This window comes from Asterias amurensis, chromosome 6, assembly GCF_032118995.1.
Source record: "Asterias amurensis chromosome 6, ASM3211899v1".
Taxonomy (NCBI): Eukaryota; Metazoa; Echinodermata; class Asteroidea; order Forcipulatida; family Asteriidae; genus Asterias; species Asterias amurensis.
The window spans coordinates 18,779,354-18,851,442 of record NC_092653.1 but is presented as its reverse complement, the minus strand read 5'-3'; the positions used below and the strand labels follow the sequence as shown (position 1 = coordinate 18,851,442).

The 72,089-nt window shown below is 38.8% G+C and overlaps 4 protein-coding genes, 2 long non-coding RNA genes and 1 pseudogene across 8 annotated transcripts; 2 read left to right on the top strand and 5 right to left on the bottom strand.

Moving 5' to 3' along the window:
- Window positions 1–15,391: 15,391 nt before the first annotated feature.
- Window positions 15,392–17,620, bottom strand: LOC139938814 (alpha-N-acetylgalactosamine-specific lectin-like; annotated as a pseudogene).
- Window positions 17,621–18,685: 1,065 nt separating this feature from the next.
- Window positions 18,686–20,309, bottom strand: LOC139938760 (alpha-N-acetylgalactosamine-specific lectin-like). Its single transcript, XM_071934379.1, has one exon. The coding sequence runs from the start codon at window positions 20,119–20,121 to the stop codon at window positions 19,624–19,626; it is 498 nt and encodes a 165-aa protein (XP_071790480.1). The 5' UTR covers window positions 20,122–20,309; the 3' UTR covers window positions 18,686–19,623.
- A 7,810-nt stretch (window positions 20,310–28,119) lies between these two features.
- Window positions 28,120–29,144, bottom strand: LOC139938564 (alpha-N-acetylgalactosamine-specific lectin-like). Its single transcript, XM_071934137.1, has one exon. It carries the CDS (start codon window positions 29,065–29,067, stop codon window positions 28,549–28,551), a length of 519 nt encoding a protein of 172 aa, XP_071790238.1. The 5' UTR covers window positions 29,068–29,144; the 3' UTR covers window positions 28,120–28,548.
- Window positions 29,145–29,896: 752 nt separating this feature from the next.
- On the top strand, window positions 29,897–44,055 carry LOC139938701 (CST complex subunit STN1-like). The gene is made up of 11 exons (XM_071934318.1): window positions 29,897–30,203; window positions 30,605–30,652; window positions 30,814–30,906; window positions 31,403–31,497; window positions 33,825–33,890; window positions 34,531–34,689; window positions 35,112–35,167; window positions 35,857–36,003; window positions 37,222–37,341; window positions 41,064–41,142; window positions 42,850–44,055. The coding sequence occupies exons 1-11, from the start codon at window positions 30,052–30,054 to the stop codon at window positions 43,008–43,010; spliced, it is 1,176 nt and encodes a 391-aa protein (XP_071790419.1). The 5' UTR covers window positions 29,897–30,051; the 3' UTR covers window positions 43,011–44,055.
- Window positions 44,056–44,191: 136 nt separating this feature from the next.
- LOC139938380 (uncharacterized) lies at window positions 44,192–69,112 on the bottom strand. 3 transcript variants are annotated; one of them, XM_071933851.1, is made up of 11 exons: window positions 69,003–69,112; window positions 68,060–68,189; window positions 67,079–67,220; window positions 65,740–65,817; window positions 64,637–64,792; window positions 58,715–58,756; window positions 57,901–57,994; window positions 57,504–57,670; window positions 56,361–56,642; window positions 54,418–54,538; window positions 53,703–53,830 (listed from the first exon to the last, which is right to left on the bottom strand). In XM_071933851.1, the coding sequence occupies exons 3-10, from the start codon at window positions 67,124–67,126 to the stop codon at window positions 54,419–54,421; spliced, it is 987 nt and encodes a 328-aa protein (XP_071789952.1). In that variant the 5' UTR covers window positions 67,127–67,220; window positions 68,060–68,189; window positions 69,003–69,112; the 3' UTR covers window positions 53,703–53,830; window position 54,418. The 3 variants fall into 3 exon arrangements, with proteins under 3 accessions (XP_071789951.1, XP_071789952.1, XP_071789953.1); XM_071933852.1 differs by having other exon boundaries at window positions 56,361–56,633; XM_071933850.1 differs by lacking the exons at window positions 57,504–57,670; window positions 57,901–57,994; window positions 58,715–58,756; ... (3 more) ...; window positions 68,060–68,189; window positions 69,003–69,112 and adding exons at window positions 44,192–49,690; window positions 50,815–50,896 and having other exon boundaries at window positions 52,527–53,830; window positions 56,361–56,493.
- On the top strand, window positions 59,108–61,813 carry LOC139939064 (uncharacterized). Its single transcript, XR_011786259.1, has 2 exons — window positions 59,108–59,638; window positions 60,344–61,813. It is a non-coding gene; the product is annotated as an uncharacterized lncRNA (long non-coding RNA).
- LOC139939063 (uncharacterized) lies at window positions 60,943–63,880 on the bottom strand. Its single transcript, XR_011786258.1, has 3 exons — window positions 63,644–63,880; window positions 62,932–63,091; window positions 60,943–62,367 (listed from the first exon to the last, which is right to left on the bottom strand). It is a non-coding gene; the product is annotated as an uncharacterized lncRNA (long non-coding RNA).
- Window positions 69,113–72,089: the final 2,977 nt, after the last annotated feature.

Genomic DNA, 72,089 nt, shown 5'->3' with positions numbered 1-72,089 from the left:
ATCTGTTTGAAGCTATATTTAATTCAGAACCTTCTTTGTTTTAATTTTTCTTTGGATGTGTTATTCAGGTTGGCTGTTGATGACTGAGCGGGACGTTGACTGAACCATCTAACCGAGTTGCTGGAATCGAACTGTCGCTGTTTTTGTACGCCTCACTTACTACTTCCAAAGGTAGATATTTATTTATATTTAGATAATGAAGTTTTTAACAATTCCAACCTGTATAAAGCTCCTTTTAATTCAGAAACTTCTTTTTTATAGATTTCTTTTGATGTGCTACTCAGGATGGCTGCTTGATGTCTGACCGGGACAGTGACTGAAACATCTAACGGAGTTGCTTGAACCGACCTGTTGCTGTATCTGGACACCTCACTTACTACTTCAAAAGGTAGAAATTTTTTCTTTAGAAAAAGAAGTTTTTAACAAATCCAATCTTTATAAAGCTCTTTGTAATTCAGAACCTTCTTTGGTTTAATTTTTCTTTTGATATGTTATTCAGGCTGGCTGTTTGATGACTGACCGGGCCAGGACGTTGACTGAACCATCTAATGGAGTTGCTGGAATCGACGTGTTGCTTTAGCTGGACGCCTCACCTTCTAAAGTGGATATTTTTTTCTTACGATAAAGAAGTTTTTAACAAATCCAATCTGTTTAAAGCTCTATTTAATTCAGAACTTTTTCCTTATAGTTTTCTTTTCATGTGTTATTCAGGTTGGCTGCTTGATGACTGACCGGGACGTGGACTGAACCGTCCTACTAAGTTACTGGAATCGACCTTTTGCTGTAGCTGGACGCCTCGCCTTCAAAATGTGGATATTTTTTCTTACGATAAAGAAGTTTTTAACAAATCTAATCTGTTTAAACTCTATTTAATTCAGAACTTTTTTCAAATAGTTTTGATTGAGGTGTTGTTCAGGTTGGCTGTTGATGACTGAGCGGGAAGTTGACTGAACCATCTAACCGAGTTGCTGGAAACGAATTGTCGCTGTATTTGTATGCCTCACTTACTACTTCAAAAGGTAGATATTTTTTTCTTTAGATGAAGAAGTTTTAAACAAATCCAATCTGTTTAAAGCTCTATTTTATTCACAACCTTTTCCTTGTAGTTTTCTTTTCATGTGTTATTCAGGTTGACTGTTGATGACTGAGCGGGACGTTGACTGAACCATCCAACCAAGTTGCTGGAATCGACCTGTCGCTGTATTTGGGCGTCTCACTCTCTACTTCATAAGGTAGATATTTTTTCTTTAGATAAAGAAGTTTTGGACAATATCGATCTGTTTAAAGCTCTAATAATTCAGCATTTTCTTGTTTTAGTTGTATTTGATGTGTTATTCAGGTTAGCTGTTTAATGACCGACTGGGACGTTGACTGAACCATCTAACGGAGTTGCTGGAATCGACCTGTCGCTGTATTTGGACGCCTCACTTACTACTTCCAAAGGTAGATATTTTTTTCTTTAGATGAAGAAGTTTTCAACAAATCCAATCTGTTTAAAGCTCTATTTAATTCAGAACCTTTTCCTTATAGTTTTCTTTTCATGTGTTATTCAGGTTGACTGTTGATGACTGAGCGGGACGTTGACTGAACCATCCAACCAAGTTGCTGGAATCGACCTGTCGCTGTATTTGGGCGTCTCACTCTCTACTTCATAAGGTAGATATTTTTTCTTTAGATAAAGAAGTTTTTGACAATATCGATCTGTTTAAAGCTCTAATAATTCAGCATTTTCTTGTTTTAGTTGTATTTGATGTGTTATTCAGGTTAGCTGTTTAATGACTGACTGGGACGTTGACTGAACCATCTAACGGAGTTGCTGGAATCGACCTGTCGCTGTATTTGGACGCCTCACTTACTACTTCCAAAGGTAGATATTTTTTTCTTTAGATAAAGAAGTTTTTAATGTATCCAATCTGTTTAAAGCTCTATTTAATTCAGAACCTTTTCCTTATAGTTTTCTTTTCATGTGTTATTCAGGTTGACTGTTGATGACTGACCGGGACGTTGACTGAACCGTCTAACTAAGTTGCTGGAATCGACCTGTTGCTGTATTTGTACGCCTCACTTACTACTTCAAAAGGTAGATATTTTTTTCTTTAGATAAAGAAGTTTTTAACAATTCCAATCTGTTTAAAGCTCTATTTAATTCAGAACTTTTTTTTAAATAGTTTTCTTTGGAGGTGTTATTCAGGTTGGCTGTTGATGACTGAGCGGGACTTTGACTGAACCATCTAACCAAGTTGCTGGAATCGACCTGTCGCTGTATTTGTACGCCTCACTTACTACTTCAAAAGGTAGATATTTTTTTCTTTAGATAAAGAAGTTTTTAACAATTCCAATCTGTGTAAAGCTCCTTTTAATTCAGAAACTTCTTTTTTAAAGATTTCTTTTGATGTGCTATTCAGGTTGGCTGCTTGATGTCTGACCGGGGCCTTGACTGAACCATCTAACGGAGTTATGGAATCGACCTGTTGCTGTATCTGGACGCCTCACTCTCTACTTCATAAGGTAGATATTTTTTCTTTAGATAAAGAAGTTTTGGACAATATCAATCTGTTAAGAGCTCTATTTAATTCAGCATTTTCCTGTTTTAGTTGTATTTGATGTGTTATTCAGGTTTGCTATTTAATGACTGGTTGGGACGTTGTCTGAACCGCCTAATGGGGTTACAGGGATCCACCTGATGCTGTATCTGGCTGCTTCATTCTTTACTTTAACAAGTAGATTTGTTTTCTGTTTTTTTTACATTAAATAAAAACGTCACTAGTATTTTGACACAATCTCTAAAGGTATGTCATTTTATTCATCACCCTACTAACCAAACTTGCACCTCCATCCGTCATGGTTCACAGGGTCATATGTAACAACCACCCACACCATCTATTGCACCGAATATAATCCCAAATTAATAAGTAGAAACCTGGTTTCTAAATTTTTTTTTGATTGTATGTGTTTGTTTTTTATTTCATGCAATGATGAAATGTGACTGAACCATCTCCCGGAGTTGCTGCAGTTTACCTGTCGCTGTATCTAGATGTCTCACTCTCTACTTCAAAAGGTGGATATTTTTTCTTAAGACAAAGAAGTTTTTAACAAATCCAATCTGTTTAAAGCTCTATTTAATTCTGAACCTTCTTTGTTTTCTTTTTTCTTTTTGTATATCATTCAGGTTTGCTGTAGATGACTGACCGGGACGTTGACTGAACCATCTAACGGAGTTGCTGGAATCGACTTGTTGCTGTATCTGGACGCCTCACTCGGTACTTCATAAGGTAGATATTTTTTTCTTTAGACAAAGAAGTTTTTAACAATTCCAATCTGTATAAAGCTCCTTTTAATTCAGAAACCTCTTGTTTATAGATTTCTTTTGATGTGCTATTCAGGATGGCTGCTTGATGTCTGACTGGGACGTTGACTGAACCATCTAATGGAGTTGCTGGAATCAACCTGTTGCTGTAGCTGGACGCCTCACCTTCTAAAGTGGATATTTTTTCTTACGATAAAGTAGTTTTTAACAAATCCAATCTGTTTAAAGCTCTATTTAATTCAGAACCTTTTCCTTATAGTTTTCTTTTCATGTGTTATTCAGGTTGGCTGCTTGATGACTGACCGGGACGTTGACTGAACCGTCTAACTAAGTTGCTGGAAGCAACCTGTTGCTGTAGCTGGACGCCTCACCTTTAAAAGGTAGATATTTTTTCTTTAGACAAAGAAGTTTTTAACAAATCCAATCTGTTTAAACTCTATTTAATTCAGAACTTTTGTTTTAATAGTTTTCTTTTGAGGTGTTATTCAGGTTGGCTGTTGATGACTGAGTGGGACGTTGACTGAACCATCTAACCGAGTTGCTGGAATCGACCTGTCGCTGTTTTTGTACGCCTCACTTACTACTTCCAAAGGTAGATGATTATTTATATTTAGATAATGAAGTTTTTAACAATTCCAATCTGTATAAAGCTCCTTTTAATTCAGAAACTTCTTTTTTAAAGATTTCTTTTGATGTGCTATTCAGGTTGGCTGCTTGATGTCTGACCGGGGCCTTGACTGAACCATCTAACGGAGTTGCTTGAATCGACCTGTTGCTGTATCTGGACGCCTCACTCTCTACTTCAAAAGGAGTACATTTTTTTCTGTAGACAAACAAGACTATGTTCGTATCTGGAAAAAGTTCTTCTTAATTCAGCATCGTCCTGTTTTGTTATCAGGGCCAAATTTCATCTGGCTGTTTAAGCAGAAAATATTGCTTAACAGTTTTCTGCTAACCAAAACAAAAGCAGGATACTAGTCATAAATTGTACATGTGACACGGTATTTTGGCATAATTATTTTGTGCTCCTGATGTGAGTACATTGTTATTTTCTTTCAGATGATTGTGACGACTGCTTTTCTGCCCTCCGTCAATATGGACCATGAAGATGTGACGACACAGTACAAAGAGAGATACATCATGGCTCGAAGAGATGGACATCAAAGTATTTCTCAGCTACATACCAGGGTCCCAAGTGGAATTTGAAGGTAGGCAGAAAATATACATTTCTTACGTCTCATAATTAAAACATAGTCCCAAGTTACCTTGCACGAATACTGTATGTTAAACTGCCAGGAGCGTCATCACTGAGTAAAAAGCCATTTTTGTGGTTATAAATTACACACTCATCTTTGACCTTTAAATTAAAACCTTAGTTAAATCTTAGTTTTTATACTAAGATTTGAGTTTAAAGGTCAAAGATGAGTGTATAATAGTGACCACAAAAAAACAGTTAAAACTGTTTTCTCTTTATGTTTGATCATATTATTACAGGATTAACGTGAAGATGCTGAGCCACCTTACACAGTATCATAAAACTCTTTCTTCACCACCTCATCTAAGGCGTCATGTCAACAGATGGACACATTGTATAACAGAATGAACCCCAAGAACACGAAGAGGCAGATCAAGTTGGCCTTGGATGGACGGCACAACAGAATGTGGAAGCTTCACGTGGAAGCTTCACATGGAAGCGACAAGCACAAGAAAGATCAAGGTGGAATGGTGACGAAGAGCCTTCCTTCTACAGTATGGAGCGACATAGGCTAGATAGATTGATATTTTCCCATTTAAAATAACACAAAATCTTTTTTTTTTTGGTAAATTTCACTATTCGTTGGCCTGTTTTATTCATTCTTGGAAGTTGACATGAAACAGTTTTTGTCCTCATTGCTAAAATACTTAACTCTGGATGAAGTTTATTTCATTCCTATTGTAATTTTTATTATTCTTATTGTTTACATGGTATCTGTTCTGTGGAACCCTTACATGGTGGCCACCATGTTTTTATTATTATTATCTACTGTATGAGGACATGTAAAATATTGTGACACACATAGGGTTAATTAAAGTTTGTAATGTCAAAGTTCATGACCTTGTCTTTGTTTGAGTACTCATTAACAAGGTTTTATAATTACAAAGGTCTTGACATTGTCCATGGTATTCATTAAGGTCATTTGAGTTCTCATTAACTAGAGGTTTTATAATTACATAGATCGTGACAGAGCCATGGTATTAAGGGTAATTGAGTTCTCATTAACTTAATTACAAGGTCATGACATTGTCTTTAGTGTTTTTTTATAGTGTGTTGAGTACCCATTAACGATGTATAAAGATCCCCTTTAACTGATTGTGGGGTGGGAGATGACAACCTTCACGTGGTCCACCCTGTTGTTAACTAATTGTCATCAAACAATAGAGCTATATAATACTTGTTTGTATAGCTCTTTGCACCAAACCAATGTTTTAATTATATTGGTCATGACATTGTCTTTAGTGTTTATTTAATGTGTGTTTAGTACCTACAAGGATCTATTAAGATTCCTTTAACTGTTATTTGTGGGGTGGGAGATGACAACCTTCACGTGGTCCACCCTGTTGTTAACTAATTGTCATCCATCAATAGAGCTATATATACTTGTTTGTATAGCTCTATGCACAAAACCAATGTTTTTAATACCAGATCGTGACATTGTCTTTAGTGTTTATTTATAGGGTGTTAAGTACCATTAAGGATGTATTAAGATTCCTTTAACTGTTATTTGTGGGGTGGGAGATGACAACCTTCACGTGGTCCACCCTGTTGTTAACTAATTGTCATCAAACAATAGAGCTATATATACTTGTTTGTATAGCTCTATGCACCAAACCAATGTTTTAATTATATTGGTCATGACATTGTCTTTAGTGTTAATTTAATGTGTGTTTAGTACCTATAAGGATCTATCAAGATTTCTTTAACTTTTATTTATGGGTTGAGAGATGACAACCTTCACGTGGTCCACCCTGTTGTTAACTAATTGTCATCGAACAATAGAACTATATATACTTGTTTGTATAGCTCTATGCACCAAACCAATGTTTTAATTACAAGGTCATGACATTGTCTTTAGTGTTATTTATATGGTGTTTAGTACCATTAAGGATGTGTTAAGATTCCTTTAACTGTTATTTGCGGGGTGGGAGATGACAACCTTCACGTGGTCCACCCTGTTGTTAATTATTTGTCATCCAACAATAGAGCTATATAATACTTGTTTGTATAGCTCTATGCATCAAACCAATGTTTTAATTACCAGGTCATGACATTGTCTTTATTATAGTGTTAATTATAGGGTGTTGAGTACCCATTAATGATGTAAAGACTCCTTTAACTGTTATTTGTGGGGTTGGAGATGACAACCTTCACGTGGTCCACCCGGTTCTTAACTAATTGTCATCAAACAATAGAGCTATATAATACTTGTTTGTATAGCTCTATGCATCAAACCAATGTTTTAATTACCAGGTCATGACATTGTCTTTAGTGTTATTTATATGGTGTTTAGTACCATTAAGGATGTATTAAGATTCCTTTAACATTTATTTGTGGGGTGGGAGATGACAACCTTCACGTGGTCCACCCTGTTAACTAATTGTCATCAAACAATTAGAGCTATATAATACTTGTTTGTATAGCTCTATGCACAAAACCAATGTTTTAATTACAAGGTCATGACATTGTCTTTAGTGTTATTTATATGGTGTTTAGTACCATTAAGGATGTATTAAGATTCCTTTAACTGTTATTTGTGGGGTGGGAGATGACAACCTTCACGTGGTCCACCCTGTTGTTAACTAATTGTCATCAAACAATTAGAGCTATATAATACTTGTTTGTATAGCTCTATGCACAAAACCAATGTTTTAATTACCAGGTCATGACATTGTCTTTAGTGTTATTTATATGGTGTTTAGTACCATTAAGTATGTATTAAGATTCCTTTAACTGTTATTTGTGGGGTGGGAGATGACAACCTTCACGTGGTCCACCCTGTTGTTAACTAATTGTCATCAAACAATAGAGCTATATATACTTGTTTGTATAGCTCTATTCACCAAACATATTTTTTACGTATTATTTAATTACAAGGTCATGACACTGTCGTGTTTATTTATAGCGTGTTAATGACAGTGGACACTATTGGTAATTGTCAAAAACTAGTCTTCACAGTTGGTGTATCTCATCATATGCATAAAATTTGAGCTCAATCGGTCGTCGAAGTTGCGAGATATTAACGAAAGAATAAACACCCTTTGTCGCACCATGGTCACACGACCTCAAATTCTAAAAAATTATACCCGTTTTCCATACCCGTATGGTACCAATTATGAGTGAAACGTTTCTCAAATTAACGATGCAAATGTACTAATCAAAGCTCTGTATACTAAATTTATTGCCATTAAATTTCAGAGTTAAATAACATGTTCGAAATAGGAGAAATATTCCCTAGAAGAACACAGTATGAGAAGCATTACCCCCCCCCCCCCATTGCCAGCCCCATCCCCGTCCCAACCCCAACCCCAACCCCCAACCCATCCCCGTCCCAACCACAACCACAACCCCAACCCCGGCCCGGTTTTTTTCCAAACTGCATTGCAATAAATGTTTTCCCCTGCCGCTGTGTTGGCTCTTTCCGTCAGATTACGTCATAATGAAATTGGCCTGCTCTTTTACCAAATCATTGCAGTGTCGTTTTGGGAAAAAAAGTTAGCCCCGGGCCACCGTTCACAACGATGTAAACTTTAAATGTAGTTGTTGCTGGTAACCAATTTTCTGTTAAAGCTATTCAGTGCTAAGCAAGTTTTTCTGTGCTTATACAGTCATAATGAAGTTAGGCCCTATACATCTAGCAGTAGGCAATACACTTCACTGCTCATATGAAAAAAATTGTGTATAATACCGACCAAATAAAAAGAAGGCTGGATTTCTTTTAAAATGTAACTAGCATGTGGGGGCAAGGGAGGTATTCTTACAGGTGATAATCATTTCGTAGGATTGGATAAAAAATTGTGTTTATGATCGGTATGGAAATTTGTCATTAATATTGTATTTTGATAACAATTAATTGTTGAGCGTGCACAACTTAGTTGTGAAACGTCGCGACGCGTCGCCTCCTCTCCTCACCTTCTCTCTTGCGTTCTCCAACTAAAGGAATTGGTCTTTGTATCTGGAATTGAGCTTTAATATTGGGGACGGGTATACTTGGCAATGATGGTACTTGGCATGATATTTGGGGTATTTCGTAATATTTTAGTGTTGATCGAGCGGGCCAACGCATTATCCGTAATGTGGATTATGTTTCGCCTCTTTTACGCATAGTTTTAATTCAATCGGCTTTTGTCATTGTGTCAATTTTATCCACTGCACTGAGTATTTCCCAGCAAAGATGACTGTAAGGGTAATAATGCTTAGACGACTAAAAATATAGCACGTACACTGCTCCAATGACACACAATTATTTTATTGTGTTGAGCACATTTGGTATAATTGAGTTACACTTGGCAAAATGTACATCCTGAGTCCCGCCCAAACTGCTTTCATTATTGTTACGAACTTTGTGAAACATTTGCCTTGTTATTTTGAGGGTCTGTACGTCCAGTTTTGGTTATATCGAGATGGGCCAATCAGCCGATGTATAACAATCTGATGGGGAATCAGCAGTGGTATTTGGTTCCCTTAGCAACAAATCCATAGTCACCGATAGCCACGGATTTGAGTGGTCTAAGTCTGGTCTCCCCCCTCAACAATTATCACCGCTGCTAATAGTAATAGCAGAGGAGAAATGCGATTTAAAAGGCTTGTATGAAAGTGGTACCCTCTTTTAAAACAAACTCATAATCACAGCCACTCATAGCCGCGGAGTTTATCAGACTGAAAAGGAAGCTTCGAAGAGGTTATGGTATACAGCAGATTAAACAAAACCGCATCAGTTGGTATGGACTTTAACGACAAAGTTAATTTCTGCAAAATTGTATTGAAAATAAAATTATTTAATGATTGGTTGCTATAACTGTTGAATGATTTTTGCTTTCTTTCCAATGAGGTGTACACGATTTTAGAATCTAAGGCCCCATTCATCGTGATTTATTGAGCGTACGTCCAACGACGCAAACAAAGTTGTCGGAGCACCAAATAAAGCGAGTTTTCGGAATATGCTGTGCAACATCTAATCTACTGTTTTTACCACCACTTTTGGGAGTAACAGAGCGTCGGCCTAAATAGTTTTTAGTTTATTCTCATATCAATTAATTCTCATGTAAACTTTCTGGTGAACATCTGCCGGGGCGCGCGCCCCGCGTGACGAAGTCCCCTGATAAAACATCCAATTATATGTTATCATAATTATATGTGGAACCCTATACGAACTAAAATAACAGAAACGGTAATTTTATTGATCTTTAATAACTACTCCTACATTCTCTCACTTAATTCACTGTCAGAAAACATTCGCTAAGTTATTTTGAGGGTTTGTATGCCAGCTAGCCCTACATCCTCTCGCTTAATTCACTTTCAGAAAACATTTGCATTGTTGTTTAAGGGTTTGTACATTGTAGGTCAGTTTGGTTCATTTTGTAAGGAGAAATTCGTAAAAAGTACCCGATTCAGCTACACATGAAGGCTCTTTCGACAACAAAACCCGACGGCCGATTGCTTAATACAAAACGGATTTGGCAAAATCTACATCCTGAGTCCTGACCAAACTGCGTTCTAACAATTTTGTTGCTTCAAAACTTTGAATGGAATGTTCGTTTACAGCTTCAAAACAGCCGTTGATGTTTCACAAAGTTCGTCACTATGAAAGCATACTATTCTTAAACGGTGATTTAATGTACTCTTTTGTAGGTTTAACTGGCAAAGCCCAAACAATGTATATGAAAAGAATCAGTAATGTGTTTAATTTCTTTTTGGAAATGTTTCAACTTTTGCGTGTGTACGTTCTGTGTGTGGGGGAAGATGACATATTGACTGTACGACTAATGGTGCAGAGTTAAATGGAACAAATAAAGTTGTACAACAATGGGTTGCTGTTTGATGCGTTTAAAAAATGCTGGAAAGTTGGGTAGGCCTACATGAGTGACTTAATGGTAATAAACACATATGTAACAGATGCATGTATTTAAGCCTAATGTTTTTTATTTAACACGCGAAATTACCCCCCCCCCCCCCTGTACAAAATGGTACATACACCATGCCATTTACCCCTCTGCGAAACATCAATGAGTCACTCTGGAATGTTAATGGGAGTCCAAGGTTGCCACCCACTTCAAACCTAAAGAGGTGGCTCTGTGTGCAGCCTACAGCACCCCCTAGACCAACAGGTGGTCCATATCAAAACCCAGCCTCCCCCCCCCCTTAGACCAACAGGTGGCCCATATCAAAACCACACAACCACAGAGGTGACTCTGTGTGCAGCCTACGGCTTCCCCCTTCGACCAACAGGTGGCCCATTTCAAAACCAGACAACCACACATGTAAGGAGATATCGCTCGTGACTCCAGCCAATCAGACAACTCGTAGGAGGGAGTTCGGTTCAGGGTTTTGTAGACTTGCAACCCGACGTCTGTAACGACACAACTGTGTTGGATTCCACAAGGATGCCATGCCACTGGACCTTCTAATTTTCAATCCAAGATGCCGCGGGTTACGCTTTTAATAGTATAGATAGTAGGTGTCGCCTGCACATGCTGCGGGTGATGACACTCAAGCAGTAGCCTACCCATGGCATCGTAAGAGTTGCCAAAAATTTGGAGACTGTTATTTGTAAATAGCGCCCTCTGTTGATGGATTGTTATAACCACAAAACACTTCCGAGTCTCAGCCATTTATAGCTCTATGGTCTCCGCAGGTTTGTTTAAAAACATTTTCTGTATACCTTGGGCCATCCGAATACACGAGCAGGAGCTAGACAATTCACAATATTTGGTAAGACACACGAAGGGTGGGCTATACTTGTCGACTTGTCTGAACCGTCGAGTTGTCCGAACGGACGAGTTGTCCGACGGACGAGTTGTCTGGTCTCCGGGAAGTAAGTCCCCCGCTCACGGCCGACCGGCGCCTTCGGCAAATCATGCAAAAGAAACATCGAAAACTATAAGCAAACTAAACAAACCCTTATTCACCTCATTCAAACCCCAAAACATAAAAAATTGTGCCGCAATTTGACCGATATGGACGCAATTTCAGCCTAAAAACAACATATGTAAAACTTGTTGACTGAACAACGGTGCGTGCGCCACGGTCAATTTCCTGATTGGGGCCCAAATTTTCTCGAGAGTCGGGGGAATTCTTATCAACCCCCCGGCCATATATATAACTAGTGATTTTGCCATTAACAGCGTTTACAAAGCTACTAATAACTATCAAACCATTTTGTAACGTGTAAAGTACACGTACGTTATACTTTATGTTTTAAACACTTCACTCTTCGAGGTAATATTGCTCGGTGCCGAGTTTGCAAGGTGTCGAGTTTGCAGGTGCCGAATTTGCGAGGTGCTGAAGTGTCCGGTATTCCTGCTTAAGTACTAGCTGGGCGGCGGATTAGTTTGGTGATGGACGAAGGAGGTAAGTACAGGCGGGAAGTTGAGAAGTTGAACTCGATGATGCGTGATGATCAAGGACCGGTGTATCACTCCGCTCCGAAGAAACTCCATGGCTCTCTCAAATCGCTCAAAGCTAAGAAGGACCCCTCCACCCATGCCGGAGTCTATCGCATTCCATGCGAATGTGATAAGGTTTATGTCGGGGAAACCGGGCGTAACTTTCCCACATAGACTTAAGGAAAACCGAGCACACGGAAGGAGGGGAGACTTCGATAAATCCGCTATCGTCAAGCATTCCCACATCACTGACCACCGAGTGAACTGGGAAGCAGCAGAAATCATCGCTCCAATCCAGGCGTGGCACCCTCGACGCACCAGAGAGGCCATCGAGATCCACAAGCATGACACCGTATTGTACCCCACAGTTAAAGGCAGTGGACACAATTTGGTAAATGTCAAAGACCAGTCTTCTCACTTGCCGTATCTCAACATATGCATAAACAACCTGTGGAAATTTGAGCTCAATCGGTTGCGAGATAATAATGAAAGAAAAAAACACACTTGTGACACGAAATGTGTGCTTTCTGATGCTTGATTTCGAGACCTAACTTGAGGTCTCGAAATCAAACTTATTACTTCTTTCTCGAAAATACGTCACTTCAGAGGGAGCTGTTTCTCACAATGTTTTATACTATCAACCTCTCCCCATTACTGGCAATCAAGAAAAGTTTTGTGATGATAATTATTTTGAGTAATTACCAATAGTGTCTTAAGGCTTTGTGATTATTTAATGTGCGTTTTTTTTCAAAAAGGATTATTTACTGGTTGAAAATAAACCAGAACGTTATTTAGTCAGTTGATGGTCAAGGTTGTCCAAAGCACCCCACACAATATATAGAGTCTATTGTTATCTCCCTTCCGCTGCTCCCTTGCGGCAAAGATCGTGTTTCTGATGAATCTGGGCCAACCTTTAATTTGCATTTCATTTGCAGTAATTATTTGCCCTTAGTTAAAATCGGTGTAAGTCGCTGATTGGTCGGAATTGAATCGTCAGTTTCATTCAATCGATTAGTTGAGGCGAACAAGCCTTATTAATACGTACGGAGGTTTGTTCCCAGTATTGTCTTGTGATTGAAGCTTGACGGTGTCGTGGTTTAGTTCCAGATACAACAAACACTGTGATGGACCCAGACTCTGTTTTTATATATACTGTACAGGAAAACCAACATTTAGTTGACCTCTAAGCAATCGCCAGATCAACTCGACTCTCTCCATTTGTTCTTATAATAAACACATCGATATAGTGTCAGTTACTGTGCAGAAACAGCGATTAAAGAACCACACAACTGAGCTTTCTGTTTGTATAGGCCCTATACCTCGACTGCATCAGAAACAACCCGAGTTCGACCCTCTGATGTTTCATGCTTTTGCTGCAGAAATAACCATCACTGAGAACGAGCAGATCAAGAGTTATCGTTTGTACAAGGCTTATTATTTGAAGAGGAAGGGAGTTCTTGTGAGCTGCTTTCGTGTGTAAAGCAAACGATCGGTGTGCCGAGTGGTGATACTTTAGACTTGCTAAATCCACACAAGAGATTCCGAGACTTTCCGAGATTTGACTCTCTGAAACAAAATGGGAGGATTTTGTTTGCCTTCTGTTTTGTTGATTCTCTTTACCATTGGTATGAGTTCTGCTCATTCGTGTAAGCTCGGATGTTGTGTCCATTCGGCTGGGAGTCATGGGGCGGCTCTTGCTACAAACATATTAAAGGAGGACCAATAACTTGGCAAGCAGGGAGATTGAAATGTCGGGAGATGGGAGGGGAAATGGTTGCGCATTCATCGTTGGAGGAAAATAACTATATACTGAGTAAAGCTGTGTTACTTTTTGGTCAGACGTGGATTGGTTGCAATGATATAGAGATTGAAGGGCAGTGGGACTGCACTTCAGACAACGGCGGGTATAGGAACTGGTACGGGGCAAGCCAGACGGCTTAGCTGATAGAAACTGTGCTGAGCTTCTACACCAAACCCCATATGTCGGTAAATGGGTAGATCATAGATGCTCAAATATCAATCAAGTTTTCTGCAAAGGCGAGGAAGTCAAGTTGAAGCAATGGCGCCTGCTTGCTTCGTGTCTGACCGGCCACACCTTACGAGAGATACCGACCAGCAACGTCCGTGCCTGCGCCGCTGAGTGCCAATACGACCCCAGGTGTCGCTCCTTCAACGTGCAGCATTTATGGAGAGGGGATCGAATTTGCCAAGTCAACAACAGCACCCGCTACGAGGCCGACCACACCCAGGTTGTGAAGTCCAAGAAACATCTTACGTGTATTTACGGAGAGAGATAATTCAATGAACAATGTTAAGTCATCAGTGAGTAAAAAACATTGAAATGACGCTCAAGTGCCAGAAACAGCCGATCGTGGACTATTTACTCTAAGATTGATTGTCCAAAGTTCGGGCCATACTTCAGAATTTAAACTAAATTATTGTAATGTATTTTTGCTTTTAGTAAAAGAATTATAAACATTCAGTTGAAACGTTAAAGGTAAAAAACAAACATATGAAACTATAAACTCTTTCAATTTTTGTTCGCAGTCACAAAAACTAATCAAATTCTTTATAAACTTTTAGCAAAACACATATAGCCAACGGGACCTTTTAGCCGATTATAATCCCTCTGTTTGATTTAGCGCATAATGTCACTACTTCATGACCATTGATTACTTCAATCTCTAGGCTACTGAAATTACAAAAACTTTGATTCGACAAAAAAACAATGTTTTTGCATTAGACAATTTAAAAGTTTTTGCACAGTAAACAATTCAAAATATCTAACTATTGAAGTAGACTGTCTCATATTATAAGTAAGAAAATATTGTGACCAGGCCGATAAAAATGCATTAATTTTAATTAAAAAAAACATTTCAAAATGACGACTCGAAACTTTGTTTTTATTTTCTCGGATTCGACACAGTCGTTCAGTTTTAAATAATTTTGTAATTATTTTGACCATCATTGAAACCACTAAAGGCACTGGACACGATTGACTATTGTGGCAAAGACGAGTTTTCTCACTGGTGTGTCCAAACGATAGGCTTATAACAATGAGTCCGCAAAACAATTTGACTCAATTTCCATCGAAGAGAATAATAAATGACACAATAGTCTGAAGTATTTTAATTTAGTGAGAAATATCTCAGTTCTCAAAAACTACAATACTTCACAGGGAGCCTTATATCACAATTACTATTATTATCAGGTCCATTGGTCGTTAATTGAGTTTTTATGCTGACAATTATTTTTGAGTAATTACCAATATGGTACAGTGCCTTTAAAGGGTACACGCTTGGGTTTAATCACCCTTAAAATTAATTATGACAATAAAACCTTTATTGTAGAGCCTCGCAGCAGCTTCCGTCCAGCAGTGGAGAACAGCATTATTTTAGAAACATTTCATTTCAAAATAATGTGGTAGGCTAATGCATATGGAAACTTGAATCAGGTTTAATCCTCAAAAATTTGAATCAGAAAAGCGTTAACTGTCAGTAACGTTTCTCAAATTGTGTATTTCTGGTATTAGGGTTTATGCTTCCAGCGGGACATACTTATTCGGTCCGGATTTTCGGTGATAATTATCCCAAAAGGCGCTCTCACCTTATGGAATGAAATGTTCACAGGATTAAACACTTCAACGGTTCAAAAAACCAAAGGTATAATTTGCCTTGAAAATGAGTTTGTGAGTTTATCAGGTACAGTCATGTTTATATAATGCATGATACCGCAAACAAATGCATGGACAAGTTTACACATTGTTGTGTGTGTGAAAAGTTTAACTTCATGAACTTCTTAAGATAAAGAATTTCTCTAGGCGATTGTCAATGTGTGGAGCTGCTCGTCATTGTCCTCAAGTTGTACGGAGTTGTAAAGTCGAGACATGAAAGTCTGACATCGATGATGAGAGGTGGCTTCGGGTGCGGTGCGGACTTCAATCGACCTACAATGCTGATAAATGTAAACTACTAATCAATAACTACCGATATACATCATGCAAATAAATGCATTCTTTTTGGCGCAGTTCTCATCATTCCATCCTATTTCGCCAGAATTGTTCCAGAAGTCAACGCAATGCTCATCCTCCCCTTCGTCTGGTTGGCCAGGAAGCCAGACATCCGTCGGTATGTCTCGTGTCCCGCTTGATATCCAAGTATAGGCACCCTCTGTGACTTGGTCGTTTAGCCCAATCCAAACACGATCCCCTTCGCTTTGAATGGAAATCAGTGAAGTTTTCCACATCTCAATGAGTAAGTGGTTGGTGCTGGAATCCCGGATGGTCGCAAGATGGGCCTGGCTCTACTGGTGAAGAACCCATTGCAGTGAGCTTCAGCATCGTGCCACGATTTCCTCTGGCCGAAGAAGCGGTAGCAGTACCCTTGGTATATTGACCAGAGAGGTGGACACTCGGCTTAAGAAAGACATATGACGGACAAGAACACGAGAGAAATTTTCAAGACGACAGCCATGATGCTTGATCGAGTATCTGTCATGCACTATTCAGCAATGTGTACAACGTTTTTATAGAATTTCCTAGCTGTGGGCCAACGCACTACTGGGATGGTCAGATCAGGTTTTGGTGTTGTTTATTGACAAAACTTCAAAATTCAAATCGTACCAAAGTACAATGTCCAACTGCTATCATGCAATCAACTTGACTTTCTTGTGTCTGATTCAGAGTTGTTGCAACGAAGGCTATCACCTATTTTGTACTATATCTCTCTTCTTATATTATAAGCCCAGCCCTTTTTATTTTTATACGTAATTTACGTAATATACGTTTGGTAATTTAAGCCTATTCAAAAAGCACACCAACTAACTTGGTCACGAGCACCGGAGAGCTGTCGATAGTATAACAACTGACCCTTCTCGGAGGTAATGTAGTTTTTGTAAAAACTTGAATCTGATAAAGACTTCAGGCATGAGAGCACACAATGATTTTGTGCGGCAAATAAGGGTGTATTTCCTTTTACTATTTAATTTTGCCTGCAACTTTGGTGACAAAGTTGGACCCAAATTTCCACGAGTGTGTCATATTATTATGCATGTTGGGAAAGACCAAGTAAATACTGGTCTTGGACAATATTTACAAAACGTGTTAAGTGCATTTTTTCTAGCATTGTTCTCAAGTGCATGGACTTTAGTTTCAGGTTAATGGGTGAAATTAACGTTGGTTATAATTTCCCCATTTTAAACTGCGTCATATACTCTTTGGACACTTTCGGTAAACAGTATTGTCCAAAGGCCCACACTTCGTGTATCACAACTTACATATAAATAACAAACCTGTGAAAATTTAGGCTCAATCGGTCATCGGAGTCGGGAGAAAATAACGGGAAAACCCACCCTTGTTTCCGCACGTTTCGCCGTGTCATGACATGTGTTTATGTTTAAAATAAATCCGTAATTCTCGACACGATAATATTGTTTTAATGTTTTCTCAAATAGTAAAGTATTTCATAGAATAATATTTCAAGAGAAGTCTTTCACCATTACCTTCTGTAAACCCTGTAATTTGTTTGTAAATTCTGTGAACTTTTATTTTTTGTTCTTTTCTGAAAGTGTGTCAATGGCTTTCACGGAGCGATCGCAACGTGTTTTATCAGAACTCAGAATGACACGAGGTAGTTCTCGATATAGGCGCAATCTTTACGGACAATTTTGGGTATGTAATTAAACTGCGCCACTAAAGTATCTAAACACTTGCAAATTGTCAGATATATCGGAACCTGAAATAGTATGCCAAAAAATAATTATTCATTTCGAGTCACCGTTAATTTCTGCACATTTTGACACATCTTGTGTTGCGTTACGATGTTGTTTAGTGGATTTATGGACACTTGAGTGGCTTAAGGTCGAATTTCAAAAGTTGTAAAAGCCCCTATTCAAGCTAAATCGTTGTATTGTGACGAGTAAGATCAGCGTTTCTTTTGCCCACCTTTTATAAACGATTTTTTTTGGTCGCTTGTTTGATAAATCGGTTGTGATGAACATCAGCAATAATTGTCAGTAACCAAGCAAAGGGGTCAAAGATGGGAGGCATACAACAATATGGGTCAGTAAATGATGAAATGGCTACAGTGTACCAAGCTCAGGGAAATGGGGACGACCTGTCAAGGAGTGGCCGGCCGAGGGTGACTTCTGCAGCAGAAGAAAGTGAACAAGTCCATAAAGCCTGACAGCACTCTCGAGGGATTGCGACGCATCCTGATCAGGAAATGGCAGGGGATTGACCAGGTACAGATCAGAGGTCTCATTGGCAGTATGAGAAGACGACTCCTTGGCGTTCAGGACAGTGATGGAGGACACACTAAGAACTGAGGACAGGATATCAGCAGTTTTAAAGTTAAAGATACGGCAATAAATTTCATGGTCAAGTAAACGAAACGAGTTTGTGTCTTTTGATTTTGTCTGTGTGTGGTGCTTGTGCGAGTTCCCTTCTGGAATTGGGGTGAATAGGGGCTTTTGCAACTTTTGAAATTCGACCTTAAGCCACTCAAGTGCCCATAAATCCACCCAACAACATCGTAGCGCAACACAAGATGTGTCAAAATGTGCAGAAGTTAACGGTGAATAGAAATGAATAATTATTTTTGTTTATGCTATTTCAGGTTCCGATAAATCTGACCATTTGTAAGTGTTTAGATACTTTATTGGCGCAGTTTATTTTAACCATCATTGAAACCACTAAAGGCACTGGACACAATGTGTGACAAAGACAAGTTTTCTCACATGTGTTGTCCAAATGAAGGCTTATAACACTGAGTCCGTGACAATTTTGACTATCGACTATCGAAGTTGGAATAGAACAATGAAGTACACCATTGTTGCACAATATTGTGTGCTTCAGATAGTCTGAAGTATTTTAATTTAGTGAGAAATATCTCAGTTCTCAAAAACTGCAATACTTCACAGGGAGCCGTTTCTCACAACTATTTTTAAGTAATTACCAATAATAGTACAGTGCCTTTAAAGGGAAGGTACACGCTTGGTTTTAGTCACCCTTAACATTTATGACAGTAAAAGCTTTATGTTAGAGCCTACACAGTAGCTTCCGTCCATCAGTGGAGGAGAGCATTATTTTAGAAACATTTCATTTCGAAATAATGTGGTAATGCATTTTAATAGAAACCTGTATCAGGTTCTATCAAAAATTTGAATCTGAGAAGCGTTAACTGTCAGTGACGTTTCTCAAATTGTGTTTTAGTACTAGGGATATAACTATATACTTCCAGCGTGGACATTATTCGGTCCGAATTTTCGGTGATAATTTATCCCAAAGGCGCTCTCACCTTATGAAATGAAATGTTCTCACTCAGGATTAAACACTTGAACGGTTCCAAAAACCAAAGGTATACTTAACTTTGCGTTTAAAATGAGTTTGTGATTTCATCAGGTACATGTTTACATAATGCATGATACAGCAAACAAATGCATGCACATGTTTACACATTGTTGTGTGTGTGAAAAGTTCATGAACTTCTTAAGATGCGAAGAACTTCTCTTGGCGATTGTCCTTGTGTGGAGCTGTTTGTCATTGTCCTCAAGGTATATTGTACAGAGTTGCATATTGTCGAGACATGCGAGTCTGATATCGATGATGATGCGTGTGCAATTCGGGTGCTGTGCCGTCAGTCGACCTACAATACTGATACTGTAAACTATTTACTTTATCAGTAACTACCGATATACATCTTGCAAATAAATGCATTCTCTTTGGCGCAGTTCTCATCATTCCATCCTATTTTGCCAGAATTGTTCCAGAAGTCAACGCAATGCTCACCATCCCCTTCGTCTGGTTGGCCAGGAAGCCAGACACCCGTTGGTATGTCTCGTGTCCCGCTTGATATCCAAATATAGGCACCCTCTGTGACTTGGTCGTTTAGCCCAATCCAAACACGATCCCCTTCGTCTTCAATTGAAATCAGTGAAGTTTTCCACATCTCAATGAGTAAGTGGTTGGTGCTGGAATCCCGGATAGTCGCAAGATGGGCCTGGCTCTTACTGGTGAAGAACCCATTGCAGTGAGCTTCAGCATCGTGCCATGATTTTCTCTGGCCGAAGAAGCGGTAGCAGTTCCCTTGGTATACTGACCAGAGAGGTGGACACTCGGCTTGAGAAAGACATATGACGGACAAGAACACGAGAGAAATTTTCCAGACGGTAGCCATGCTTCTAGATTGAGATGTCCTCCTTTTTTCAGCAGTGAGGCCGTTTTATGGAAGTTCTTTTCATAAAAGGCCTATTAGGTCAGGTCAGGTTTTGGTGTTGTTTATTGACAAACTTCAAAATTCAAATCGTACCAAAGTACAATGTCCAACTGCTATCATGCAATCAACTTGACTTTCTTGTATCTGATTTGGAGTATTTGCAGCGAAGGCTTTATACTATTAATTTTATTATTTCTCGACAAAAGGTGCCTACGCCATTTTTGTATAATAGGCCCAGCCATTTTTGTTTTTATATTATATTTTACGGGCAACTTGGGGTTATTGCCAAATGCGAAACCAAATTGATCTTAGTAAACGTTGTAAAAGAAATTGTGGGGGTAAATATGTGCATTTTGCAGCTTACGCAAAAGTGCGTTTTTTGAAAACATCATCACCATTTGTTGAAAACGTGCAAACTAATAATTTTTGTTCAATATTGGTAGTTAAGCCCATTCAAAAAGCACAAACTTACTAGGTCACGACCAACGGAGAGCTGTCGATCGTATGACTCCCTCTGGGGTAAATGTAGGTTCTGTGAATGTGGTAAATTCCCACTTAAACTTGAATCTGAAAGACTTGAGGTATCTGAAAGCACACAATGATTTTGTGCAACAAATAAGGGTGTATTTTCCTTTATTATTTGCTTGCAACTTCGATGACGAATCTGGGACTATATTTTCACTTGTGTGTCATTTTATGCATATTGGGAAACACCAAGTAAATACTGGTCTTTGACAATATTATTTACAAAACATATCAAGTACATTTTTCTAGTTCGCAACTGCATGGGCTTTAGTTTCAGGTTAGTGGGCAAAATTAACGTTACGTTACATATTTCTCATTATATATAAACTGCGTCAAATACTCATTTTAACTTGAATACCCCCCTCCAACCTCATCCCCATGTTTTACTTTATTTTCAACCATGTTCACAATAGAACCCTGGGATGGAAACTTCTTACTTGGACCCTGATTGGACAACGACTTTACAAATAGAATGTGTTCCATATGTATAGGTACAGCCAGCCGCCGGCAACCAACAATGTACAAACAAGCTATTAAATCTGGTACCGTATATAAGAGTACGAAGATGTGAATTTCGAAAAGTAGCCAGACTATTTGAATTTGTATATACGTATCCAAAATTTTGGATATGCAAATGTTCCAATACCAGGGTGAGAGAGCGGTCAAACTTGTAACCGCTCGACACACCATGGGGTCGAGGTTGGTCTACCTCCATGGTCTTACTGGACTGGGCCCCTGTCCCAGGTTCCAGCTTGTCATATCCAGTGATTCCATTGGATGCAATCAAACAGTACACTGCTCTCAAGTCCGCAATAGAATTTGAAATGAAAAGGTCAAACTACACGCCGGTTTTTGTTGCCGGTCTCTGGCGTTATATTCTCTAGCCTCGAAGAATGACGTCAGACGTTCAGTCTATGGGTGCGTTCGTTTAGCTTCCCTGGGTCGACCCCGGTGTGTGGCGGGTTTTTTCCCAGGACGAACGTGTGCAGATAATTACCCACGTTCGGCCTGTGAGTAAAAACCGCCACACACCGGGGTCGACCCAGGGAAGCTAAACGAACGCACCCTATATAGAGGAGGACGTGCGGCGTGGGTGCGTGCTGATGATGAGGGCTGCAGAAGCGGAGGCAGGGAAATTCATTATCAGGGCAATTGACCGTTTAGAGCACTGTGGACACAAGTCATAATTAGTAATTTTTATGATCAGTTATGTTGTTATTATTTTGGATCATTCATAAAGACACTGTACACTATTGGTAATTGTCAAAGACCAGTCTTCGTTCTCACTTGGTGTATCCTCAACATGCGAAAAATAACAAACCTGGGAAAATTTGAACTTAATTGGTCGTCGAAATAGCGAGATAATAATGAAAGAAATAACACCCTTGTCACACGAAGTTGTGTGCTTTCGGATGCTTGATTTCGAGACCTCATAATTATTCTAGTTTTGAGCCGTCTCAAAATCAATTCGTGGAACTTTCTCGAATACCACGTCACAACTCAGAGGTAGCCGTTTCTCACAATGTTTTATACTATCAAATTCTTGCCATTACTTGTTACAAAGTAAGGTTTTATGCTAATAATTATTTTGAGTCATTACCAATATAGTTTCCCGGTACTCTTTAAGAAAGAAAACTTCTTGAAAAGAGGGAGCTATCATACTAAGTAATTAACTTCGCCGTACAACACTGAATCTCCGGGGCGGGGGAGGGGGGGGGGGGGTAGCGGAATATCTTGCTACATCCAGCAGGCTAAATAGCCGGGTTAAATTGAAGGTGTGTATATAGCCATTGCAAAACTTCATCAGTTAAACAACAAATAAAACGGAAAGCAAACAGTTACACCAAGTCTGAAAATCTCATATGAAATTCTAAAATCGCACCCGTGTGAAACCATGGAGGTAGAAATAGATTAATGTGAGTGGCGAGTGGCTGAGGATAAGAGCAATGTGTCGCGGGCAGCACTGACAAACTGCGTCAATCCGGACGTCGTTAAAGCGTCACCATCTCCGGGTGTAGTCTTGGTGCAAGACGTTTCTCGTTCCCTTTTCACGCACACCGCGGCCACTTGTTAACTGTATATGTTATGTATGTCCGACCCACTATCGAATACGCCTGTCCTGTCTGGTACTCTGGACTTACTAAAACACAACTCATAACCCTTGAAAGGTTACAAAAAGGGCTTTTCGTATCATTCTGGCTGGTCAGCCAAATACACCAACATCATATGTGGAAGTATGCCAATTGTTCAGTTTACCTACAATCACTGATAGACTGAGCAATTTATTTGTCAATTTTGGTAAGACCTTGTTTGAATCTGAAAATTACAGGCACTGGCTCCCACCAAACAAAAACAACTTGCGGAATGCCAACAAAATGTGCCCCCCAAAATGTAGAACTGGTCGTTACAAAAATAGTTGCATTCCATCCCTTGTCCAAGCACTCAACAATAGCTCTTGATTTTTGTTCACTCAGCTGGCTTGCCTTTTGTCCCCAACCCTTCGCCTTGTTCCTTTAAGGTGACTTGCTGTGCAATTTTTTGTTTTATCTAGTTTGTTACTGGCACTAGCCAGTTTGCCTTTTTAATGTATAAAAACAGATTGTAATTCTTAATGTTTTTTTTTTTTTAATTTTTAAACATTTCGATTTTTTATGAATCTCTGTATTTTAAACTCAATTCAGCTTGTAGCTGCAATGTTTGAATGTGTTTTAAAGGGACACACCGGCTCACCGTGTACGCAGTTTAGGGCTGTAGAATCATAAATAATGTTTTTATAGATGGTTGCTGTAAAAAAAAAAATCATCAAAATGTCACGTAATTAGCGAAAAATTATTAAAAAACCCAAAAGTGGTAAAAGGCCAGCGTAAACGTGTTTCCAGCCGTTGCAACTGTCAAGTCTTCGTGACATCGTCGCACAATATTGCAAGTAGACTGGTGCTTTGTTTATAGCAACGTTTTACTACGACGCAGCATAAGGATCCAGTCTATCCATAAAGTATAAACAACCAGCATATACGGATCAGGCAAATCCTTCGACGATGGAGGTAGTCGTGCTTCGACGTACCATGCAGCAATAAACTAGTTTATTGCTCCATGGACGTACATCCAAAGATCGTCACGAAGAACACAAAAAACTAACCCAGAATATGATGGGACAGTGACAAGTAAATAAAGCATTCCTGGCACCAACTTCCTGGTGAACTTGTGGCTGGTGGCCGACTAAATTTTTGAATAGTAAAGAAATTTTGTGAGCAGTATTTTCTGCTAAACAGATGAAACTGAGGGGCCCTGTTATTCTTAGTGAAACATTTTACAATCTCGGGGGGTGGGGGTGGGGGTGGGGGTTGGGGGGAGGGAATCGTGAGGGATTCAAAAGCGTCCTTGTGAGAATGTATTTTGAAATGTAAGCGTAGCTGCAAATCTTGAAACGTAAGCCTAGCTTGACTCGGGATTCAAAGCGTAATTTTTGATTTTAGCGTAACAAACCTAAATGATGTATATGGATTGTATGGATATGGAGTACGTAGCTTGGAACGTAACCATATCTTTTGGAACGTAAGCATATCTTGGAACGTAAGCATAGTTGGGTATCTTGGAACGTAAACGTAGCTGCGTATGGATCGTAAGCATAGCTGAGAAGCTGTGTAGCTTAGAACGTAATCTTATCGTTTTGGAACGTAAGCATATCTTGGAACGTAAGCGTAGCTGGGTATCTTGGAACGTATGGAACGTAAGCGTTAATAATTTTTCAGGTGACCTGTCTTCCTTCTGGTCGCTGTTTACAGTTTTCTTCGTTCAGGCAAAGTCAAGAGATTTGTATCTGATGCAAATTCTAACGTTATTCCAGTCAGATCAAGCTGGTAAGCATGTCTTGTGTTTTTTTCGTTGATATATTGTTCCCATGTAATACAATTAAGATACAATTAAAATTTTGCATTTGTTGGCATGGTTGCTATAAAGGAAAGCAATACTTTTTATGATATGGTGGGAGATAAAATTTAATACAAAGCTGTTTTTAAAAACGAGTGGCTTGTTTGTATATGGCCACCTGAGCCCTATTGCAAGAGCCTCAATAACATAAACTAAAAAATAGAGACTGACATGTTTTTTATATTCAACGATTTGTGTGCTGGTCAACAGAAAAACAACCGTAAATTACAGTGACATATACTTTACATTTAGTTAATGCTACCATTTTCCATGGTAATGATGTGGAGGGTTTGTTAATACTAATAGTCGTCTGGATGTTTTCATGTTCCAGGTGACCTTTGTTCCAATAGTGTTTGCTGTTTACAGTTTCCTTCATCCAGTGTAGAGGTCAAGAGGTTTCAATTGTAGCTGTTGAGTTTCAGAACATTATTCAGAACAAGCTGGTAAGTACTATTTCCCCTAGATGGAGGTTGTTTAAAATTATGTTTCCTTTACTGAAATGTAACAGTGGTCCATTTCACTAAGCAATAACATTCATTGCAAGACAAATTGTCAGTATTACCTTGCTAATTTGTATAGTGACATCACACTTTACTTAGCAACTGCGATTGATTTGCAGCTAAAATCAAACTTAGCTCTTTGTGAAACCTGGGCCTACTAATTCCACTTTAAGCCACAATGTTGTTTAAATCAACTCTATCAGAAAGAACTCACGTTTATTTAGAACTTGATTTCTTTGATGCGATTCCTTTTGCTTTAAACAAGGAGTGAGTTTATAATAATATCATTTGAAAAACAATCACATATCCACGTTTGAGGGGCCCCTATAATAGCTGATAGCTGATAATTTGAAAGTATTTAATCTTGTCACATAAACATGCGGATTCACCTATATCAAGGTCACATTCACATACAGGTCCAGGGTCACGTTTGTGTTTGTTGTATTATACATACATGTTTTTATCATGGTTATGTCGACAAGGGACAGAATTCTTCAAAGACGTTTCTTTGGGACTTAAACAGCCCCCCCCCCCTTTTTCCAAACCGGTCAAGAAAAAACTGTGCATTTCAAATGAGAACATTTCATTATTACGAGCATGTTTTGTTTTTTCAAATACAGGAGGGGAGTAGCACACACATCGATGAAGCAGTTACAAACTTGACATCTATAGAGATACAGCAACCTGAACAACTTCCCTGAGAGAAAGCTGAAGCAGTTTGTCTTTTGTATGGATTGCATTCCCGTTAGTGTGTGTGTGTGTGGGGGGGGGGGGGGGGGGTCGTCAGTAGTTCTTAAAATAAGTTCTTTGATAAGTTCTTAAAATCTGTTATTTTGAGTGTGGGTCAGACTATTCTGAAAAACCAACAACTTTGGAGATCCTTGCTGCAATGAAATCCGGTTATCCAACTGATATCAAACACAATTCATAAATCTAATTTGAAGTGGCATTCCCTTGGATACAGCATACAGTTTTGCTTAAAATAAATAATTTGTAGGAGAAAGGTAGTTCATCAGTTAATTCAAAAGCATTTAACAAATTGTGGCAATATCTTTTTTTTTTAAACAAGTTATTTGAAATAAAGTTAGTGTCGTTACTAAACTGTCCATGTTCACCCTATCTAGGAAACAAACAAATTGTTTTGTTTTAAAATAAATCTCTCAAATGTGCCCAGAGGCTGTAAACAACTGGTTAACAACCACTCGAATCTTCTTAGAATTGTTGAATGAAATTGCAGATTTAAACTTTGAGTGATAAACATGTAGCTACAAAAACGAACTTTTCATGTTTATGGACAACATAGGTCAAATGTATGTCGAGGTTTATTGTCGAAACTATGTGTATTATTTAACTTGTATATTTGAAAATAAAATTTTGAAGGCAAATATTTTAAAACTGTTGTTTTTACTTTGTTTTGTTTTTCCTGCTGGTTCAGAAATCGTGTTTACTGTTTTAATCCCAAGGAAGATTAGAAATGAATCCGAAAAGATTGCTAGCATCTAGGTTTAAATCATTCAATGGGTGAAGGTTAAATCTGTAAAGATTTGGAAAAATAAATCCACTGGGATTGATTTAATTAATCCTCCACAGACTTAATTGTTTTAATCTTTTGAAAGATTAATTTTAAATCCACGCTGATTGGTCCCTAACGACAATCCTTGAAAGATTTAAAATTTAATCCTGTGGATTTAAATTTAAATCCTTGTAATTTAGAGTGTACATCGATCTATTTTTGTTAGCTCTGTTGCTAAACATCCTCGTTCTTAACATTTTAAGATTCCATTCCCCTCAATTAATTGCACTTACAAAAATTCTCGAAATCTTCCCCAAAAACGTATTTCAGGGCAAACTAAAATTCGCACATCGTTCAGCAGCTATCATGTTTACAAAAATTAAAAGACGAACGTAAATGTACAAGCCCTACACGCCAACTAACATACGAGGAAGCCTGGCTGATTCTGGTTGCGTTGCACCGAAGACGTACAGATACCAGACTGTGGGAAATTATGCTGATACTGCTACGTCAGAGTTATGCAGGCCTAGCGTAGCACGGCATGATTGGAATGTGCTCGGAATTTCCCGAGAGATCAGCACACGGACCAAGACGTTTCTCCGGGGGCGGTGAGTGGACTATCAGTCAGGTGAGTCGGTGCGCGCGCTGTCGGTGCATCTGTCACTACTGCATCCACTAACACTTCAATCTGTAGATTACTGCACTTCGATTCGACACTTGTTGTTTACATTTATTTAGTCAAATTTAAAGTTTTTGCAAAGAAAAAAGTTAGAAATAAAAATTTCAGGTTGAAAAGAGTAGTTTTACCATCATTGAAACCACTAAAAAGGCATTGGACACATTATTGGTAATTGTGGCAAAGACCAGTTTTCTCACTTGTGTATCCAAACAATAGGGTTAGGCTTTATAATAATGCATAAAATAGCAAGTCTGTGAAAATGTTTACTCAATTGGTGTGTTAAAGGCAGTGGACACTATTGGTAATTGTCAAAGACTAGCCTCCACAGTTGGTGTATCTCAACATATGCATAAAATAACAAACCTGTGAAAACTTGAGCTCAATCGGTAATCGAAGTTGCGAGATAATAAAAAATAAATAAAAAACACCATTGTCATACGAAGGTGTGTGCATTTAGATGGTTAATTTCGAGACCTCAAGTTCTAAATCTGAGGTCTCGAAATCAAATTCATGGAAAATTACTTCTTTCTCGAAAACTCTGGCACTTCCGAGGGAGCCGTTTATCACAATGTTTTAAACTATCAACCTTTCCCCATTCTCATTACCAAGTGAGGTGTTTTGCTGATAATTATTTTGTGTAGTGACCAATAGTGTCCACTGCCTTTAACCACCTTTAAAATTAACGACAATAAAAACTTTGAATTGGAGCCTACACACGGCTTCCGCCCAGCAGTGAAGGAGAGCATAATATTTGAGAAATATTTCATTTCGAAGTAGTGGTAATGTAAAGGTTTTATCCTGATTTGAGATGTGTTACTGTCAGTAACGTTTCTCAAAGTGTATTGCTGTTATGGATCATTCGTCCAGCGTGGACATACTTATTTGCTCCGTATTATCGGTGATCAACGGCGCTATCACCTTATGAAAGGAAGTGTTCACAGGATAAAACACTTGTCTTGAATGGTTCCAAAAACCAAAGATACTTTTGCCTTTAAAATTAAGTTTGTGGTTTTCTTAGGTATATTATGCAATTATGGTACAGCAAACAGAAGCATGCATTTACATATTGTTGTGTGAAAAGAATTTCTCTTGGTGATTGAACTTCCTGATGTGGAGCTGTCTGTCATTCAATGTATTGTTGTACAGAGTTAGTATAGTCGAGACATGAACGTCTTAAATCGATGCTGGGGGTGGCATGTGGGTGTTGTGCAGTCAGTCGACAATGCTGTTCTTACCATTAATCAGTCACTACCGATATACATCATGCAAATAAAAGCATTCTCTCTGGCGCAGTTCTCATCATTCCATCCTATTTCGCCAGAATCGTTCCAGAAGTCAACGCAATGCTCACCCTCCCCACCATCGTCTGGTTGGCCAGGAAGCCAGACATCCGGTGGTACACGTGCCCCGCTGAACGATTGTGTCCCGTCTGATATCCAACGAAAGGCACCCTCTGTGACTTGGTCGTTTAGCCCAATCCAAACACGATCCCCTTCGCTTTGAATAGAAATCAGTGAAGTTTTCCACAGCTCAAGGAGTAAGTCGTTGGTGCTGGAATCCAGGATGGAAGCAAGGTGGCCTTGGCTCTTACTGGTGAAGAACCCACGGCAGTGCTTTTCAGCATCGTGCCACGATTTCCTCTGGCCGAAGAAGCGGTAGCAGTACCAACCGTATTTTGACCAGAGAGGTGGACACGTCACGGCTTGAGAAAGACATATGACGGACAAGAACACGACAGAAATTTTCCAGACGACAGCCATGATGCTTGATCAAGTGTCTGTCATGCACTTTTCAGCAGCGTGATCTACGTTTTTATTTTATAGAAGATCGTGTCTGTTAAAGCATGGAGGAATAATTATTCCTCCATGGTTATAGCTATGAATAAAGGCCTATAGAATCGTGGGCCAACGCACTAAAGGGATTGTCAGGTCAGGTTTTGATGTCGTTTATTGACAAAACTTCCAAAGTTATTAATCGTACCAAAGTACAATATCAACTGTTATCAAGCAATCAACTTGTCTTTCTTGTATCTGATTTAATAGAGTATTTACAACTCAATTGATCGTCGATCATACTAATAACTGTATTATTTATCGATAAATAGGCCAAGCCATTTTTGTGTTTATATTATATTTTACGGGCAACTTGGGGTTATTGCCAAACTGAATGCGAAAAAAAAAATGATTTTAGTAATTGTTGTAAAAGACATTATGGAGGTATGTTGTGTGCATTTTACACGAAAGTGTGATTTTTTGAATACATCATCACCTTTGTTGCAAACGTGCTAACTAATAATTAATTGGTCATTAAACCCATTTCACGAAACGCTATATCGAGTTTAGGACGAGTAACTAAGGATGGGTTCAATGCGTCCGAACGTCTTGTGATACGGAACAAGATTAATCCTAAGTTTTAGAGAAGAGTTTGTGAATCGACGGCTGTCTGGACCAGACAACGTCATAGCGAGCCCGCCGGCCGCATGCCGCTTTTGAAAAGAGCAAAAAAAGGACAACGCCAGTTTGGCGCCCTCAACTGGTAGTTTGTTTCTTACTGCCAAATGACTTTTGACCCCGATGCGGGAAAATCAAAACAAACTGGAAGAAGAAGAAGGACAGAACTATCGTTTTGATGCCAGCCGTGTGATTGCTTTCATCTCGTCGGGCCTCATAATAAATATCTTTGGTATAAAGTTCTCTTAGTTTTATTAACGAGTACAAAATGAAGCTTTTTTCCCCAAAGTAGGCATGGCAGCTGGTGAGAATTTAGACTTTGTACCGCATCGGTTTTGGCATACAGATTCCGTGTACAAATCATATGTCAAACTTTACATCGTTGATATTGTATCTTTATTGGACTACCCGATGGGGAAAGGTAATGTTCACTTTGAATATTCATAGTGTGTTCTTTTGTTTGTTTGTCAGGGTGTTTGTTGGTTTGTTTGTTTGTTTAGATGATCTTCCCATCAACACAGGTCAAGGAAACTCGGCAAAGTCCGACTAGTCACTAGGTTACGGGTAGGTCTAGGTGACTCCTACCTATCAGCCATATTAGAACTATTTAGGTTTTGTCCGCTATCGTCTCCCGTAATCTCATAGGGTTACATCTCTCACGACACATAAACGATGATGGTTCAATCGTGGATCAATGAATTTTGTAATCGCAAATCACTTTTTTTTTCTTTTCTTGCCAAAATAAGCCTCCACAATGTATGTGTCCTTTGATATCTCATTGCCCGAGGGGACGACAGAAATCCTTTCTGCCATCTCAAAAATTGAAAAAATTCTTACCGTAATTCAGTCCCCAACTACTCTGTTTTACCATTACACACGAAAGCCGATTGTTATGGTTGTCCCCGACCGTGCGCGTATTTTTTTCCCCGGACAAACGTGGAGATTTGTCTGCACACGTTCGTCCTGGAAAGAAGAAAAAAATACCCAATCTGCGCTTTGTGTACAAAACATATCGACAAGCGTCTGGTAACCACTCTCCCTATTTTTTTTGTCTAGGGAGGAGGGTCACATTATTGCAACTAGGTTTGGTAGGATTCAAACCTACATTCCTGCCTCTTGCTATCGAGTACCGGGCAATCTCGGTAGTTGGTAATACATACTCTTGAATGGCAAGGGTTTTGGGTTCGAATCCCACCCGAGTTATATGCATGGTTTTTTTTTCACAGGACTCGGGGAAGTACTGAGTATACATGAATAGTGCTAACTTACATCGGTGTGTATGGGTAAAAACCAAAACTAATATACATTCCAATCGTTTGATTGCAAGTTCTGCAGTCATACAGTACATGTGTGTAAACCACTAGACCCTGGTGGCAACTTAAAGCAACTGACTTGTTGAAGACTATTATTAAAAGAGAAACAAGTTAGCTCATAGCCTAGTCTTAGTCTTTTGGGGATTTGTCCATCAATTAAAATTACTGGTCAGATAATTTTATTATAGTCATAGTAGAAGACTCTTTTTCAACTTGGCTAAACAACAAGGTTAAAACTACATTACATGTAGACCCAAATGGGGCCTCCTTTTTAAAATCAAAATTGCCACTGTTTAGGCCTACTGTTTTTCCAATCTATTTTCTTTTTTTAGGAGCCTTTGCCAGAAGAACCATCCTGTGTACAGAGTTGACATCTTGGGATGGATTGTGAGAGTGGAGGAAAGAGCAAAGATGTTCAACTATGGAGGTCAGTCATTAGAAAGATTAATTTGTTTTCACCATTGTCTCAATATTCATTGATGTAACTGTAAGACACACAATCCTAGCCAAAATGCTTGGGCCTAACCTCACATAGATATTCAGCAATATCTCAAGAAATGCTACCACCTTTTGAAATTAAATTTTCACAGGTTTTATTGGACATCTTCCTTCAGTATCAAACAATCAAAATGGTTCTTTAATATAAAGACCCTGGATACTATTGGTAATTGTCAAAGACCAGTCTTCTCACTTGGTGTATCACAACATATCCAAAACAACAAACCTGTAAACATTTGAACTCAATAGGTCATCACAGTTGCGAGATAATAATGGAAGAAAAAACACCCCTGGTCACACAAAGTTGTTTGCTTTCAGACTTTTGATTTCGGGACCTCAAAATCTAATTATGAAGTCTCAAAATCAAATTATAATATTTTAACATTACTTCAGGGGGAGCCGTTCCTCACAATGTTTTAAATACTAACAACAGCACTCCATTGCTTGTTACCAAGTAAGTTTTTATGCGAACAATTATTTTGAAAACTAGAAATTGAGAGTTTGTGTACAAACTCAGGGTGTTCGGGTGAATGGTCAAATGAGGTCACGTTACAAGAGGTTTCATGTAGTGAAAGAATCTTGTACGTAGCGTTTGTGGTTCTCAAGATATGAATTTTTCAATTATTTACCGTTTATTTAACGTAATGACGTCATCAATGACGTCATCATTCCAAAAAAGTTGCGGGTTCATCTACTCATGAAGGTTCATGTTTATGATAAGTTTCAAGTTCATAGTAGTTTAACATTTTGTTCAAAATCGCACGAAGAAAGATGAGGCGAATCCCAGCGTAGTGGAATTTGAATTACGCGCGCCTTCAACGGAGTCTGCATGTGTATACACAACCCGTAATGCCCACAGCCACGCAGTGCTGTTTTGTCGTAGAGCATGGATACAATGTAGGCCTACATGAACTACACGCACACACACCCACACACCCACACACCCACAATACAATAGTAGCATTCACATACATGAATGGCGATACTATCTGGTTTCTACGCGTAATGAATGGAGGTCAACACAAACGCGCGCTTTTACGACCAGAAGGCAACATTCAACTGGCATTATGTTTGTGCAAAAGTTTGAGCAGGATAACTGATCTTCAAACTGATATTCAAATTTTGCAAATATGATATATAGTTCTTGAGATATGAACTTTTGAAATTTTGAACTTCCTGTTTCAACCGGAAGTAAAAGTCACATGAGGTCACGTTGTGCACGACTTTTGTAGCTAATTACAAGACCTTTTATATGCACCAAATATCTTGTGTGTGGCATTTGTAGTTCTCAAGATATGAACTCTCCAATTTTTAGCGTTTTTTTGAACGTAATGACGTCATCAATGACGTCATCATTCCAAAAATGTTGCTGTTTCGTCTACTCATTAAGATCAATATATATGGTAAGTTTCAGGTTCATACAAGCTTTAGTTTTTGCGAAAATCGCGCGAGAACGTTCGAGGAGAAGAACACGCAGAAAAAAAAAAAAAAAAAAAAAAAAAAAAAAAAAAAAAAAAAAAAACAGAACAATAACAATAGTTGTTCGGCTGGTGGCCGAACACCTAATTACCAAGTGTCCAGTGCCTTTAAAGCCATTGGACCCTTTTGGTAAACAGTATTGTCCAAGTCCCACACTTTGTGTATCACAATTTCTATATCAAATAACAAACTTGTGAAAATTTCGGCTCAATCGGTCATCGGAGTCATGAGAAAATAACGGGAAAACCCACCCTTGTATCCGCGCGTTTCACCGTGTCATGACATGTGTTTAAAATAAATCCGTAATTCTCGCTATCGAGAATTGATATTGTTTTACTGTTTTCTCAAAAAGTAAAGCATTTCATGGAATAATGTTTCAAGAGAAGTCTTTCACCACTAACTTCTGTAAACCCTGTAAGTTATTTGTAAATCTGTGAACTTTTATTTTTTTGTCTGTACCGAAAGGGTCCAATGGCTTTAAGCCTTAAATGGCTAAAGCCTTTACAGATAGTACAAGTATTATTTTGGCTGGTATGTGTACGCATAGGCCACTGTTCACTTGATGTAGATAAAGATGTAGATTGTAGGGCTAACATTAAAGTTTGCACATTTATCAACAATTCAAATTGACCAGTTCTGTTGGGCATTCTTGTCATAAAACCATGAACTGATGTAATTTTCCTATGTCTAAAGTAAGCCTTAATCACTGTTTTATCAATGGATTGGTTTGAAAGGAATAATACCCCTATTGGCAATTGTCTTTATATCCACCTTCAGTCGACGACGGAACAGGAGTTGTTAATTGCTGTTGCTGGAAACCAAAGGGGAGAGATGAACCAGCAGGTAGAATACAATTTACATAAATTATTTTATAGATGTTATTTGCATCAGGCTTTTTGTCATTTAACAACAATTGAAAGCTTTAATATATAATTTTCCAAAAAAAAAGTTGGATGTTGAGAAACGGATACTAGCTTCAGATATTTTCCAACAAATCCAATAACTCAGGCCAAGATTAAGCTTGGGCGATATCGATTTATTTTATTCACGATATATCGCCGACAATATATCGCGATATTCGATATAATCGCGATTAATTAAATTTGACATCATCAGTCTTCAAACTCCAAGTCAAAGTTGTAGAAGAGACAATCATAGCATTAGAGAGGTGTTCTAATGACCTATGGAGCGATATATCGATATTTCGATTAAAACCAAATCCATCCGATATCGAAATCGTTTCTAAATTAATATCGCGATATTCGATAATATCGTGATATCGCCCAAGCTTAGCCAAGATACATGAATTACATGGGGGCCATGGCCGATCTGTTGCCCCAGGTCTGGCCTTGATATCCCTTCATAAATGTTCAATGGAAGTCCTCTGTACAGTATGAAAATAGACTTTTCCTCTCAAAGTTGAAATCCATTCCTTACAGTTTGCTAATTTTTCCTCAAAATACTAATTCTCTGAAAAATACAGCTGTCAACCCAGATTCCTCATTGCGAGAATTTGTCACAGACAAAGTACAGACCCACCAGATGCAGCAGTTAACGTGCATGGAGCTCGGTGACATCATCCATGTCAGAGGTCGTCTCAATCGTTATCGAAACAGAGTGGAGGTATCAGCATCCTACTTCAGTAAGTGTAATAGTTGGCAGTTTAACATTTGCAAATTCTGAGTCAAGTCACGAGTCATTATTTTTTAATTTTTGAAATAATTATTTCCATAAAACCTTACTTGGTCTTGGTAACGAGTAATGGGGAGATGTTAATAATGGCATAAAACATTGTGAGAAACGGCTCCCTCTGACATGACATAGTTTTTGAGAACAAAGTAATTTTCCACGAATTTGATTTCGAGACCTTGCAGGTTTAAAACTTGTGGTCTCGATAGCAACCATCTAAACGCACACAACTGCGTGTGACAAGGGTGTTTTTTCTTTCATTATTATCTCGCAACTTTGACAACCAATTAAGCTCAAATTTTTACAGGTTTGGTATTTTATGCATATGTTGACATACATTAAGTGAGAAGACTGGTCTTTGACAATTACCAATAGTGTCCAGGATCTTTAAGTCACAGGTCATGGTGCAGTCAGACGTCATGTGGTGTCAAGTTAAGTCACAATATTATTGGTCCAAGCGCAATACACTGTGCTGCCCAGCACAGATCTGAGACACAGCTAAATGATAAGGAGTATCAAATGTCACAGAGAAAGAACACAGACAAAAGACCATTCGACTTATTGCATGGCCCCGTAACATGAATAGTTTGGAAACCTTGTATCATGCCTTCCTGAAGCTTGCACTTCAGAAATGATGAATAATATTTTGCTCGCTCGCCCTTTGGAATAAAAAAAATAAAAAATACTGGTCTAGCTTCAACCCTGTGCGGTGTCATGGCCGAGCGGTTAAGAGCACCGAACTCAAGCTCTGGTGCTTCTGTTCAGCAGAGTGTGGGTTCGAATCCCCGTCGTGACACTTGTGTCCCTGAGCAAGACACTTAACTATTATTGCTTCTCTCCACCAAGGGGTAAATGGGTGCCTGTGAGGTCAGGGATGATTGTTGTGATTGATTCAGCTGAGTAGCGCGTATTAATGTTGCACAAGGCTTTATGTTCCCCTCCAGGGAGCCGAGATGGTTTAAGAAATGAATTAAGGCCGAGTGACCAGGGATAATAATGTGAAGCGCTTTGAGACGCTTCCGGGTGTGAAAAGCGCTATATAAAAACAGGTTGTTATAACTATTATTATCATTATTATTATTATTAATATATAATTTATTAATATTTCTCTATCTGAAAGGCTCACTTGGTGGATCGGTTATACATTCATCTGCGCAGTCAACTAGGAGACCCTTCTAACGGATTCCAAAACTTCTTCCTGAGAGAATTGGAGACAATTGAAGCAGTTATGGAAATAGCATCGTGTCCATGTCTGGAGTACAAACAAGTAAGTGTTTGGTGTGTCATGGCCTAGCGGTTAAGAGCACCGAAAGTTCAACCACCACATAATAAACAGATAGTTATAAGTGTGGGTACAATTGCAACCTCACCTGCATTGAAATTGGGTCACGTGGTCTGGTCACTCCTGAAACGGCTTCTAGGATTTCAGACATTTGCTCATTCACTAAAAACCAAAGCTCCTAAGTATCTCCAAAAGGAACTTAGTAGAATTGCCATCCTCTGTAGCTACGTACACAATATGGAATGCTCACCACGAACCATCTTGGGGGTCTACTGACCAACCTCACCTGCAACTGTAGTTTTTGTCCTTTGAAGTTAACTTATATGCGTTGCTCATTAATTTGCTTTTCACTCGGTGTTATGTCTTACGTTTATTTTTGTTTTGTCTGCCCTGCACTATACCATGGCCAACTTTGTTGGTCATAATAAATGACCTGTGCTTAAGTGTACTTTCTTTATCCTCTGCCTATTGATGTATTGTATATTATTGATTCGCTCAATAAAGATTGATTTACCCAAAGTTGTATCAAGTTACAAATCACAAGACTACCGTAACTGACTTGGTAAACTTGAAATAGTTTGGGGTTGAAAATTGAACCATCCCAAATCCTAAACTAACATTTTTTTTGCTTTGTGTAGAAACAAAATTGCTATAAAAACGTGAAATACAATGTGTACCAAAAGAAAAATACAAAAAAAAACACAATACATTTAACCATGTATAACAGCTTGAAATGGTTAAAGCCATTGGACCCTTTCGGTACAGAAATTTTTTTTTCAAAGTTCACAGATTTATAAAAAATTTACAGGGTTTACAGAAGGTAATGGTGAAAGACTTCTCTTGAAATGTTAGTCCATAAAATGCTTTACTTTTTGAGAAAACGGTAAAACAACATAAATTCTCGTTAGTGAGAATTACGGATTTATTTTAAACACATGTCATGACACGGCGAAATGCGTGGAAACAAGAGTGGGTTTTCCTGTTATTTTCTCCCAACTCCGATGACCGATTGAGCCTAAATTTTCACAGGTTTGTTGTTTTATATATAAGTTGTGATACACGAAGTGTGGGACTTGGACAATACTGTTTACCGAAAGTGTATAATGGCTTTAAGCATGTATCGAAGCATGGCGCATAAAAGTGCTATAATTCCTGCTGAAACATTGCTAATGAACTGACTTTTTTGGCCCTTCATTCCCCCAGGATAGTGTAGGAGGAAAGGCACCCATCAGACAGATCCGTAACGTCATCAAACAATCAGTAGACCGCTTGGACAGAGAGGGCATAGTTATCAGAAGTGGAATCGACAAAGAGATGTTCCAGGTAATAGACCCTTCCCATGAAATATGTAAATTGCACATAGCAATTAGTAAGGCACGCAACTTGGGTGTAATCATGGATAAGCACCTCACAATGTCTGATCACATCACTAAAACCTGTCGGTTGGCATTCATAGCCATTCGGAAAATTTGACAGATCCGGCAATATCTAAATAGTAGATCTATTAATATACTTGTTCATGCTTTGATAATGTCACATGTTGATAATTGTAATTCATTGTGGTATGGCCTTCCGAAAAAGGAATTAAACCGTGTACAGAGAATTCAAAACACAGCAGCAAGGTTAATAGTGGGTGCTCGTTCAAGAGATTCCATCACTCCTCTTCTAAAGAAACTTCATTGGTTGCCCGTAGAAAAACGTGTTGTATTTAAGATTCTTATCATGTGTTTTAAAGCCCAGAATAATCTTGCTCCATCTTATATGTCAGATCTCATTCATAAGCACAATCCAGTACGTACACTTCGATCATCGTCACAACACCTCCTTGCAGTACACCCTGTTGATATGCATACCTATGGAGACCGTTCCTTTGTGGCTTTGGCTCCAACTCTGTGGAATTCTCTGCCCTTGACGATCAGGAAAACATCTTCCCCTAAAACCCGACCCGACCAAACCTTGTATCTGGTCGGGTCGGGACGCATACTTTTGGAGGTTTTTAAAGTGAGAAAAATCAGCTGGGAGTTGGGGGATTAAGATCGTTATCACCACTAATCCGATAAGGTTTGACAAAGCCATCCTGCCTGAAGGAATCCATGTGGATTTATTTCAATTGAAGACTAAGATATTGATTGTTACAATATTTAAAATGATTAAAATTGTAAAAAGTTAATTGGTTTTCTTTTTTGAATGGTAAAAATCCATCCATGAATAGCAAAGAACGGTTATTGTTTGTGTCGACTTTCGTTCCGCCGGCTGCGCCGTGCGTGCGCACTAATACTCTTTATAGATAAAGTAGTGCTGCGAGGCCCTGTCCGTGACAATTATGCATGCGAACGTTTTTTAAAGGCAAACTTGTTCTTTTAATTAATTTAACAAAATAAAACATCCGGAAGAAGTTCTATGAGTGACAAATAACTTGTCTTTTTAACTGCTGCACTGGCCCTCGAACGTCAGCAAACACGCATAGAAATAGCACCAGATTTCACGCACAACAGCAGATTTCAAGCCCACTAGTCGTTGTTCTTTGCGTGCGACACAAAAATACAAGAAACTTTGAACGCTAGAGGGCGCTTCAGAACAATGCGATAGCATAGACCTTATCGCAAATACCAATGCGCAAGCGCAGACTGTTGAATGAGGTGCATTGTGGGATAGATATGAATCAAATTTTGCTGCCAGCTAGACCACAATGCACCTAATTCCAACCTTTACGCGCGCGCCCCAGTATTTGCGAAAAGGTCTATGAGATTAAACGCCCTCTATTGGTAAAATTACGCGAACTAGAAACACACACGCCTTGAGAAAACGACTTGACGTGTCTGCCACGCTCCCCCACGATGCATGCATAATAGTATACCGTACATAACGTACATACATACATCATGTACAGCATAGTCGTCGCGCACATGGATCTTTCTGTCAACATCGCCCAAAACCGAGCAGTTGCGTGGGAATTTTAGCGTCTCTACGACAAACTACACAACCAGCAATAGTAGCCGTATGAACAAAAATATTATTTCATTGTGTATTGTAAGATTTGTTCTTTATTTTGTTTATTTTGTTCAGTTAGATGAATGCTTTCTTTTTCTGTGGGTTAGTTTTTAGTGCATATTGGGTATAATAAATACGATAGTTAGGAGGCAATCGATTGAAAATTGAAATGGACAAATTGGAAGAACTGTTTTTTTTGTCTTTTTTTTCCAAATTGCCGTCGGGCCCTTTGCAACTTTTTTTATGATTGCCTTGATGCCCTTTGAAATTTTTGAAAATTGCCTTGGTGCCCTAAATTTTTACACACAAAAAAGGCCAAAAAAACGACTAAAGTTACTATATAGGCTGTATGTTTGCCCTAACACTTTAGCCCGCTTCGCAAATTTATGTGTCTGCAGTTTAAGAGATTTTTAAAATTTTGCTGTTAGATACAAAATTTATGGACTGCTATGCAAAATTTTGATTTTGCTATACAAAAAAAAATTGCGTAACGGTCCATGCAGAAATACTGGACGAAATCGTTCCCTGGTAAACTTAGAATGCTTTTAATAAAAGCTGGCCAAGAGCGCATGGGTCTTGTAACGTTGTTTTGCTTTGAATATTAAATACTGTAAGTACAAAGTAGTCACAGTTTGCAAAGAAAGCTGCAATTATAGCTTCCATACTGGGCTTTGAACTGCTTACAATATCTTTTGCCAAAAAAGAAAAGAAAAAAAAACACTTTTGTACATGTTTATAATGTGTAATGCCTGATCAAAATCTAGAAGCAATGTACAACAAGCTTAATTTACCCATTAATGACAGAATTACGTAAAAAGTACTAATTTTAAAATACACATACTGCTCAGTTATTGCCATTGCCAATGGCCATTTCATGTAGCTTTTAAAAGTAGTTCCAGAAATCATCCAGTCAGGCCAGTCCAGAGCAGGTTGTTTGTTTAAGGGATTAAAGGGATTATCACAGTTGGATGCCAGGACAGTGTGTTTACTTAAGGATCCTCCAAAAGTATGTGTGAAACCAGCAGTATTTTTTAAAGGGCTGGACACGTCATGGTGATTTCAAGAGTGCCTTAAAGACTCACCTTTTCTTACAATAGTTTACGTTCTTGTATTGTTGTATCGTTATGCTTGTAGTGGTGTTATTTGTTATATATATATATTTATGTTGTTGATTTATAGTGTACTTCTTTGTAAAGCGCTTTGAGAATTAAGTGTTAATTATTAGGTGCTATATAAATCGAAAGTTATTATTATTATAGCGCATGCGCACTAACGTTTTGGTTGGCAAAATGAGGGAACATCACGCTGTTTTGTACACAGCTAATGGGTGTGTGACGCAGACGCGATTGCGCGCCTGCTTAGTGCACAACTCTATGGCGTTTGCCAACCAACAGGGTCTGTACGCATGCGTGAATGTAATTAGCATATTTCATGGGAAGGGTCCATTATTATAGAAGAGTCAAAATTCACAGTGTGGGAATGTAAAATAAAAAGCATGTCCCAGCTTTTAAAGGCAAGGGATAATTTTAGTTGTCACAGACAAGTATCTTCACTCGGTGTATCCCAACATTTCCATAAAATAACAAACCTGTGAAAACATGGGCTTAAATTGGTCAACAAAGTTGACCAATCAATGCACAACTCAGTGGTAACCAGGGGCAACACCCAAGGAACCAGTCATCGAGAGTAAAAAAGTTTATTGTAAATAACATTGGGTGCGTTCAATTAGTTTCCCTGTGTCGACCTGTGGTTCTCATTCGGGTGAGCCCCTGAAAAGAGCTAATGGAATCATCACTCACCTTCTCGTGACGACATTCATGCACCTCGGGCAAGCCCCAAGTGACCCGTTCAACAAGCAGGGCACTTGGGGCTGACCCGGCTGAGCCCCTGGAATGACGTCAAAGCTATTCGAACATACCGGGGGCAGATCGAGGTCGACCCGGGGAAGCTAATCGAATGCACCCATAGTTGTTAGAATTACTGGTTCAGCTTCAATGAAGCTTATTTTTATAGAAAAAATCTAAATTTCCATTTGATTTCTTGCCCCTTTACAGGTAGCTCAGGAAAGTTTGACTTCAAGGCTCGACAAGACGATCCTTAAAATTCTGAGAGCTGATTGTCAACTTCCCAAATGTAAGCTGAACTAAAATTTAAATAATTAACTAAAAATCAGGTAGGGATTGGGATGTCACTACATATGTGTAAAAATTCCTTTGAGTAGTGGTGGTTGTTAGAAGAACCCGTGGTTTGACAATCAATCGTTCAGTTTATCAATCAATCAATCAATATGCTCTCTGATCATCTTCAGGAGAATGCTGCATTCTGTTGCTGGATAGTTCTCAAAAGAGTTTTTTGTAGGGGGTGGGGCATTTAGCCTCTAGGAAAGTGCATGCCGACCTAGACTAAATTAAAGGCAGTGGACACTATTGGTAATTACTCAAAATAATTATTAGCATAAAACCTTTCTTGATTATGAGTATTATGGGGAGAGGTTGATAGTATACAAATATTGACTGCTTCGAGTGCTATGGTTAAAACTATGACTCCCGAGGTGATCCCCGGAGCGTTCTATTTTCCCGAGGCGAAGCCGAGGGAAAATAGAACGCTACGGGGATCACCGAGGGAGTCATAGTTTTTAACCATTGCACGAGTAAAAACAGTCAATATTTGTTTTATAACACCCCAAACACTTCTAAATACTGTACTGTTATTATTAAGTTACAGACCTGAATGCTACAATCCACGGACGACGCGAATACAGATTGCATACACTTTTACTTACTGTGTTGCATGTAGTGTCGTGCAATCCGAAGTGGTTACAGACTATTAATTTATAATCCTCGTACACGCACAGGACGTCTGGGTACTGCACGCCATGTGCTAGTCTGTCGGACTAGCGCATGGCAAACCGACGCTCTATCACACGGCCGTCGTCTGGCAAAACTAAGACATGTCATGTGACGCGCTCTAAACCAATGAGCAGGCAGAATACTTGCAAGGGGTGTTATATATACAAATATTGAGTGGCTCAGAGTGGAATGGGAGGAACATTATCGCAAGGTAAAATTTGGACCGTTCGCCTCGTGAAATGGAACAGTCCAAATTTTACCGAGCGATAATGTTCCTTCCTTTCCACGAATGAAAGCCACTCAATATTTGTTTTATATAACTGACATATAGATCCTTGTCATTTGATGTATTTTGAAAGTATAACATTATGACAACAAAACATCATATAGTGCCACGTGGCAACAATGCACAAATCGGATCACAACCTTGTGCACAGGTTCTCCTTTGTTTTAGCAGCGGCGCAGCGGCGCTGTACTGCTAAAAAACATTGGGAACGAGGATGATCCTAACTGTTGAATGGGAAATGCTATTCCCCATGGGCGAATAGGTTTTTTTGATCGCCGGCGCGGATGGGAGTAATAGTGAATGTCACGTGAAGTAAGTTCCACCAATCAAATGACAAGGATCTGTATGTCAGTTATATAATATAAAACATTGTGAGAAACAGCTCCCTCTGAACTGACGTAGTTTTTGAGAAAGAAATAGTTTTCCACGAATTTGATTTTGAGACCTCAGATTCAGAATTTGAGGTCTTGAAATCAAGCATCTGAAAGCACACATCTTCATGTGACCAAGGGTGTTTTTTCTTTCATTAGTATCTCGCAGCTTCGACAACCGATTGAGCTCAAATTTTCACAGGTTTCTAATTTTGTGCATATGTTGAGATACACCAACTGTGAAGACTAGTCTTTGGCAATTACCAATAGTGTCCAGTGTCTTTAAGTCATCTATTTTGAGATGCTGACAAAAGTTCTTCACTTTATCTTCCAGATGAGAAAGGCTGCCATTATTTGCACGTGATGGACCAACTGCACAACTTAAACCCTTTCCAGAATATTTCAGCTCAAGCTGTCAAACTGGCATTAGATCGGCTGGAGGAACAGAGCGAAGTTATCAGCACAACATTCAAGCACTTCATCCCTTTCAGCTGACCAGGAGAAAGAAAATGGGGACATTTTTCCAGGGATAAGTTGCCTAGTGATTTGATCTTACAATCGCTGAACAAAATGTCATTTTCATTTCATTTATTCTGGTTGTGAAGCCATTGACTCTAAGAAAAGAGTGAACATAAGATAAGACTATAGTCTTAACTCTTCGTGAAATCCAGCCCAGAGCTTCTACCTGGAATCACGTCCACACTCTGGCAATGCGATAATTTGAGTCCGGTTGCTAGACTTCTCAGCCATGACACTCTACAACTGTCATTTGTAATAACAGTGAACAAGAAAAAATGAGACAATAATGCAGTTGATTCAAATATTCAAGCAATCTTTTGTTATTAGTATGCATATTATTAGATTGATGGTATTGACTAGTTATCTTTACTTCAGAGTTCACAGGTACATGTAAAACTTTCTTGTACCAAAAGAGGTACTGTATATGGCTTTTACACAAGATATTAAACAAAGTGTTAAAAGTTCTTGTTTGTTACATCAACTCTTTAGAGACCATAGTGGCTGCAAGCGGCCTGTATCAAAATGCCCATAGCGGCCACAAACAGCCGCAAGATTTAATCTACTTTTGCTCAAAAGAAAAGATATCGGACCATTAAAATTGACATTTCAATGTTTCTCATCACATGTTGTAGATTCTGCAGTTCTAAATCAAAACCATGTGTTTCTGTTTCAGATTCATTTTCCTGACATTTTCCCCCCGAAAATAACATGAATAATGAGGACAAATCAACACGATTAGCAATATCTGGATGTTGGTTATACAGAAACGAACGATCTCTAAAGGGTTAACCCATACTGTTCCCATTGTTCAGCCTTCAACATAATACTGGGCTGGCTTTGATAAAGCACTAAGATTTATCTTAAAGCCATTGGACACTTTCGGAACAGCAACAAAATTAAAAGTTCACAGATTTACAAATAACTTACAGGGTTTACAGAAGGTAATGGTGAAAGACTTCTCTTGAAGTATTATTCCATGAAATGCTTTACTTTTTGAGAAAACCATATAACAATATCAATTCTCGATATCGAGAATTACGGATTTATTTTAAACACATGTCATGACACGGCGAAACGTGCGGAAACATGGGTGGGTTATTTTCTCCAGACTTCGATGACCAATTGAGCCTAAATTTTCACAGGTTTGTTATTTTATATATAAGTTGTGATACACGAAGTGTGGGCTTGGACAATATACTGTTTACCGAAAGTGTTCAATGGCTTTGATTTGTCAGTATCACCATAGTGGTTTGTATTTTGACATCACATTTTGCTTACTGTAAGTTAACTCTTTCAGTGTCAACTTTCTTGTGTGTATTGAACTTACATTTAATAAATTATATTTTTTTCACCAAACAAAATGTACAGTATCTTGCTGATTTGTGTTGCTTTGTACGCCCACATTCCAAAGCCAATGTGCCCTTTTGAGGTATGGCGGACACAATGATAGAACACTAAGGTTTGGGTAAATTTGTCTGTATACACCCAAACCAAACAGTTCAGTGCACTGCAGTGCACTACTATCACGTCCGCCATACCTAAAAAATGTATCTTGCTGATTTGTGTTGCTTTGTACTTCCCAAAGCCAATAGAAGTAATTCCTGAGAATGTCCTGTCATCATGAGGGCTACATCTTACACTTGATGATCTTCAGTGACCACAGCCTAATGATGATGATGATAAATGCCCTCTCATGTACCATGATGACACTTTCTGAGTACATACAACAGATCTTATTATGTAGGCCTACGATTGGGTATATCTTGGGAGATTTTCTAAAAATGTTTCTCTGTAAGCGTCATAGAGCATTGTTTTTTGATGGATTTAGCACTATATACATTTTTGCTGTTATAAATGTTATGTATGATAATGGCGCTTTCTTGTACATGAAAATAGATCATACATAACACACAATGTAAATGTATGACCTTGGCACTGAAAGAGTCAAGATTGATACACAGCTTAAGATCAATCTTAGCTCTTTGTGAAATCAGCCCTAGGGTACAGTTTATAATTCACTTATTATCAAAGTCTGGGCAATTTGTAGGAAAACATACATGAATAATTAATCACCTTATATTTAACAATTTACAAAGAAAATGCATAGTATCTAGCAGCAGATGAATGTAGTTTAAATTAACAGAGCGTATTAGTCAACAACAAACATAATAATATAATGTACATTAGGACTTATAAAGCGCATTTTTCAATAATACAATACACTGCTAAAGAATGCTATAGAATGGACAGTTCATGGGCGAGAAGAGAAAAGACAAGTTAAAATTTAAACTTGAAAGTCATGCGAGTGAGTTAGTGTTGTGCATGTGGTTTGGTAGCTACATATAGTTCCAGGATTGGGGACCAACAATTAATTTAAAAATGTTAAATTTCTAGTTTGGCATGTTTGGCGGGAAGTGCCAGGTATTACAATGGCAATTTACACCATGAACCTGTGGTTATAAAAGACTTGTAATTTGTCCCAACTCACATGAGGACTCTATGTAACATGTATCTATTGGAAAATGAGTACATCACACAATCCTGACAATAGGAGACTTTTGAGAAACTGCAAAAAAAAACAAAAACAATTATACAGCTTATAAGTCAAACTTTGAGCTCATACCAGCTTTTCATTGACAGCAGAAATTGTCAGCAGCAACAATTACTGTACAGAGTTAACATTTTACTGAAGTCAAATCATTTTGTTGTTTTTAATTTGGGCAAGTTCTGCACTATCGGATTCAAACATGCAACATTAGAGGAAGTGTAAATTGTGCACATGACTGTGAAGGCATAACTTCCATATGTCAACATGGTATAGTTGTTAGTGTCACATGAATAATGTTCTATGTTTATCTACTGTGACAAACCACATCCGCACCACAAGCTTTATCTGCAGTCCACTTCCTGTTGAGTTTTTCATGCCTTGTTTTAATTGGCCTTCTTTTTCCATCAGGGATAAAAAATCAAGTTGTGTTTTTAACTCTTCCACCGATATATTTTAGGCACTACTTACTCGGTACTTTCCCGTAATCTGTGAAAACAAATCCACAGGCAAATAACTTTACACCCACAACCTTTACATTGCTAGAGCAGATTCAAATCCTATGTGTTAGCAGTGGGTACTGCAGCGTTTTAAAAAAGGTTAGTTTTGCATTGAGGATAAAGACTATAATTTGTTTTTACCCTTACACTGAAAAGAACCCAGATACATGTACTCAGTACCGTACTACCTAAAAACCTGTGATTATAAAAAGCTGTTAAAAAAAAAAACCTAATTAGTTCAGTTACTCTAACTAATTATTTTAGTAGATAGTTTTTGTTTTGCTATTGCACGAAAAAATTAAATAAATTTAACAAAAGTTTTCTTATTCAACAATTTTAAACATTTCAGCAACTTTCCAAACTGACATGATGTATAATAAAACCATCTCTAAGTCAGCCACCTGGGCCCAATTTTATGGCTCGTCATGTACTTACTGTAACTTGTTATCAAAGAACCAGTGCTTTCAGAAGCAGGGAATTCCGCACAAGTCAAGTGTTAGCAGGGAGTTTTTGCTTTTGAGTGTGCGTACTCCACATTACTAAATGTAAGGGATTCTTCGCTAACGAAGAATCCCTCACATTTAGTCCCCTGCAGAAATTCAGTGCTGGTAATGAAGTACTGGTAAGCAGAACCATGAAATAAGGCCCATTTTGTTCTATTCGTACAAATCCCTTTTCTTGTGTCCCAACTTTTAGGTTGGAAGCTAAGGATAACAATTTAAAAGCGTCTGTGTTAAAGGCACTGGACACTATTGGTACATGTACAGTGTAGTTACTCAAAATAATTATTGCCATAAAGCCTCATCTTGGAAATGAGCAGTTGTTGGTAGTATAAAACATTGTGAGAAACAGCTCCCTCTGATGTAACGTACAACTGCATGTAGTTTTTGAGATAGAAGTCATTTCTCACTAAAATGAATTTGATTTCAAGACCTTCAAATTTTATTTTGAGGTCTCGCAATCAAGCATCTGAAAGCACACAACTTGTGCAACAATGGCGTTTTTTCTTTCATTATTTCATCGCAACTTTGATGACTAATTTGATGACCAATTAAGCTCAAATCTTCACAGAGATACACCGAGTGAGAAGATTGGTCTTTGACAATTACCAGTAATGTCCAGTGTCTTTAAAAGATACAAACCAATGCCATTTTCTTTAGGTTTCATCCACTTATTCACTTTTCAGCGCATGACAAGTAAAACTCAGACAGAGACCTTTTTTAAGGTTACTGTGAAAGTTCTGAGATACACCAGCCCTGTGGTCTCACGATGCTGTTTGGGACATTTTAAGTGCTTATTGATGATCAAAAAATAGATAGCAAAATACAAAAAATATAAGAGTTGTAAATAATAATATGCCTGCTTTGGCTGAAAGAAACCATTTTACTTTAAAATGCTATTTAAAATTAATATGATTAAAATATTTAAAATCAGATTTTTACAGTACTGTGTTTAACACATAGAAAAGAACACGGCAATATTTTTTGTACAAAATAGTAACAGTTAATAGTAACAACAAATAAAAGACAAAATTAATATTTTACAAGCAATGAAAAAAACATCTGAAGAGTCTAAAGAAGTCTGAATTAATTTGCAATTCACAAGTGAGCGGGAAATTTGACAGCAAATTTTTATGTAATTCACTTTTGTTTGCATTTGTTGCTTCACTCGTCTGGGCCCAATTTCATAGAGCTACTTAAAAGCAGAAAATATTGCTTTTAAAAGCAGTAGCTGGTAACATTACTCTGGTTTAAGCATACTTTTGTTGTGCTTACATGTAGCTCCTTATTGTGTTTAAAGGCAGTGGACACTATTGGTAATTACTCAAAATATTTATTAGCATAAAACCTTACTTGATGAGTAAAGGAAAGCTGTTGATCGAATAAAACATTGTGAGATACGGCTCCCTGTGAAGGTAATTAGTTTTTGAGAAAGTAATGATGTTCCACGAATTTGATCTTGAAACCTCGGAATTAGATTTTGAGGTCTCAAAATCAAGCATCTCAAAGCACACAACTTCGTGTGACAAGGATGTCTTTTCTTTCATTATCATCTCACAACTTCGATGACCAATTGAGCTCAAATTTCCACAGGTTTGTTATTTTGTGCATATGTTGAGATACAGCAAGTGAGAAGACTGGTCTTTGACAATTACCAATAGTGTCCAGTGTCTTTAAGCAGCTCTATGAAATTGGGCCCTGCTAACAAAGCGGGACTAAGCATGCTTATTGCTTTGCTAAGTCAAGCAGTGTTTTAGAAACTGTGCGAAGCACCTCTCTGAATGCAGACAATTAGCGCAGATATTTTTTCCCGCTACTGCGTGCACCAATTTTGTTCACTTAAACAAAGTACTGGTTTTCAAATATTTATTTTACATTTAAAATTGGCGGTTAATAAAGAATTTAAAGGCGGTTCATTGGATTAAATATATTTTACTCACAAAAATCAGTACAAAAAAGACATCTTGATTAACATCATTGCATAATTAGTATAATTAGAGTTTTAAACAAAGTACTCTCACTGTCCTAACATATGTATTTTTGTTACACAATTGGATGTGAAACTAAAAGCATCGCTTTCAAAAGCTGAGAACAGTTGCAACTTGAGTTTTGAATGAGCCTCTCTTTTTAAGACGTGTGTATCAGAGCTTGCAACTGCAAGAAGCTTCAATGTACATGTACATGTATTGTTGTTTAATACATTTATTTTATTTTCAAGGCAGGGTATACTTTTAGTAATTACTCTACAAGTTTATGTAATGACCAAAAAACAAACTTTGTATCAAGCATTGAAAAGCTGTTGACAGAACAAAACACTCAAGAGATGACTCCCAATCACCCCTGTTTGCTACGAAAGTCACCATCTTGTAGGGCAAACCGTATGCGCCTCTAAACGCGTACATCAATGAAGCACGCAGTACTCCCGGTTTGATTGCTACAGCAAATGCACGCACACAGGCACGTCACACGCACACAGACACCATGATGTTGTTGTAGGTCAGATATTTGAACGGTGACGTCATATTCAATACGGTCTATTTGTGGAGTGTAGTTTTAGAGAAAGAGATAATTTTCACCGCCCACAATTGAATCTCAGTATGGCTTCAAGCATCTGAAAGCAAATAACTCTAAGCAACAAGCTTTTTTTATATGTAACTTACATGTAGATGACCAATTGAGCCAAACATTTTTACAGGTTTGCTATTTTACATTCAACATTTTGGGATATACAAAGTTAGGATACTGGTCTTTGACAAAAAATTACTGAAAGTATACCCTGCCTTCAAAAGCTGCAGTCTGACTTAAAAAACTCATTCAACAAAATTTTTGTAAAAACATTTTTAGATCTGTCAACACTCCCAAACATATTCTACTTCAATATGAAAATATGAACATTTTCTGTATCAAAAATTTAGATTTTTAAATGTTAAAATTTTGATTGATACACAATTAACACATGTCATTATTGTTTTGAGTGAATGTACAGTTTCAATCCTGTGATTTGTAAAGCTTAGTTACAAACCATGTTCTTGTTCCAACATGTCCAATACATGCAGCCTGATGGGATTGTCCTCCATGTATTCACCCTCTTCTAATCGCTTCCATCGCCTCCTGAAATTCATCAGATAATGGAAACATAATATAGTCAGCTCTCTTTAAACCAATACAAGATGCCTGTTTATATGAACTGTCCCATGAACTGTCCCATGCTGGTTTAAAATTAAACGATACAACCACGGTCGCTACGAGAACACAGAAAATACAAGGAACTTAAGCTGCCGTGTCATAGCAAAATAGAATAGATGTTGGAAATTGCATACTTTTGTAGCAAGATATAGTTGTGTATTAACAAAAGCTTACCGCTCAGTTAAAGTTCAGAAAATATTTATCTAATAGGACTGGCCACACAGCTCCGGCCAATCCGAACCGTAGGAACATTGCGCTGGTAACCATGGTAACCTACATTTCAAATGCACATTTTTGCACACTTGGACGGCTATCCACAAAACAATTAGGATCAACATTTTATACGCGATACCGATTTTGTCACGTAACTGTCGCATGAGCAGTTGCTGTGATAATGCACAAATTGTGTCATTGATATTTTTGTGTCGGGATTCTCGTACGATCTGTACCACGAAGCAACCGCTCCATTCTAGCCTATACAGGTGTGTAGTGCATGTTATGAGGACTTTACCTTCCAGTACATGCAGTATGCGCTAATCCTCCAATCAGATCCTCGAACTGGAGTGTGATATCAGGCTATAACCTACTCCTAGTTTTTATATTGCATATATATATTTATATAAATTCATTATCACTCTCGCGCTCTTGGAATACAGAAAAAAAAAGTGCGTCTGCGTCCCATATGCAACTCGGCCTTCAGCCCTGTTGAATATGGGACGCAGGCGCGCGTTATTTTTCTGTAATCCCCTCCCACTTGTGTGATAACTTATAATGAGTACTATACCTGTTATGCGTTTTTAAACAACGGTGTATGGAAAATACGAGGAAAACGGGCCAGTCTTCTGCGGACCTCGATTCACATTTTGGGGGGTAAAACCCTAAAAAACTACATTACTTTAAAGGGGATCACTTACAAAATGTAGCTCACAATGTTTTATAATATCTAGAGCTCTTGTCTTCAGTGCGTTTTACCAAGTACATGTAAGTCATTCCTTTTTCAAGTAATTACCAAGGGAGGCCTATTACCCAACAGTAACTGGTTCACTTACCTCTTACACCAGCGAAACATGAAAAAGGCGATGACTATGGCACCCACAATCCCAGTCAGGATCGCAATGACTACGGGAATAACTGCAAGGTTAATAATAATCACATAAATCAACGTGTTAATAGACGATGTGACCTATGTTTACATTCAAACCGCCCTCTGTTGACAAAACACTATAAACATACGTCATGTTTCGCCGGGCACCGAGTTGCGTAGTCATAGTAAGATTGCGTACACTTTCTAGCTGGCTGCCAAAACACAAAGGTTTTGCCCGGCGGTACGCGCGCGAATCATGTTATGGTTTTCGTGTGACGTCAGAGGTCACATGGTCTACACAGTGTATACATTTGTTCAACAACAGTACAATTAGACCCTTCCCATGAAATATGTGAATTGCACATAGCGCGTGCGCACTAACATTTCGGTTGGCAAAATGAAGGAACACTGCGCTGTTTCATACATGGCCAATGGCTGCATGACTCTCAAGCATTTGCCAACCAATAAAGCCTATACGCATGCGTGAATGTAATTAGCATATTTCATGGTAAGGGTCCATTGTAAGCCTCACTTGACCTCCCTGATACCTAAAGGTAGTGTCACATTAAATGTGGAAACTGGTCTGAGACAATAACCAATGTGCAGGGCTTGAATTTGGGGGAAAAATCCACAAGACCAATGGGCTTGTTGCTCAAGATTTGTACTGGCCCAGAATTGTCATAACAATTAGACCAGAACAGTTTAACATGCATACTGTTTTTATTTGAACAAGCACTACAAGTACATGTATGGCATACGGTACAAATAACAGAAGATTTGTCTCATTTGTCTCTATAGACCCATTGCATATGACGTCACACTCTCAAAAAGGAGGCAGATCATTGGACAATGTTCTCTGTGCGTAAAAATGAGCGCGTAAACTCAGTGTACCTGTAGCGTTCCGCGTTATGCAAGGGGGAGCTATTGATTTCTAACACAATACAGATTTGTTCGCGCCTCCGAACAATGCGCAAAATTTGGGGTGTCAACTCTCTTTTGTGCATGTTTGTATACGATTTTGACACCCAAAACGACACCCAGGATCTATAGGCACATGTCAGTTGGAAGGAGTTTATCAGACTCAAAGTCAACGATGCATGGATAGGACAATGATGTTAAAGACACTGGACACCTTTGGTAATTGTCAAAGACCAGTCTTCTCACTTGGTGTTACTCAACATGTGCACAAAATAACAAACTCTTGAAAATTTGAAATCAATTGGTTGTTGAAATTGCGGGAGAATAATGGAAGAAAAACACCCTTGTCACACAAAGTCGTGTGCTTAATTCTGAGGTCTCAAAATCAATTTCAAATATTTTAGTGAAAAATTACTTCTTTCTCGAAAAAAATGTTACTTTAAAGGGAGCCGTTTCTCACAATGTTTTATACTATCAACAGCTCTCCATTGATCGTTAACAAGCAAGTTTTTATGCTAACAGTGATTACCAATACAATGTAGTGTCTAGTACCTTTAATACCCCATAGAGTATGGAAAACTTGAGAAGATTCACAAGGGACCTTTGACAGTCCAAACATTGTTGTCCTTCCACACCAAGTTCAGCTCGTTAAAATTTAAAACCTTGCTCAAATTATGCGAGGGACCTCATGCTAAAATGCTGTCGTGTGAAAAGTGCTCAAAAAGTAATACAGAGGAAAAGCAGATCAGATTAACTTACTTGTGCCAGTTGCATTATTTGTCTGTTCCCCACCATGGATAGTAACAGGTGGTTCAGATTTGGCTGTTACTGTTGGTGGTTGGATGGTGATTAATTTTGTTGGGCAGAGATGTACTTTTTCCGATGGCTCCACGCTGCAAACCACCTGGTTTAGTTCTGTGGCCAGGATGTGTGCCGCAACGCCATTTTCGGTAACGGTGTACAGAATAGCGGAGTAACTGCCTCTTGGCTTATCTGGACTCACCTCCAGAGTGTAGACCCCTGGTTCTAGATCCCTGCTTGAGCCACATACATTTGTCGCTTCATCCTCACTTAAATGTACCACCGTGGACGACTGGGAAACGGTTGGAACAGTACGAGGCCTTGTCGAGGAAATGCGCTGTAATAATATTTCATCACCGCACGGGTTTATGATAGTGATGAAGCTTTTCACTTGTGATTGTCCTTTGTCGATGACTTTGTAGGTTGAGAAAGTTATAGTTTTACGAGTCAACTGTTCATGGGGTGGTACAGTCACCAAGGCGATGTCAATGGCCGGTAGTCCTCTCTCAATATGATGCAACAGGAGAAAGGGTTTAGATCCTTTAATGGTGCCAACTTCCTTCCCGTTATAACTCAGATCTTTGGTCTGACCGTTAGCGAGTGTCACATTCTTGCTGTCAGACCAGGAAATTACAGTGTTATTCCAAACTGCCACGGCACGGAAGGTTCCACTGACATCCAGGCTGTCGACAGCCACAGCCGTGTACCTCTGCCCAAGTGCAACCAGTGGGTAAAGGCTATCCATGGAGTGACCTAAACAACCACTTGCCTCGTCTGAGCATCTACTTTCAACTATTGCCATGAGGGGATCAGGGGACTGGAGGTGACCACCTATGAAATCATTGCTGGTTTGGTAAACGCATGACTGGTTGTGTAACACATTGCAGGACAGCGGCCTTACACCCCCCTGACTTTGCAGAGTAACATTATCTGCATTTTCGTTGAAAGTTATACTCTGTGTGGGCGCTGTGCCGACTACAGTGAGCTCTGATAAATTATCTTCCAGCAAACCATAAGAAGCAACCAAGTGGACCTTATCCAAAGACGCTATGGGCATCGCTGTGTAGGCGCTTAAGGTCTTACCAATTTGTAAGAACAATGTGACGACGATGTCCAAGTCCGATTTGATGTAGAGAATATTTGTACTTGTATTTAGGAGGAATTGTTTGAAGCTTGTGAGAACTATTGAAGCAGATGGTGCAGCAGTGAACGTCTCTGAGTAACCACTCCCAATTAGAGTTATAAAGCTGTTAGCCTTTGGACTACAAATAAAACAAATGAAAACAAATCTTTAAGATCTTTAAAAAAGATAATATTTAAGTAGGGTTTAATGGTGGGAGTATTTAGAAATAACATGTAAAGGTTTCGTTTGAGTAGTGTGAGTCTGAAAAGAACCGGTGGTCGACAACTCAAAGTTTAAGCCCTGCAAAATAAAATAATAATAATAGTGGCTTCCTTTAAAGCGCTCAGGTCCGTCACATAGTGACGCTCATGGCGCTTCAACATTATTACCCCTGGTCACTGGGCCTTAAATGACCTGAAACCATCTTAGCTCCCTGGGAGTATACAGCCTGTGCCGCCAAATATGTAGTGCACTTAATCACAAGAACCAACTCTGCCCTCACAGTTACCCATTAACCCCTGGGTGGAGAGAAGCTTAAGGTAAAGTGTCTTGCTCAATGACACAAGTCCCACGACCGGGATTCGAACCCACACTCTGCTGAACAGAAACACCAGAGCTTGAGTTCAGTCCTCTTATCCGCTCAGCCACGACACCCCCATGTTGCGGTATGATCATCGCAACACACAACAAAAATGCATGTAGCAAAAACTTGCTTGAAACACTTACTCTAACCCACCAGAGACACAAGCAATCTGAAGGAAAGAACCAGCTGCTTCCAGTTTCCAACCATCAAGGGGTAGTGTAACAATGAAGTCCCGTCCATACATGTGGGTCTGTCGGTTCGGCTCTGTTGTTGACAAATAAATAACAATAACAAATACATGTACAAGAAATAAATAACCTGGCATATAAGTGAGCACTATACAATTAGCTAACTAGTCATGCTAGTGTATCAGGGCCTGTACAGATTGTTCATTTTGTTTTGTTTGTTTGTTCACGTTTGTTTGTTTAAGTTTGTTTGTTCTGGGGAAAACACAAGACCAGGAGGCTTTGGCTCAAAATGTTCATCTGTCCAGACAAAATTTTGATATTTACACCCCAAGTTTACAAGACCAGAATCAAATATGAAAAACGCTCTTTACCCTATGCATTAAGATTAACTGTTTTTAAGGATTTGGGTACTTTTTTAAAATATCCATAGATTTACAATAAACTTACAGGGTTTGAAGATAATGATAAAGTGGAGAGCTTCCCTTCAAATATTACTTTTAATGGAGGTGCTGTACAGTTTTTGAGAAATGAGTAAAACAATGTAATGAAAATACGTTTGTACTTGTAAATGATTAAAATAATTTTCGTCTCATGAGATGAAAATTATTTCCATGACATGGTTTTACTCATTTCCCAAAAACTACAGCACCTCAGCACGTAATATTTTCAGGGAAGCTTTTTACTATCATTGTCTTCAAACTGTGTAAGTTTAGTGTAAATCTGTGGACGTTGTGTTTTTTGTCCTACATGTACAAAAGTTACATAGACCCTTTAAACGAGTGTAAGACATTGATACTATTTGCTCAAGATACAAACAAAGTCAGAAAGTGAGGCATATTATTGTTCATAATCTGATATTCAATTAAAAAAACAAGACCACCGAACTTGTTCAGTCAAAAGTTTACTGGCCTGCTGACACCAAAACTACTGGCCTTGGGTCTGTGGTCCAGTGTACATTTTAAGCCCTGCTGTGTTTATTATAAATTACATGACATGATCATGTAGTGGTGGTATGCAATAAACAATACAGGAAGAGTTGGCCATAACTTTGACTGATCCCGTACAGAGGAATTTACAAATCACTGTTAAAGGAACAAGTTGCCTTGGATTGGACGAGTTGGTCTTTGAAAAGCTTTTGTAACCGTTTGTTATGAAATGCATGGTTAGAAAGATTTTTAAAAAGTAGAATACAATTATCCACACACATATGCCTCGAAATTGTGTGGTTTTTCTTTTACTTTGCGAACTACATGTAACACGGTTGGCGATTTATGGGAGTCATGGCCGACCATGTGAGTCGACGAGGTAAAAGGAAAACCATGCAATTTCGAGTGATACTTGTGTGGATCATTATATCCTACTTTTAAAATATCTTTCTAATCATGCATTTTATAACAAACATGTATACTGACTGAGCTATCTAGCCCTCTGTTGGAAGTCTCCCTACGTGGCCAACATCTTTGGGTGCCAGTCAGAAGCCACATACATGTATTTAACCATTGGCCGCTGTGTAGGCAGGGATCACACCCAACATGGAGGAAGCAGCAGCCAGGGGATCACCTTTTTGTTAACTGATGTGGCCTGCTCCGTGTATTTTCATCTTTAGATCGCAAAGTGGCAACCAGCTCATCTAGATGACTGTATTGCGGCTGCCATCAATGCTTCTTCCATCAAACAGTTGCCTCATGCACAAAGCAGTGGTGTTGCTGACTGACCCAGGCAGATTCACTGCTTATCCAGTAAGTGTAATAACCCAAGTAATTCAATGTAAACACACCCACTGGTGAAAAAGATGTATAAGTTCTGAGTTTTTGTGGTGAACCTTGAAAAATCTCAGTCTAGAACCTTGAAAAATCTTTAATAGAGCTTTCCCGAAAGATGTCTAAATAAAGACTTACCTCTTCCTCCGTTAATTTGACCTGTTCAATGCTCTTCCTCAGCCCATCCTTCCCCTTGGTTCCACCCTCCCTCCGAACCACTTTCCTACTCTCAACCTCCACACTGGGAAACTCCTGGGCGTAGTCTCTGGTGATTCGATCCTCCCTGGGCGTGGGCTCTACTTGCTTGACGCTGTTCCACGGTTCACTCTGATCGGTGGCGCTGGGCTCGGATTCTTGTTTCTGAGTTTCTGGCTTGGCTGCTGCTTTCTTGTTGGTCCACGCCTCTTGTTTCTTGGGGGACTGAAAACACAAATGTTGAACTTTCATTAATGATGTCAGAACTCAGCTAAACATATTTGTGCATTTACCCATACATGAATGTTTCTTTGGTCCTTGGGAAAACAAGTATGAATATTTAATCGAGCAAAAGGGCTGATTGACATTAACATGGTGTAGGTTAAGCAGACATTTCAGGCTTAGTCATGTTAGTCACAGTTTTTCAGATTTTTGAAAGGGTAAAAATAAAAAACCAGACTAGAGTAGGAAAATCATCATGCCTGTGTATGTCAAGCTCTATATAATCAGTAGTTCCCCAAATACAGTGAAGAAAAAATCCAGGCTTGGTGCTGAGGTTGGATTCGACAATCTCTGCCAGATACATGTATATGTACATGTATATTACAAATAGATCACTTAGCTTGCTCGATAGCTTAAAGGAACACGTTGCCTTGGATCGGTCGAGTTGGTCTTTGAAAAGCGTTTGTTATAAAATGTATATGGGTAGAAAGATGCTGTAAAAGTAGAATACAATGATCCACACAAACATGCCTCGAAATTGCATGGTTTTCCCTTTACCTCGTCGACTAACACAGTCGGCCATTTATGGGAGTCAAATTTTTGACTCCCATAAATGGCCGAACGTGTTAGTTCGCACAGTAAAAGGAAAACCACGCAATTTCGAGGCAAACTTGTGTGGATCATTGTATTCTACTTTTAAAACATCTTTCCAACCATATGCATTTTATAACAAACGGTTACAAACGCTTTTTTATAGACCAACTCATCCGATCCAAGGCAACGTGTTCCTTTAAGGTAATTCAAATCCTCTTTTTGAGAAAATTTGAGGAGTCTGAGTTTAACTGTTCAATATTTTGTTTTTACCTCATCCCGTGGCTGTTCTCTGCCTTTGAGTTTGCGCATGATGGTGGTACCAGCTGGGAGGTTGCTCGACTTCTGACGAGATGCCTTCTCTCTCGCTGCCTTCTGTTTGGCTGTAGGCTCCTCAGTGAATGGCTGCTCTGGCAGTTCAGAACTTGATGAAGGCGAAACTGTGAATAAGATAAATAACTAGCTCTTAAGAACAACAAATGTTTTTCAATCAAAGCTATATTGAAGAACTTCCGATTCCGGCCAGAAAACTTGTTTATGGGTTTTGATACCTTTTGTAGATGAAAATTCAGGCCATGACCCTAAACCTTTGCAGCCTACAGCATGCATGTAGTGAAAGCATCTAGGATGTTTGTAGATACATGTACATGTACATGTAGTTTACTCTTACCTTGAACTTTTTCTGCCACAAAAGGATGATGGAGTAAGTTGGGCCACGACAGACGACCCCTTGGGTTCTTGGTAAGAAGACCTTGAAGAAAATCCTATGAACAAGAACAAAAACAATTTCCCTCTTAAAGACACTGGAAAAGTTTGATAAACATGATAAAAGTCAAACACCTGTATTAAATCAATCGGTGAATCATAACATATGCATAAAATAACAAACCTGTACAAAGTTTGCTCAATTGGTCATCGGAGTGAGTAACTTTTTATGGTAACAATTCTTTTGAGTAATTACCAACAGTTTACGTGCCTTTAAATCTGTATAGTACCGGACCAGTTAGCAACTGGCTAATGAAGCTTTTACAATTACCCTGCGTATGAATTTAGGTAAAATACCATGTTCCCTGACTTCGAAGAGACTACGCTTGAAAAACATAATTCAAAGTTTGAGTGGCCATGATAAGGTCATTTACTCGTTGGACTTTTTACAACATAGACTGGTCCGCTGTCTCGAGGGAATCCCCCATTGACTCGTACACAAATAAGCCTTAGGCCGTGTCCGAATTGGCGACTTTGGCTACAGCTACGGCTAGATCAGCGCGTCTGTCAGTGTTGAAGAATAGCAGACGCGCACGCCCTAGCCGTAGCTGTAGCCGAAGTCGCCAATTCGGACACGGCCTTAGTCTATAGTGTAAGGAAACAAATGAATCAAGTACTTCTTTCTAACTCACTTCTTTTAGTCAAATCTTAAAATCACTGAATGGAGTACTTCAATGAATCATACAAATCTAGTTTCACAAATATCATAATATACTTACTTTAAACTCAGCACTCATGTTCTTGGGCCACTTTACTGGATCCTGGACAACAGAAAAAACATCAAAGTGAAAATTACAGATAGAAATATTGAACATATTGAATCTGAACCAGTGCAAAACATTCTTTCTTGGCCTATTTTGTTGACTGCTTTCTTGACAATTATCATTTATTTTATTTTGTGCAAAAAGTAATATTGGTAGCATGCTCTAGTCATGTCGACCTCTTAAAGGAACACGTTGCCTTCGGGCTGCGCTTTGTTGGGCGTTTTTGGGCTATGACAAGCGTTTGATGTAAAATGATTACGGTTGGAAAGATGTTAAAAAAGTAGAATATAATGATCTACACAAACATGCCTTAGAATTGCTTCACTTTTGCCAACTTTCTCGAAACAAAACGCTCCGCCATTTATGGGGGTCAAGATTTTGACTCCCATAAATGGCCGCCAAATTCACTAGTCTTATTTCCAGTCGCAGCCGTTGAACTATACGACTGAGCAATTATTAACAATTTTACGAACCCATTTGTATCTATCTCTTCCTCCATGGTTACTCCAACAACAAAAAAACAGTTCATGAAAAAAAATAAAAGGGCCTACGTTGAATTAACTTTTTATTAATCTATCTAAGCAGCAAGTTCAGCCCACGTCGCGGGGCCGAGCGGCTGCCGTCCAGCGGGCCATCATCCCCCGCGGCCAGACCTCCCCAGACGCAGTGAACTCTTGCTCGTACGATGTAGGATTTTAGCGGGGCCAGTCTAGTAATGCGAACACTTTGTACACGAAAGAATGTCTAGTACCCGTATACTAACTAGCGAGTGGAGTTGAAAATGGACGTGTCATGTCCTCCCACACCAAAACTACAGCTAGAGAATTCATCCTCTCAATAATAAAACATCTGCTCAGACATGTCAGAGGCGTTTACCGTGTAAGTATAGTATGCAATTGCGAGTCACATAGGCCTATACCCCACAGTTCGTTTTTAGATGCAAAATTACAGGGACTTTACTTCTCTGTCCTTTCTCTATGCTGTTTGCAAGTACATGTAGAGTCACAGGGCAACAGGAAAGTGGTGTCTATTACTAATACTAGTCCATCGCCATAGGATAGATGATGTCACTTGTCTTATTTGCCATACATTCATTATTTTATAAAATAATGTTTATGTCTATTATGGGGATGTAATTCCTTGACCTTGGTCTTAATTGGACAGTACTATTTGAGGTAGCTCCTGTTTACATTGCTCAGAATCATTTGACAGCAAAATTTATGGTGCGATGCATCTGAACAGGGAGCACATACTGCAAATGGTAGTTGGCAAGGAAAGCTAAAATAAATTAATACTCTTGTCCACAAAAATGAAGCTTCCATAGGTCCTTTTCAAAACCACGGCATCGGCTATGGATTCGGCTTCAGACTCCGTCCCCTTGTCTGAATCCCTACGCAAAGCACGCTCAGTATTGTCAAAACATCTGCGGGGCCAAGCTGGCCCGAGCTGAATTCAAAGCCAAAGCCGTGGTTTCGAAAAGGGCCATAGTCTAGAAAACTCTTTTCAAAAATTACAAAACAAAATCAGAAACGGGGAACAATTTTATTATTTTGTAACATTTTTGTATTGATACTTGATTCCCAGGTCACAGTGAAAGTTGGGTGGTGATGTGATTATTGAAGCCGGTATGGACAAGAGAGTACACGTACATCAAAGAAGTTTTCCAAGCACGGTTAGACGACAACCAGCTTCTTCGCAGGACAGGAAAACTCTACTAATTAGGCCTGGGTGACCAGTGAAAATTACTAATCGACTAGTCGCACCTCCATCCAATAGTTGCGACTACGACACTAGTCGTAACAAAATTTTGATTATCACGATGCACTGCACAATATAGTCTAATTCAAGCGGAAAAGACAGAAGATTTGTGTCACTGATGTCTGACTGTGTTCTGTAAGTAAATTATGTTGTCATGAATAGTCATGAGCGACTATATTGGTTCACCAAACAGGTAGACGCAATTTTTTTTAAACTATTTTTGTAGCACGTTTAACCGAATAGTTGAAAACAATAGTCGCGACTCGACTCAGGATTCAATAGTTGGAGTGCGACACTAGTCGCCCAGGCTTACCGCTAATGGTGCAAGGATAGCCTCTACCCGCAGCCGCCATCCCCCCCACCCCCCACCCCCCCTCCATACCACCACCACTACTACCAACAGAACTTGAAGCAAAACACAAATCCAGATTTTCCACTTCTTAAATTTAATTTCCATGTAACTTTCCACAATTTGGCTACAAAATTGTCTGTACAGGTGTGCATAAGATATAAGGTCAGTGCATTATTAGCATTATTGGCAAGTTCTAGAGTTTGTATGTAATCAAAGAGAATCTTTGTCACAAATTAATAGGAACTTTATAAAAAAAATATGGACAATTTATTGAATGTTTTTACAATTCACAGCAGTACACGATGTATTTGCAAACATTAATTAAATTTGTCCTTTGCCAAAGAACACTATAGTCCCATGCAGTATCCTTAGTAATAGTTGGTGTATCTCCTCAATATTTATGCATACAATAATAAACCTGTGACAATTTGGGCTAAATTTGGCAATATAAGCTGCAAGAAACAGTGAAAGAAAAACACCATTGCAGTATAGAAACAAGTCCTTTGACATGCCTCTCATCATGTAGACTTTATCAAGTGAGTTTAATGATCACAAATTAGTAATTACCAACATCTAAGGTATAAAGTCCCTTTAGAGAGACCAATGCCTTAGATCGAGTGATTTGGTTGTAAAATGCATATGGTTAGAAAGAATGTTTTAAAAGTAGAATAGAATGATCAACACAAGTATGACTTGAAATTCGGTGGTTTCCCTTTAAAACTTTTACTTATTCGAACTAACATGGTCTGCTAGTCAACAATATGACTAATTCTAAAACATCATTCTGACCATGCATTTCATAACAGGCATGTGGTTTGAAATCAAAATATACTTGCAAGGGTTAAGGTTAAAAATTTGAAATGGCACTGTGTTTATCAAACTTGTTGCATCTATGATCCATGTCTCTTTATGAATACAGAATAAAGATATTTCAGATAAATTTATTTGAATACAGATTGTTTATGTTTTTGTATTTGTTGTTCTAGTGTGTTTTTTGTTACAAAATATCGAAATCTCAAATAAATAATACAATAAATATGATGATTGTATCAACAATTGGCCATGTACTTCAAATTAAACTTAATCATATTATGTCGTTGTGATGAAAACAAACTCTGCTCACATCACATTCAATGATTTGTTGACATAAGTAATGTGCAAAAGAAAATAATAATAAGTTGAAATATTGACATTATGTGTTAATTTAGGAATAAGAATCTACTTGTTGAAAACAGGAAATATTGCCATTTGTAAAACCTGTTTTGCATAAATCATGTGTACATGACAGTTGAAACTATCTGGAAATATATCCCTGATTTTACAAACAGTAACTAGGTAGTGTTCCTCTATTTCCATTCTGACACAACACATGTTGTCTGTGAAGGCTGGCTGGGTGGCAAAGTCATTTGTTGTGTACATCATGCTCCCCTGGTGTACATGTCATTCCTGTGATGTCGTGCCAACTCTAATGGTGGTCCAGAACAAGGTGCCTCAAGATCTTTTCAAATATAAACACAAACATTTTTGAAACAATTAACAAAATAAAAATTGGTTATTTGTACATGTACATGGAATATAAAACCCATGCACTTGATGTTGATTCATTAAAGTGACACTTTAGCAAATATTACCTACCTGCAGCCGATTTCACGAAACTTTACGCAACTGCGTGAGTCCACTTGCGCAATTTTAATGGCGCAAGTTGCTCCATAAACGTTGCACAAGTGGACTTACGCAGTTGCGTAAAGTTTTGTAAAATTGGCTGCTGGTCAAAGACATGATGTTATTAAAATTTGGGATGTGGCTGTTCAGTGTAAAGTTTTTTGGTAATGCAACGTTGGCGAAGGAGGCTGTTTACAAGTAACTACAATGAATGAAAGCTTAAATTTGTGTTTCCTTATTTAATGTTTGTTTACACATTTACTTTGTTTCCTTTTTTTTTTGGGGGGGGGGGCGGACAGATCAAAATATCATATAACAAAACTGGACTGCTTTGACAGTACATGTGTATATTGTTAAACATGCACATGCCATTGACAGTATGAAATAATCAGTCTCTTACTGCCGAGTTTGAGAAGCATTCATCCGGCCTTTGTTTGCAGCATGACCTCTCCTGTTGTGTTGGCATCTCCCTACAGTTGGTACAAACACACCAGCTTGGTTGGGTTTGATGAGGTCTCCAAGATGTTTACGCCAAGTCCTGGCATCTGCTCACATAGTACCTTCAACAAGAAATTCATAACCATTGATATAACTTATTAGTTCTCGACAATTTTATTTTTTATTGTTTGAAAGGTCACACTTCTTTGAAAGAATTGGGGTAAGAGTTGACTTGGGTACAATATTTTGGGTAAACTGTTAAAAATATACAAAAAACATTTAATAAATCTGTACTATTTAGTATTTTTAAAATGTATTTCTACAATTTTTACAAAAGTCCTCCCCATCCCAGCCAGATAAACGACTCTTTTAATTGTAGCATCAAAGTAAATTAGGGTAAATTATGCCAAGTCATTAGGACGCTGGACACTCGATTCAAATCCCCACTCCCATCTATGCACCGCGTGAATAGATCTACAAAATTACATGTAAACTAGTCATAGTACATGTACATTTATGTACTCTCACAACTCAGTGTTGCGGCTGTCATGGCTGTGAATTTACGTGTCATGTTCACAATAATAACTAACAATAACATTGCATTGGGTATAAACAATCACGGTCCGTTCTCTCTCTCTCGTCGGCTAGTCCATGTCCCACTACATTATTTTTACCCTGATTGGCGAGGTGTCCGTTCCTTCTTTTTGGACGTGTCTTCAACTTCAGTCATCTCTTTGCGTAGAGCAATGAGCTGAATCTGTGTTTTTTCGGCGATCGATTTTGACAGCAAAATGGTGTGTTTACATTTCACACAACGTCGTATGGTAGAGAACAGTATGTTACCTTGTGTTCTTCTGGTAGGTTTACCAGGCCATTGGCTACGGCGCCAGCCTAACTGCTGTGCATCGCGCATAAACGGACGATCGTTTTGACGGCTTGAAAAACGTATATATTTCGCGGGCCATGTTTCAGGGTCAGAGGTCAGTGTTTGTTTTTTTAATTACCATTCACTAATTACAACACATTAAATGTGTTTTATTGCAAGAACAACTCTTAATAAGTATTAGGAACACCCTCAAACGTGAAATTTTGTGAAATCTGAAGGCAACGTGTTCCTTTAAACATTGCACTATACATTTATAATGAATGTATATTTTAAGTGGTTGGACATCAGTGGAAAACTGCTTTCATGCTGAGCTGATTTCTACTCGGGATACATGTAAGTATTTAAAAAAATAATTACAAATTTGAATGTTACGCTTCCAATCTCCATTATGTTTCTCAATCGTATAATGGAGGAAGTCAAGAATAATAGGCTTTCTAACATCACAGCACGCAATTTGTCAACAGAGGACCTTACCGCAGAAGGTGAAGGTGTGCAATGTAAAGACAGCGTTTTTTACATCAAGCACCATGATCATTATTTGATAAATCTATAATCAATTCCTATTGGCAGCATATTGCGCCATAGCACCCTGTAAACCATTACATGGTGCTTAAGGATTAGGTCTTATATCTCAAACTTCGTCCCACTCCTTGCAGTAATAATACCTGGCGCTATCCTTTGGCAAAAGGCGCGCTATAAATACGATTGTTATTATTATTATTACTAGAGTAAGTATCCTTTTTGTTGCAGTAGCAGTACGCCATTATTAAAGTTCACCTACCTTGATAAGACTGACTAACTGGAAGATACTATTTGTGTAGAACGGGGGTGTCCCAACAAACAGTTCATACAGAATGCAGCCTAAGGACCAGAGGTCAGCTGTGTGATCATATGGCTTTTCCTCGACCAACTCCGGTGCCATGTACAATGGTGTCCCCTTAGGAAAAATAATAATCATCATGAGTACATACTGGTGTCCACCCAGGTGGGCACGCATTGTGAGAATTTGCTCCCTCTGAAGTAACAAAGGTTTTAAGAAAAAAGGTATTTTCTTACTCAATTTTAAAAGATTTCAGGTCGGAAGCCTTTTTTAGGCATCTGAAAGTAAACAAATTGGGCAACAAGGGTGCTGTTTTTTCTCTTTATATTAATGCAAAAGCCTCTAAGCGCTTAAAGAGAACAATGAAATATGCAATGAGTGAACATTAGATTACAAGTATTAAAGCAGACTACAAATAAGCAGCTTCAAACAAATGAGTTTTTAAGAGAGACTTCAAACAGTGTAAAGAGCTAGGCTGGCGAATATGCATAGGAGGACTATTCCTAAGAAATAGATGGAAGAAGCTCTTGTACAAGTAGTTGTGGTGATCAATGACTGTTGAGAATGTAAAGTCCACGTAGGGGAAGAATGATGAACAAGTTCAGATAAATAAGCAAGAGTTTGAAATGTTTGAGCTTTGAAAATTAACAAAAGAATGTTCATAGGAAATTGTTTCTTGTTCGTCTGCTAACAATGAATAGTCCGTCGTAATAATGTTTGAAGATGACAACAGAACTTGGAGAAGAGGAATATAACAATTAAACAAAGGTATAGCAAAACAATTGTTGCACGCTGTGACTGGGGTCCATGGGTTTTGTACACCCTCTCGAGGAAAAATGGCACCCCCCTCGGGTGTACAAAACGCCATGGACCCCGTCACAACGTGCAACAATTGTATACTGACACATGGCTCTGCAGTCTGCATACATGTATATATACATGTACTTATACAAAATAAGGAGGTTACTATTAAAGTCAATCCAAAACATTATATTTAAAATTTCGAAGACTGAACAAAAACTTGTGCAGCTTCGAAAGAAAGTGTCTATCATTAAAATGTTTACCTGGCATTCTGGTAGGTTACCATCATCTTCAAGAATCTGGAAAAGTTCTCCTTCTGCGTAATCTGTCACGGCAACCACCTAATCAAAAGCAAAACATTCAAACCATTGAGTTTAGGAAAGATTATACAATGTGTGCTTTTTAGTTTTTCCTAAACTATAGGAATAAACGTTTATTTTGATGAATTCGTACAAATGACAGTCATCAATCAATCAATCCTAACATTTACATGGCATGTTATATCAATCATTGCTCATATGGCAGCCAAATGGGTGCTAATAATTCGCATCAACAATACTACCCACGCAGGTACCAATTTACGCCTTGTGCAATGAGAATCACATCAACAATTCTTCCCATGCACATGACGCAGGCACCCAATTACGCCTAGGGCAATGAGAATCACGTCAACAAATCTCCCCAAGAACATTCAGGTACCCAATTACGCCTAGGGCAATGAGAATCACGTCAACAAATCTCCCCAAGAACATAACAGGTACCCAATTATTCCAAAGACAATAAGAATCACATGAACAATTCTACCCGCCCATCCAGGTACCAACTTATTCAATGAGACAATGAACAGCAGTTCTAGTCATGTGTCTCACTCATGGACACAATACTTTATGACCAGGATTCAAACTTAGGCCGTGTCGAATAAGCGGCTACTGCTACGGCTATGGCTTGATTTCCACGTCATCAAGTGTTGAAGTACATGTATAGGACGTCCTTAGCAACACCCTGAGCAAAAGTCGTAGCCATAGCCGTAGCCGCCCATTCGGATTCAGCCTAACACTCTAATGACTTAGCCATAAGAACTACATTGGATGTGACAAAGTGGAGTGGTGGAAATGTGCGAGAGCTGAGGATAGTGGCAATTGAAAGAGAACAGGGCCCAATTTCAAAGCGCCGCTTACGCTGCTTAGCGGCCGATTTTGTGCTTACTGTGCGATTTCCATTTCATAGCGCTGCTAACCGTAAGCACGCAAAAAAAGCATGCTAATCTTCCGGTGCTTACCGCACGAAAATATATGACGTCACAATGCAAATCCATGGTAAACGCCAAATTGTGCTGCTAACCTATGAAATACGCTTGCACCATAGTAATTTTTCTGCTACAGTAAGCACAAAAATTTGCTTACCGTTAAATTGGGCCCAGGTGATGATGGTGACTCCAGTAATGCACCCCTATTACAATCTTTGAACAAGGCTGACACAAACGCAAATGATGATGATGAACATTTTCGGCTTTAAAGAAACTCTTATCAAATTGGACCCTAGAGAAAGTATTAACTTCTCAATGATTGGCAATACTGTTTAATATTTAATAGGCCTACTCACTTCTATTTTCTGTTTCAAAGCTGTCCAACATCTCAATGATGTTTTCATTGTGAAGACCTCTCATAATCTCAATCTCCTTCATCAAATTCTCAAGATCCTTTTTGCTTCGTCCAAGTTTTGGAATGAATTTCAGTGCGACCACCTTTTTAGACACAGAAAAAAAACATAATAGTACACTCATTTATGTAAAATAAACAAACAATTATTCATGTTATTTAGCTGTTGCAAAATGCTTATTAACCAAAATGGTGTGTGACATGAATGAAAATACTCTTTTAATGGCCTCATATTTAAACCTAGCAGAACCTTTCTAAAGCCCTGTTCACACTGTACAGTATCTCTATCCCCATGGGGAGATCCTGGGAGTTTTTTACCCCACAGTTACCCCTTTCACACTGTCCCCACCTACTGTAAGTCCCTCTTTGAGGAAGGGGGGGGGGGGTGCTTGCACCTTTCAAGAATACCCTTGAAGGGTTTTACAGCTTCTCCAGAGCAGGGTTGGCTATTGCCTGGGCTATGCCCATTTGCCGAGTGCGAGGTACACGTAGTTCAGGGATAAAGCGATCCAAGGTCTTTAAAGGAACGTTACAGAATTGGTAAGAAACAAAAATCGTGAAGGTCTAATGATGATGATAGTTGAAAACATCCCTGGAAAATTATCTCTGAAACATGTGAAATGTCACATTTGATGAGAAATAAATAATGTAACTTCGCGTTTGGACCTTATCGCTCAGTGAGCGTTTTATTCATTTTTATTTTGGCATCGATGCAATGCAAAATTTGTAATCGGTTTTTCACTATTCTCTCGTGACCCAGATGGATGATCAATCTCAAACTTCTACAGGTTTGTCAGTTTATGTATACAGTGGATTACATAAAGTGCGTACACTGCCAGCAATTGTTTTGGTAGAAAAAAAACAATTCTGTAATGTTCCTTTAATCATGTTAGAGATGTTAGACAGGTCTACATACACAACGTACCTTGCCAGAAGATTTGCGTCTCCCTTTGTACACTTTGCCGAAAGATCCTTCACCAATCAACTCCAGCACATGGTAGTTATCCATCTTGATTGAAACCGGTAGATTCGCTCAGACGAAGGAAACTATTGATCTTGACAATGAAAGGAAAATGAGTAAAAGTCGACAAAATGGAAATGGAGATAGTAGGAAAATAAAAATGACGTAAGTTTTGAAAATAAGTTAATAGGCTACTTAATAATGCACTGATGTCATCTTGCTGCCATCTGATAAAGAAGGAAACATAAGATGAAACAACTTAGTTTTTAACATTTTTGAGATAGCGGAGTGGATTCTCTGGTCGTCCCCTCGGACATTGAGATATCAAAGGACACATTATATAGAGCCTAATTTTGGCGAGATTAATACAATAAAATAAAAGAGAGCTCTATGATTCCAAGATTCATTGAACCATGATTGAACCATCACATCATCGTTTAACGCGTGAGAGATATAAACCTATTATTAGGTTATGCGAGACGATAGCCGGACGAAACCGAAATAGTTCTCTAGGATAGGATTACCGATTACTAATCGGATTAGTAGGACGTAGTACAGTAGTAGGAGTATAGTAGAAGTATCATTAGTAATCTAATGTTTCATAACAAAGTAAAAGAAGGTGGTGGCAGGAAACGAAAGCTTTCTCCCATTTATGCAATAATTATGTTTGTTTCTCCCTCAATTATCAATATCCTTATTTGGCGCTATCAATCAATCACCATAACAAACAAGTATCATTTCATAACGTCAACTCTCCCATCATCATAAAAGCAAACATCACCATATTTAATTTTTTGAAGACAGGGAGAAGGCGACGAGTAGTGGTTAAATCCCATCAACATAATATGCATGGGTCATTGGGTGCAAGTAAAACTGTCTAGCCAAATTAGCACCGATCTGTACTTACCTAACTCCCATATTTATCATGTGAATGCAAATCCAGCCAGACGGTGAGACGAAAATGACTTTGATTTTTGAATTTGACGGCGATCGAAATCAATCTGCGATTGGAATTAGCCTTCCGATCATGATACAAAATAATTTCTTATTATAGTCTGGCCCTCTCTGACGCTCAACAGAAATACGATAATCGACGCGGCAAGTGAGTCCAGGAACCAGACGACGCAGACTAACCCGTCGCTACGACAGAATTTCCTAGGAAAAAATGTGTCTTATTGGTCCCCCTCCATGGAGGGGGGTGGGGGCGTGCAGATGAGGGCTGTTCATTAGGGAAATCCATTAATAGGGCAAATGACCATAGGGCAAGAACACAAGTCGTAATTAATATTTTTTTTATGGGTTATGTTTGTATTATTTTGTATCATTCATATCCGACTTGAAGTAATTTAGCTTCGCCGTACAGAATCTCAATTGTTCAGCAGGCCAAAAAGCCGGATTAAAAGGTGTCATTTTTTTCCTCCATGGTAATTAAAACGGAATGCAAACAATTACACCAAGTCTGAAAATCTCATATTATGAAATCCAAAAATCGTAAAAATGTACAATTAATGTGACTGGCTAGTGGCTGATATGATGAGAGCAGAAATGTGCCGCGGGAGCAGAACTGACAAACTACGTCACTTCGGACATTAAAAAACATCAACATCTCCAGGTGCGTCCCACCCCTTTCAACCGGAGCCATAGCCGTTCGGAGACCACCCCCCCCCCCCCCCCCCCAAAAAAAAAAAAAAATAAATAAAATGAAATAAATAAAATAATAATAATATTAAAAAATAATAATAATAATAATAATTATAGGGTTTCAGTGGTCAACCAACACAAAAAATGTGCCGACCTGTTAGTGTTCTTGACATCCAAGTTGATGTATTTTCGATGGGATTTGCCCCCACGAATTGGTGAGAGGCAAGGAAATGCATGGAGGTACACCGGGTCAGGGATAGCTCGGCATACTTGGGTGGGTGGGGGTGCCTTAAATTACGGGAGAGCGCAACTGGCGCCCCCTAGCCGCGCATTAATGAAATTCAGGAAAGAGTATAATACACTGTGCAGTAAAAGGTGGTCAAATTTTGGGTCTGCCCCTCCTTTCTTGCTTTAGCGATTTCTTTAATTTTCTGGCTTTATCGTTATTGTTTTTTCCATAATATTTTGAATTTTCAAATTTCAAAGGGAGAACTAGATTATCCGGCTGCATAACTAGTGAGTAATTTAGCCACCGTAATCAATACCGCACCATCCAGACCATGATAAACAGCTACTATTACTCATGGGCGTCAATCGGGGGGGGGGGCACAGGGGGACATGTCCCCCACCTTTTGGAGGGTGGGGGACACAATATCAAATGTTCCCCACCTTTTTGACCACCTTTATCATGAAGCCCAAGTTTTGCATTGTGTAAGACGAAACCCTGTGTCCCTATTTGGGCATTAATCCTGTGGGCAAAGGATGACGCAATACCACCCTAAAAATTGGCCCTAGATTGCATCACAGAGCGTCTAAAATGCTAAATTTTCCCGGGCCCTTAATTGGGCCCGCACTCCGAGCCGTAAAGGCTTCTCACACGCATGCTCCGTCGTGGACAGATTTACACCTCCCCCTTGAAAGAGTGGAAGGGACGTGTACCCCACCCCACCCCAACCCATTTTTGAACAGTATCAAATGTTCCCCGTGTCGTTTGACCACCTGTATCATCAAAATCGTGTTTTGCACTGAGGAACTGTGGAGCACTGGAACACAATATTCTCATTGTTCTGTTTCGTTTGCCATTTGGCTGCAAAATGGCCTAAAGATTGCACCACAGAGCATCTAAAAATAAAAAAATTCCCGGGCCCTTGAGCGGGCCCGGACCCATGCCGTATAAAGGCGTCACACTCACGTCCTCACTCTTTGACAGTATTTCCCCTTAAAACTTGGTTCATAGTTCCGCACTTGAAGATGCTGTCAACCCAAAAGGTTCTACTGCTACTCAATATTTTACAGATATTTCGTTCCGTTCTGTATGCCTCTTATTTGCCTAAGATTGCACCACAGAGCATCTAGAATGCAAATTTTCCCGGGCCCGATTGGGCCCGGACCCATGCCGTAAAAGTTTGCACTCGTGAGCTCACTCTTCGACAGATTTCCCCCTAAAACTTAGTTCATAGATCCCGCTTGAAGATGCTGTCAACCCAAAAGGTTCTACTGCTGCTTACATTCTACAGATGGTCTGTTCCATTCTGACAGATTTGCCCCATAAAACTTGTGTCTTAGGTCTTGTGATGATAGGAATGAAACGCCGTCTGAGCATTAGAATGCAGAAACAATATGGATATAACGAAGCTATGATTTTAAGGTACAATAACCATGATAGCAAGAATAGGTGCATCATACCTTGAAATAGGCATTCAATTCCAACATCTGAAAGGGGGGGGGGGGAAACATCACCCCTCAGATCCACTAGATTGCACCAGAGAGTATCTACGGGCTAAAAAGAAATCCCGGGCCCTAAAGCGGCCCCGGACCCCACGCCGCAAATGTGATGTCCCCCCACCTTTTTCAAGACGGATTGACGCCCCTGCTATTACTAAACAAAACTTGCACCCAAAGTAAATGTACCCTTGTGCAGAAAAGACAACATTTTATTCCATCATCTGATAGACCGTACCTTTGGGCACACTTCACTTTTGGATGGAGGAAGCTAAATCGGTCCACTAATTAATACCTAATTAGCCGCTCGAGTACACGCCATTTTCTACACACTACGTTAACCGTATAGCACAGAGACCACCTTTGACGTAAAGTACACCCTTCACGGTACATAAAAAACGGAATTTTATTTCATAATCTGATAGCTCATACCCATAGAGCTATGGCTCTATGCTCACACCTCTAGGCAGACTTTATTATTATTATTATATTTTTTTCGTGGGGGGGGGGACTGATTCGGTCCACTACATAGTATTAAAATTAGCCAGAAGACGATCAGAGCATACTGATCGAAACGTCGAGTTAGAGATAGTCAGTACATGGCATTACCGCAAACCTTTCTATATTGTAT

Coding starts and splice junctions, on each gene's coding strand:
- LOC139938760 (XM_071934379.1), bottom strand. CDS start 20,121: ATGGCTACCGTCTGGAAAATTTCTCTCGTGTTCTTGTCCGTCATATGT.
- LOC139938380 (XM_071933850.1), bottom strand. CDS start 54,518: ATGTATGGACGGGACTTCATTGTTACACTACCCCTTGATGGTTGGAAA. Junction 53,831..54,417: donor TGTGTCTCTGGTGGGTTAGA/GTAAGTGTTTCA, acceptor TTTTATTTGTAG/TCCAAAGGCTAACAGCTTTA. Junction 50,897..52,526: donor AAATAATGCAACTGGCACAA/GTAAGTTAATCT, acceptor TTAACCTTGCAG/TTATTCCCGTAGTCATTGCG.
- LOC139938701 (XM_071934318.1), top strand. CDS start 30,052: ATGGCAGCTGGTGAGAATTTAGACTTTGTACCGCATCGGTTTTGGCAT. Junction 30,653..30,813: donor CACGAAAGCCGATTGTTATG/GTTGTCCCCGAC, acceptor TTTTTTGTCTAG/GGAGGAGGGTCACATTATTG. Junction 35,168..35,856: donor CAGACGTCATGTGGTGTCAA/GTTAAGTCACAA, acceptor TCTATCTGAAAG/GCTCACTTGGTGGATCGGTT.
- LOC139938564 (XM_071934137.1), bottom strand. CDS start 29,067: ATGGCTGTCGTCTGGAAAATTTCTGTCGTGTTCTTGTCCGTCATATGT.